The sequence below is a fragment of the Talpa occidentalis genome, unplaced genomic scaffold, assembly GCF_014898055.3.
Source record: "Talpa occidentalis isolate TD23 unplaced genomic scaffold, MPIMG_talOcc4v2.1 talOcc4.4, whole genome shotgun sequence".
In the NCBI taxonomy this organism is placed as follows: Eukaryota; Metazoa; Chordata; class Mammalia; order Eulipotyphla; family Talpidae; genus Talpa; species Talpa occidentalis.
Window position 1 is genome coordinate 143,111,262 of NW_023604295.1, and position 71,394 is coordinate 143,182,655.

General features: G+C 48.5%; 1 protein-coding gene across 6 annotated transcripts; it reads right to left on the reverse strand.

Annotated features, from left to right (window-relative positions):
* Positions 1 to 33,985: 33,985 nt before the first annotated feature.
* Positions 33,986 to 58,779, reverse strand: DCTD (dCMP deaminase). 6 transcript variants are annotated; one of them, XM_037526475.2, is made up of 6 exons: positions 58,723 to 58,779; positions 56,629 to 56,769; positions 56,160 to 56,295; positions 37,857 to 37,973; positions 36,491 to 36,587; positions 33,986 to 35,200 (listed from the first exon to the last, which is right to left on the reverse strand). In XM_037526475.2, the coding sequence occupies exons 2-6, from the start codon at positions 56,734 to 56,736 to the stop codon at positions 35,122 to 35,124; spliced, it is 537 nt and encodes a 178-aa protein (XP_037382372.1). In that variant the 5' UTR covers positions 56,737 to 56,769; positions 58,723 to 58,779; the 3' UTR covers positions 33,986 to 35,121. The 6 variants fall into 6 exon arrangements, with proteins under 6 accessions (XP_037382372.1, XP_037382371.1, XP_037382376.1 ...); XM_037526474.2 differs by having other exon boundaries at positions 58,708 to 58,779; XM_037526479.2 differs by lacking the exon at positions 58,723 to 58,779 and adding an exon at positions 58,657 to 58,678.
* Between the last annotated feature and the right edge of the window lie 12,615 nt (positions 58,780 to 71,394).

Here is a 71,394-nt window from a genome sequence, read left to right on the forward strand (position 1 = left end):
AATGCACACGCCTGTCACCGGACAACCAGGGGGGAGGAAAGTCTGAATGTGACTTTACTCGTTTGCAATTTACTGTGTTTAACATTAAAATAATACTCTCTTTGAGGGTGATAAGGGGCATTTGGTCTGCCAGGCCAATGCAAGTGTTTCTCTCTCCTGCTCCATTAGCTGCAGCTATAATCTTCTCATTTAAAATCACTCCTTTCGCCGTAGCGGCTCTGGCAGGGCTGGGGTGTGATTTGTGTATGTGATTTGTTTTACTCTTTATGTTGGTAAAGTCAAAATGCCCAAGAAAAATAAAAGCTCCAGAATCCCCAGCAGCAAAAAGAATGGTGCAACGGCGCTGCTTCATTTGTTATCTTATTTGCCCTTCAACTTGGTCCCTGAACACTTCCACAGTTAAATAATTCAGCTGCTGCATTAAATACTGGAGAGGAGCAGGCAGGGGGAGATATCACGAGCCCTGGGCCGGGAAAACATGTATTGCCTAAGAAGCAAGAGACTCTTCAAAGAGGACCTCTGGCCTTTCTGAGACTCCCTGAGCAGAGAGAATGGGGCTAGTGGAAATGTTATAGGACAGGGAGAGGGGCAGCCCAAGCCCCGCAAACCTGCCTATTCTAAATGGGTTCTGCCATCCGCCGCATCAACACAAAACATAGGAGACTTTAATGGGAAGGAACTTTAATACAACTAGGAAACAATACAGGTAAGGCAAAGAGTCTAGTTTCTAAATGAAGCACCTAAAGTTACCCATCCCCTCGTGGGTAAAAGTCCATCCAAATGGGATTGGCCCAGAGCAAGGCCCCAAAGCCTGCCACAAGTCTAAAGCATCTTCCAGTGGGGACCCACAGAAAAGGGTCACAAACAACTGGACAAGCCCGGAAGGAAAAGAGCAAAATCAACATCAAGATAAAAGCTGCCATGGTCACCTCCCCACGGGTCTCACCCACATCTGTGTCACCCAGTCCACGACCAAAAGACAAGCGCAGCTTCTTCACGTGTCTCTAGGCTCCATGCACCTCCTCCAGGTCTCCTGGCTCCATCCTGCTCCCTTTCTCAGTCTCTTCCTGCAGCTTCTTCTCTTCCTGCTCCGCTCCACCCTTCCTTGGGTGGGGCAGGGAAGCTGGAACCTCCCCCTTTCCTGGGGACCACCCTGTTACAATCCCCCCTTTTAATTTTTATTCCACCATATCTATGGTGGCACAGATCAACATCAAGATAAAAGCTGCCATGGTCACCTCCCCACGGGTCTCACCCACATCTGTGTCACCCAGTCCACGACCAAAAGACAAGCGCAGCTTCTTCACGTGTCTCTAGGCTCCATGCGCCTCCTTCAGGTCTCCTGGCTCCATCCTGCTTCCTTCCTCAGTCTCTCCCTGCAGCTTCTTCTCTTCCTGCTCCGCTCCACCCTTCCTTGGGTGGGGCAGGGAAGCTGGAACCTCCCCCTTTCCTGGGGACCACCCTGTTACAGAAACTTCTTCTTTTTGGAGGAAATTGAGATAAGTGACAAGCACAAGGGCACACAATTATCAGTGATAAGAAGGGTTTAAAGCCCCAAGTCTCTTGGTTCCAAGTTCAGGGTTCCTCCTATAGGTAGATGGTGCTGCTTCTCCTTGAAATGCCCCCCACCCCTTTCATTCATTTCACAGCTATTTCTTGAGTGACTATGAGGTGCCAGGCATTGAGGATGCACCTGACCCTGCTCTTGAGGGAAGTTAGGGAGGAGGCAGAGGATGGATGGGAAAGCCAGTGAGCACAGGTGGTGGCATCAGGTAGTCGTGATGTGTGCCTCCGGGAGAACAAAGAGATCACATGGAAGAGCAGGGGTCGAAGGAGCTTGGAGCAGGGGATGAGAAAAGGCTCTGTGAGGAGGTGAGAGTAATGCATGATGATGAAGAACATTCCAGACAGTGTGGAAGGTACCCTCAAGTCCTCTGGCCCAATCCAGCTTGGTATTCACACAGCAGGAGCCCTGAGGGCTGGAGGGGGTGACTTGGTTGGAGCAGAGCAGCGGGAGGCCAGGCCTGGGGTCAGGGAGAGCAGTTCTATTCCAGTCGTGATGGGGAAGCAGTGGAGCATTTTGGGCAAGAAGTAACATGATCTGATTTATATTGTGTGAAGCTCCCCTGGGTGTGAGAATGGACTCTAGAGGAGCTAACACAGCTTGTTATGATCTAGCTGCAGCCAGGCCATTGGCATCCAGAAATGGTCCCCAAATTGTACTCCTCTTTCTTGCCTGGTCATGCTTTGCAAGTATGCCAACCAGCCAGTGCTGCAACTGAGAAAGTCAAGGGCCAGGAGATACACTAAATGCTTCAACATGGAGCTTCAGGAGAGCAAAAATCTGCCATCCCCAAATGTATCTTTGACATTATTTAAGAATAAACAGTGGAGCGGTATAGGCTAAACATCCTATTGTTGATAAGACTAGATACATGAGCCCCCCACAACTGGGAAGTCCACCACCCGCATGGAGCCCCAGCTCCGTGCAAGCAGACTTCCAAGAAGAAAGGTGAAACTTGATTCATGCTCTGCAAGTGTACCAACCAGCCAAGGATGAGACTGAGGAAGTCAAGGGCCAGGAGATACACTAAATGCTTCAACAAGTAGCTTCAGGAGAGCAAAAATCTGCCATCCCCACATGTATGTTTGACAAAGGATTTATTCCATGGAGGGGCCCTGGAGGCCAGGTGGAGGTTGCTTGTTGCTTTTGATATTTGCATGTAAAAGACTCTTGAAAAGGGCCTCTCCAAGGAGGACCTAATCTCCTTAACTCTTTTCAATGGAGCAGGCAGAGTGTAATCTGCATACCTATTGTTTGCTGTGTCTTCCTCCATAAACTCCCTAACTGACCTTCCCCACAACCTCCCTTGTCTTAGCTAAGCTATTTAAGGACGACTCTGGAGCACATGAAGGGTTGCTCAGTACCTCCTACTCCCCGGGACCCAGGAGGTAGATGTGTTATTATTTAACCTCTTTTGACTTTTTTCTCTCTTCTCAGTCTCTATAATGCTATTTGACTCCTTGACAGCCTGGAAGAACCCAGAGGGGGCACAGGTCATTTCCTCAGTGCCCCCACAGATGGCCATGTCAGGAGTGGGGGACATTTGCCTTACCTGGACCAGAGAGGATGGGGCGGGGTGGGGGTGTTAGCAAAAGGTGTTGGTAGTGAAAATGGAGCGCATTTCCAGAGAATATTTTTTTAAAGATTTATTTGTTTATGCATACAAGAACTGGGGAACAGGCCAGAGGTTTAGGGGGGGTGGTTATGTAACAGGGTGGTCCCCAGGAAAGGGGGAGGTTCCCTGCCCCACCGAAGGGAGGGTGGAGCTGAGCAGGAAGAGGAGAAGCTGCAGAAGAGACTGAGGAAGGAAGCAGGATGGAGCCAGGAGACCTGGAGGAGGTGCATGGAGCCTAGAGACACGTGAAGAAACTGCGCTTGTCTTTTGGTCGTGGACTAGGTGACACAGATGTGGGTGAGACCCGTGGGGAGGTGACAATGGCAGCTTTTATCTTGATGTTGATTTTGCTCTTTTCCTTCCGGGCTTGTCCAGTTGTTTGTGACCCTTTTCTGTGGGTCTCAACTGGAAGATGTTTTAGACTTGTGGTAGACTTTGGGGCCTTGTTCTGGGCCGATCCCATATGGATGGACTTTTGCCCACGAGGGGATGGGTAACTTTGGGTGCTTCATTTAGAAACTAGACTCTTTGCCTTACCTGTATTGTTTCCTAGTTTTTATTAAAGTTCCTTCCCATTAAAGTCTCCTATGATTTGTGTTGATGCGGCGGATGGCAGAACCCATTTAGAATAGGCAGGTTTGCGGGGCTTGGGCTGCCCCTCTCCCTGTCCTATAACAGATTTGGCGTCCAACGTGATTTAGGACAGAGCCATCCGTGGTTAGTCAGCCCCATGGGGAAATTGGGCTTCCCTATGGCACTGGCTACCATAAGCGCAAATGTGATTTTTGGTTTCTCTGGTGTGTTTGTTTCATATGTCGATTTGCTGTTGAAAAACTGGCTTGGGCTTTGTGAAGATCTGTGTGTCTGTATGTAATTTGTTTGTAGTGACTTGCTAAGACATTTGATTTTGTGGAAATTGTTCTGTGCCAGTTTTACTCAAAAGATTAGGCAGTACGTTGGACCATGTGGCCAGATCAAAGATGGCGTCTGAGGCCACTTGGTGTGCTCTTGTAAAATTCAGAGGTTCTTGTTGCTAGGACTTTGGAATTTTTTTTTTCTTTCTTTTTGTAATCTCTGCTGTCTCATTAGCATTTCTAAAGGCAATAATGGTTCTTCAGTGGTATGTTGCTTTGTCTTTGGCTACTTCCTGCTCTCTGCCTGAAGCATTTTGCCAGCCAATTGTGAAGCAGTGGTGTTTAAATTAGCAAATGTATGCCTGGGTATTAAGGAAAGAGTAGCCTTAAGCAGTAACTGGTAATTGCTGGTATCCTTGATGGATTCTTGGAGATAACTTGAATTTTTGCAAAGTCTGGATCAGAAAAATTAACAAGATTTTGTCTGAGTCTGAAAGGATTTGCTGCTGTGAATTTTGTCTACACAATTTGTTTTGGGCATGTTTGCCATTTTGAATCCTGAATTTGTTCAATTGCTGATGTAAGACAAGATTCTAAGTTTCTGCTTCCTACTGAGGAAGGTCTGTTATGGAAAGCACTCTTTAGGGTGCATCATGTAACTGTACCAGGTTTTCATACCTGTGTTGTTGTTGTCCCTCCCTAGTGTGGGGGAGGTGTAATCTGTGCTTAGATGTTTAATCTGCTCTTTCAGCTTTTGTCCCAGAGTGGCTTACAGAAGTAAGGAGATGACTCCTTTTAATTGAAAGTTAATTACTGATATTTTGATTTTGCTTTTTCAGGTTCTATTCCAGGAAACCCAAGGAGTGCCTGCTTGGTGGCTAACAAGAGATGACTCCTTTTGCTTAAAAGTTAACTGACTTCTAATAAAAAGTCTTCAACACTGAAAACCCTAAGGTGATAAACAAGGTCATGTAACTCTTGTGATTAATAAAACTTTTCCTTCCTATTTCCAAAGTCTTAGGTTTGCAGGATGACAACTGGAAATTTTTCTGCCAGCAACACTCCACATTTTTTTTGGACTTTGACATTTTTTTTCTGAGCCTATGGAGTAAAACTGCAGTTACATAACATTCTACGTGGCATAACTAAAAAAAAAAAAAAACTGTCTTTGTCTATATGTTGTATGTCTGTATGTCCTTGTGTCTAACTGTCTTGACCTCCAGTGATTGACAAATTGGTATACATGGTGCCCATAGACATTGAAAAAAAAAAAAGAGTCTCCAGTTATGAGAAAAACTAAAGGTTATGGTTTCATTGTCAACATTGTGCTACTGAACTAAGCCGGTGCCTTAATAGAGATTGAACATTGTTGTTTCTGTTATTTTTCTGATATTTATGGCAAAGCTTCCCAGAAATCTAAATTCAAGTACAAATTTGGTAGCCTGTCATTTGACTGATGCAAGGAAATTTTGTGGAACCTCAGTAGAGCTCCTGAGACACTCCACGAAGTTTCTCCTTTTCCTCCTGGGAAGGCATTACATGAATTTGTTCTATTTGGCTTACCTAGTAGAGTAAAACTAGAAGGGAAGCATTGTCACTTGGAAAAATGGTAAAACTTTGGTATGTACAAAATGTTAACAGTAGTTTTCTAAAATGTGTATGGAAAAAACCTCTCAGTATCTGGTATGTATGTAAATTGTCAATGGTGCTTGTCACCTTGTAATATTGTATAATTCAATTGTTTCACATCTACAGAAATTGTTTCTGGAAATATAGGGAGAAAAGGTCTCAACAGATTCCTATTGATGGAACTGTTGAGAGTAAAAAACTTTCCTACAAAGGACTGAATAGACCTGGAAATACACCTGACATTTACTAAGGTTTCTTTGACATAATACTGGAAATTTTTTTTTTATGCATTCTGTCCTGAATCCACGAAGTTTTTGTTTTGTTTTGTTTTGAGTAACCAGGATCTGCAGAAAGGTTGCAATTTTTTTTTTCCAGCAAAGCTAACTTGTCACATTTTCTCTCCCCTTGATACCAACACAGCATACAAATAGTGGTAGTAATTTTTGCTACTTATCTCAGAGTCTGTTTTTGCATAACTTCCATAGGGATTTTGTCTGCTTAAACAAAAAATTGGACGTGAGGTTGTTTGTGTGGCTTTGTGTGGAGTTCTTCCAGAAAGTTGAAAAAGAGCTGAACCAAGAAGAGGAGAACCTGTTTGCCTTGTTTGTAGGGTTCCAGAGACCTCCAAAGAAGGTGAGGAAGCTTGCCTCCATTGGCAGGACTGGACAACCCCGGCCAACGAAAATGCCCTGGTACCCTCAAGAAGAGGAAAGCCCAGGTGGAGTCTGATGAGACCAACTTCTTTCAGAAGCCTACACGGACCGGATGTCAACAGTTCGCTCTGAGTCCTATATGGAGTATTCCAACAAAGCCAGCTAAAAATTGCTGCTTAGTTATTCTGCCCTGTGATTTTATGCAAAAATAGGCAATATGGTTTAAAAGTAGATTTGGTTTGCAAACTTTTGCTATGCTGTTTAAAAAAATTTGGGATCAAGGTTGAGAGAATTTGTCTTTACATAAGTTGAACCATTTTAACATTTTTTCCCTGTGATTTTGATATATTTGCTATCTTGTTTTAGCCAATGCTCCAACTTTTTTTCTTTTGGCTTGGATAATGGACTATTTTTAAGTAATGAAACTGTCATACTGGACATTCATGGACAATGCTGCTGACTAATTGTTGCTTCTCTTACACACACTGGAACCCTGAAAAAAGACTGTCTCCTAAGACTACACCCTGAGATCTGTGCCACCATAGATATGGTGGAATAAAAATTAAAAGGGGGGATTGTAACAGGGTGGTCCCCAGGAAAGGGGGAGGTTCCCTGCCCCACCGAAGGGAGGGTGGAGCTGAGCAGGAAGAGGAGAAGCTGCAGAAGAGACTGAGGAAGGAAGCAGGATGGAGCCAGGAGACCTGGAGGAGGTGCATGGAGCCTAGAGACACGTGAAGAAACTGCGCTTGTCTTTTGGTCGTGGACTAGGTGACACAGATGTGGGTGAGACCCGTGGGGAGGTGACCATGGCAGCTTTTATCTTGATGTTGATTTTGCTCTTTTCCTTCCGGGCTTGTCCAGTTGTTTGTGACCCTTTTCTGTGGGTCTCAACTGGAAGATGTTTTAGACTTGTGGTAGACTTTGGGGCCTTGTTCTGGGCCGATCCCATATGGATGGACTTTTACCCACGAGGGGATGGGTAACTTTGGGTGCTTCATTTAGAAACTAGACTCTTTGCCTTACCTGTATTGTTTCCTAGTTTTTATTAAAGTTCCTTCCCATTAAAGTCTCCTATGTTTTGTGTTGATGCGGCGGATGGCAGAACCCATTTAGAATAGGCAGGTTTGCGGGGCTTGGGCTGCCCCTCTCCCTGTCCTATAACAGTTAGAGGATTCACCAGAGACAGAGTGGGGAGCAGAACAGGCGGATCTACTGAAATACACTGCTGAGGGTGTTGTAGAGCAACCCCGACACAAAACGGGGTGCCTGACTGTGGGTCCTCACCCGCGCGCTTAAAAGGACTTATCAATGCTCTACTGCAGGCACACGTGAAAGGTTAATAAAAGGTTTATTTACAAGGGAAGGGGAAATGAGGAAATGTACAGCTCTGGGAGAAAAGTGGGAGACAAAGTTTTAAATGAGTCCTACCCGATCCGCCGATTTGGAATCCCAAAATGGCGCTCTGAGAGCTGGCCGCCAGCCAGGAGCCGTGAAGCCAGGAGGCGAGCGATCGCGAGCCAGAGAGAGCGAGCAAGGCCCACGTGTTTGGTTTTTATATCCAACCTGGCTGCCCAACTCCACCCTCAGGTCCCAGCCACCCTCCCTTGGTGGTGATGGGATTTGTCTTTCCCAGAGTCTTGATGGCTTTAGTCTGGAGTGGGGGTGGAGTCCACAAAGCCTGTATGGGATTAACTCAGGACATCACTTCCCCCTAACAAGGGGAGCAGCAGGTGAGTCAGGAGAGGTCTGCTGCGCCATGTGGGTAGCTCCCTGCCTGAGGATTGAACTTGTGCTGCAGTGGCTGCGGACAGCTTCATAGTGCTGCATCTTAACCCCTTGTGCCACCAGGGAGGCCCCTCCAGAGAATGTTTAATGCCTTGTGGACCCAAACATAGCTGTCATCAGACAATGTGCTGGTCAACCCAGGCCCCTGCCCCGGGTAGCCTGCAGACTCTGTGTCCCCTAAGCGATGGTCATTAATTAAGATATTACATCAGGGACGTAGTTGGTCGTGTTCAATGACGCTTCCAATCAGAGTTCCTTCCCATCCAGGCCTCCAAAAGCAGGACTTCAAGCTCCTCGCCACCTCTTCTGGTCTCCGTGGAGTCTCCTTGTCAAAGCTTCTCATGTGGATGAGAATAACACTGGACTCTGCACGTCTTACATTTCTCTTTCACAAGTTAAACGACTTCCAACTCCTTTGTAACCTTTGCTCATTTCTGCTTTTGATTTGCTGTTTTACTCTATTGCTCTTAAAATTCATCGAGCAAAGCACGGTACGAAGTGCTGTCACGGAGTCTGACCTCCCTGGTGTCTGTGTCGCCCAAGAGTGCTCCCTGGTGATCCTGTGTCACCCCTGCTCATCCCGGCCATGCGTGCACTCGCTCTGTCAATACCCGTGCGCCCTCGGCTGTCACAGGCTGCTTTTGAGACCCAGCCATCCCCGAGGTTTTGTCTGCTCTGCTGTCTCCCACCTGGATATGCATAAAATAGCTTGTATGCAGTCCTTAGAAGCATGTTACTACTGAACGACACCTTATGATTCATCAAATGTCTGTCTGACTTAACTAAGTGATGTTGACTTGTATTCTTGTGCTGTAAGATATTGAAGGACTAAGCATAGCAAGACAGCAGCCATTTTAAGGAAGATGACCATTTTGAAGAGCACGGTTGAGCCCAAGTTTCGTTTCAGGGTAAAACCACAAGAACTGTAACAGGGTGGTCCCAGGAAAGGGGGAGGTTCCCTGCCCCACCCAAGGGAGGGTGGAGCTGAGCAGGAGGAGGAGAAGGAGAAGAGGAGACTGAGGAAGGGAGGAAGCAAGATGGAGCCAGGAGACCTGGAGGAGGCGCATGGAGCCTAGAGACATGTGAAGAAACTGCGCTTGTTTTTTGGTCGTGGACTGGGTGACACAGATGTGGGTGAGACCCGTGGGGAGGTGACAATGGCAGCTTTTATCTGGATGTTGATTTTGCTCTTTTCCTTCCGGGCTTGTCCGATTGTTTGTGACCCTTTTCTGTGGGTCCCCACTGGAAGATGCTTTAGACTTGTGGCAGGCTTTGGGGCCTTGCTCTGGGCCGACCCCATATGGATGGAGTTTTACCCACGAGGGGATGGGTAATTTGGGTGCTTCATTTAGAAACTAGACTCTTTGCCTCACCTGTATTGTTTCCTAGTTTTTATTAAAGATCCTTCCCATTAAAGTGTCATATGTTTTGTGTTGATGCGGCGGATGGCAGAACCCATTTAGAATAGGCAGGTTTGCGGGGTTTGGGCTGCCCCTCTCCCTGTCCTATAACAGAACCACAAGGCAAGGGTAAACAAAACTTAAAGGTTGCCAAGGAAAAGTACACAATCAGATTGAACTTGGTCCCTGTTGTGAAAGATCCCCTTTTTCTGATATGAAAGGTCCCCTTTTTCTGATATGAAAGGTCCCCTTTTTCTGCTGTCAAAGTATAAAAAAACAGCTTGTCACCCTTGAAGGGGTCCTTCTCTCAACCTGATGAGGCTGCTGAGTCAGTACACCAGGCAGAGTCGGACCCTAGCTTAAGCTAGCAATAAAGCCTTTTTGCTTTTGCATCTCTGGCTCCGTGTAGTTTTTGGGAACCCCGGACGGAGTTGAGGCGCCAACTCCTAACAGTGCCAGAACCGGGCCAATTTGGAGGCCTCTGCAGAAGCATAGGGAAGGGGGCTTATCTGCTCCTGCAGCCTGATGGAGAACCCTAGATGTCCTGGGCCTGAGGAGGTAACCAGCCCCCCATGCTCTACTCTGTTTTGGGTCAGTGTTTTGAAAAATGCTTGCTTGGGGGACATTTTAAGATCATCTCCAATACTGAGGAAGGAGCAAATCGCCCAGAGTTTTAGCTCAGTACTCCACACAGTGGGGTAGCCCCCTGATCCCCTCATCACTGGTGTCCTCATAAAAGGGGAAAATTTGGACTCAGACACAGAGTGAAGACACCCTGTGAAGGTAAAGACAAAAATGGGGAGAGCCTCACCTGGACCCAAGATGGCCACGGCAGGCAGGGAACAGCTCCCTCCTCACAGCCCTCAGAAGAAACCAACCCTCCTCACCCCCTGACCCCGGCTTCCAGTCTCCGGAACTGGGAGGCAGCACATTTCCACTGGTGAAATCAGTGTGGTATTCTGTTCCAGCAGCCTAGGAAACAAATGTGTGATCCCACTCACTTTTTTGCTATGAAAGGATAAATTGGGACAAAGAAAGACAGCGAATGTGTCTGTAGGGCCTTCTAAGTTGAAGGGTCTATTGTATCAGGCTAGCGTATTCTCTAGGACGCTCCTGTTTTGAATTTTCTGTCCCAATTTTCCTCGTGAATAGACATAATTCTCACTTTTCTAGCTGCTCTCTCCTTATTCTTTAGAGCAGAGAACGCAGCGCAGTGCTTACCATCATCATCATCACCATCATCACAAATGTCAGCGTATTCCTATTCCGCTGTGCCAAGGGCTCACAAAGCCTGTGGAAAAGACCTGGTCCCTATTTTCTGGGACGCTGCGCCCAAGGCCAGCATGTGGATGCTATGCTATGGGGCCATTTATTTTAATTTGCTGACTCGTTCAAGGAGCGCCGCCGCCCGCGCTGGGGGCCGGCAGGTGTCGGGGCCAAGCCGTGCAGGTGAGCACATGACGGGAGAGAGACATGACGGGGCTGCAGCAATATTTCAGTCCAGAACCTGCCCGTCTCCTGAGGGACATCTGCGCGCACGCAGCAGCGCTAACCGGGCCGCAGAGCCTGCCATTCATCTCTCTCGCCCGCTCTGGCTCAGACCCACCGGCGGCTGTGGCTGCAGCCACATTAGGCCACAGCAGGAGACCCACCTCCGGGCAGCAGGTTCCAAGCAACAGGGCTTGCTGTCCTGGAAGTAGGAAGCCAAATGGAGAAAAATGCCTCTTTCTGCTGACAAGGATGCGTCCTCACCAGGCCCCGGTGCCAGCCCCCCAGCTCTGTGAGTTGGCTGTCTCCCCATCGCACCTCCAGCCAACAGGCCGCTGCTCCAGCAAACCAGAAATGAGAGGAGACGCCAGCCGCGTGCCTGCTCAAGGACGGCCTTTGGTGTACAAAGTGGCAGAAGCTCGGGGGCCCCCTACCCAAACACACAGGTCTCCCCTCCCAGCAATTCTTGCAAACCCCAGCTGTCCCGGAGGTGTGTGTCCTGCGCCAGACTCCAGAGGAAAAAGGACTCTGGGATCCAGAGGAGGGAGGACCCCAGACTCCAGAGGAGGGAGGACCCCAGACTCCAGAGGAGGGAGGACCCCAGACTCCAGAGGAGGGTGGACCCCAGACTCCAGAGGAGGGTGGACCCCAGACTCCAGAGGAGGGAGGACCCCAGACTCCAGAGGAGGGAGAGCCTCTGACTCCAGCCATCTTCAGTGACAGGGAACCACGCAGAGGAGAGCAACGGAGGATGAACTAGCTAGAAGCACAGACGGGCCCTGATAACCCTGTTGTGGAGAGATGCCCCAACATGCATTTCAGTACCCACCCCCCTCCCATTTTCGAGGCTTTTCTTTGGATTTCTGGTTGTATCTATAGAACTGAAAGAAGCAAAAGGCCCTTATGAAAGGAAAGGTGTTCAAAGGATGAATGCAAGAAGCCATTTTAATTGGGAAATTAAAAGAATTTTTTTTAAGTAAGAAAAATAATACTCAATTAGTCATTTCTCCTAAAAATCTTGAGGAAAGAAAAGCTAAGTTTTCAGGGGGATGGTCAATGGGGGGGCCCTAAATTTGGGTAAGAGACCATTGTGTTTTCATTCACCTTAGCTGAGGCTTACATTTCCCCTCCTCACAAAATGTGGGAATATTAGCCACTCATGTGGTTTGTTCCCAGTAGAAACCACAGATATTTTCATATCCCCTTGCCAGTTGCTGTAAATACCTCAAAATATTATTTAGCAGTATCACTACCCTAAGATTATGTTGTTCGTAAACCTGTGCTAGATCTTGTTACTTCACTCATGAATAGATTACTCTTTCACAGATGAGCTTTCAAACTATTCTGATAACTGTATCAATATAAGTGCTCTCCATTGTAATCCTACGTATTTTATCTCATGATTTTAAAATGTAACCCTGAGCAGACATAGGGGTCAAAAGTATGGGGGTGGAGAACACTAGACTTCTGCTGATGATGTAGTGCGATACCCCTGAATTTTATGTCAGCTCATCAACCAGTGTTACTTCCCCCAAAAAAGTTCTGAACAGGGGTTCAGGGACAGCCAGCTGGGTCCCTGGTACAAAAAAGTTCAAGCATCCTGGACTTACTGGGGTCTTGGTGAAGGGGGTGCTTTTCTATGTTCAGCAAATGAACCCACCTCAGCCCTGATGACTCAGCAAAAAGCATCAGTTTTCCTAACACAGGAACTCAAGGACTGGAAAAGTCCCTGGAGTGAAAGAACGCTGATTCCCAGCCTCCTCATGTTGTAGAGCAGCCCCGATACAAAACGGGGTGCCTGATTGTGGGTCCTCACCCGCACGCTTAAAAGGACTTATCCATGCTCTACTGCAGGCACACGCGAAAGGTTCATAAAAGGTTTATTGACAAGGGAAGGGGAAATGGGGAAATGTACAGCTCAGGGAGAAAAGTGGGAGACAAAGTTTTAAATGAGTCCTACCCGATCCGCCCATCTGGAATCCCAAAATGGCGCTCTGAGAGCTGGCCGCCAGCCAGGAGCCGTGAAGCCAGGAGGCGAGCGATCGCGAGCCAGAGAGAGCCCAAGGCCCACGTGTTTGGTTTTTATATCCAACCTGGCTGCCCAACTCCACCCTCAGGTCCCAGCCACCCTCCCTTGGTGGTGATGGGATTTGTCTTTCCCAATGTCTTGATGGCTTTAGTCTGGAGTGGGGGTGGGGTCCACAAAGCCTGTATGGGATTAACTCAGGACATCACTTCCCCCTAACACTCACAAAAATCCTAAGTCCTGTGTGAGACCCAGCAAGGACTTAGCATGGCAAAAGTGAGTTTTGCTGCACCTCCCCCTGCAGTGACCTTTAGGGCTAATGGCTTTCGCCACCGTCCCTAGGTCCGGCTGGGCAAGGAACCAGCGCGCAGGGGAGCAAAACACCCTGAAGCAGGGGAAGTACAGCAAAGTTCCCTGAAAAGACAGAAGCTTATCAAAAGATAACGACCACCAGGAACCACTACAAGAATGCTAAAAAACCTTATCCCATCTTTCTAGAACTACAAAGTTTAATCCCTTACTGTCTTTCTAAACTTCCTTCTTTCTTCTATAAAGGTCATTGCTTGTTAATTAAAAAATCATATGAAATCCTTAAAACAAGGCTGACTCAAATGAAACATTACTAAACCCTGTAATAATTAAAATATAGTTTAGGTAAAAAAGTAGTTTGTAAAAAATGTGATTATATAGTTTAAAAACAAAACTAATCGTCTATCTACTTAGGAATGAGGCTGGGTCCAGATGTAGATCACCGCCCTGTCGGTGATAGGCTGAGCCCATGAGCAAGCTGATTTCATTGATATTCATTGTTCCTGTGCTTTTGGAAAACATATATATACTGGTCACAAACTCAAAGAAAATTACACTCAGATTTACACTCTCTCTTGAAGTGTGTCTGTTTGTCATTTCTTTAACCGAATCCCTGACCACCCTGCGCAATCTCTCAACCCTGAGACGGCCTCATCGTTCACTGCTGTGCTGGTCCGCGGCAAGTTTGAATCCCATCCCATTGCCTCCTTTCAGCTTTTTCCAGGCCCAGCATCCAAAGAAAACAGACTTCACTGCCATTATTCACCAGAAAATAAACCATAAAGACAAGACTTGGGAAGTCAGATTCCCTGGACTTATCAAAATAATCAGTGCAACCAATTCAGAGCATGAGTTACCCACTAAAACAGCAATTCATCCCCACTAACAGGGTGTAGGAGAGAATCTCCCCCCCACCTGGACAGATGAGCAAATTAACATCAGACAGATTAGTAGGGGAAAGAGCCAAAGTTTAATAATATATGTATGGACAAACTACATGGTTGTAAATTTTAAAGGAAAATAGAGTGGATCGGGCCTGCTTATACTGTTTGTATAACTGGGGCATCAAGTAGAAACTGGGGGAGACCTCATGTGATAGGCCAGGGAGATAACCTCTTCCTTCTACTCTTAGAGTGAAGAGAAGAAATTTTCAGTGCTAGAGAGGACATGTCAATTGAATAACCTTATCCTGGATGACAGCCCCAAATTATAGTCTCCATAAAAGGGGATCCTTGATTGCTTCTTTATTAACAAAAGGGCAAACAACTGAGAAAAGGACAAAGCTTCTCTTAGCTGCTGGGGCCTTTGCTGATCTTGTAACCAAACTCAATGGATTCATTCTCTTGGTGGTTGTCTGGGTCCGATCAAAGACACCACCAAGATGGAGGAAGGACACCACATACAGGGAGACAGGGAAACTAGCGTTTCCAAAGAAATGTCTCCTACAGGAGAGAGGCAAAGAGCTGTGTAGGGTGGGAAAGGATCATCAGCAAGGACTGTTCTGGGTGCTGGCACCTCCTGGTCCTTATCTTCAGCCTGGGAGGTCCGTGAACAACACGCCTTCAGGGAAACACGCAAGTTTGTCAGATACCTGATTCCTTTTTTTTTTTTTAATTAATTAATTTTATTTTTATATTCCCCATACAATTGCAATCCCCCCATTCTGACCCCAATCCCTCCCCTCCCGCCCCCCACCCCCAAAAAAGTGTCTCTGGTTCATAGTTTTTTGTTGATTTTGATTTTCACTTTCTTATAGTTATTCATTTTCCTGGTCCCTTATTTAAGTTTTCTAGATTCCTGCTATGAGTGAGACCATCCGGTATTTTTCTTTTTCTTTTTGGCTTATTTCACTGAGCATGATCCCTTCCAGCACCATCCATGTTGCTGCAAATTGCATGTGTTTATCTTTTTTGAATGCTGAGTAATATTCCATGGAGATACCTGATTCTTATCTCAGTTGTATTTGTGGTCCAGAACTTGTGTACAAGGTGACCTATGGCTGCTGACCTGTGCCAGCATGGAAAATGCCTTAACTCTTCCTACCTTGTGCTCCAATCTTGAAATAACCTGCATTCTTTAAGTAACAGCACTGGACCTCCTGAGAATCACAGGGTCTCCACTGACCTGTAGTTCCCATAGTAATGTGACACTTATGGAAGAGGCTGCTCTGTGCGTACTGAGAAAGCCTATATGACACTTTGGGGGAGACTGACCCCACACCACCATTCACCCCACCCCAGAGGAAACCAGAGAAACTTGTTTTTCCTGGACGAGGAGGACAGGGGAAGCCATTTTTCTCTGGAGGCCAGAAGCACCAAGGGAAGACAATGACATTGGAGGTCAGAATTGAGTTTGAACTTGGGGCCAGGGAGAGTCCATAAATATTTCCCCGGCTCCTCACCTATCAAACAACGCACTGTACGTTTGCCTATTCTTTTCCCCTTAGCGTAGTTTTAGGGGGTTATTCATATTACAGCAGGTATCAACACAGAACTAATTTCTATGGCTGAAAGATAACATGCAGAGGGCCCATGTTTTATTTACCCAGTCATCACTTGGTGGACACTTGGGTGGCTTCCACCATGTAGCTCTTACGTGTAATTGCTGCTACGAACATTCGTGTATGAGGGTTTGTGGACTGTATGTTCTAATTTTCGCTGGAGTGGAGGAAGGGATTATTGCCTATGTTTTTAAGAATAATGTTACAGCAAGGACTTTTAAATTCTACTCTCTTAGCAGCTTTCAAAGATGCACTACAGTGTTATCACCTGTGCTTGCCGTGGTGGAATTCCTTTAATTGTAACAGGAAGTTTGTACCTTTGGACCCTTTCACCTCTGTTCCCCCTTCTCCTATGTGATCATGTGTGGTGATGGGTGGTGACCAGGCTTATGTGGTGATGATCTTGTCCTGTATAGAAAGAGTGAATCATGCCCTTTTACACCCAAAACTAATATAATGTCACATGTCAGTTATACCTCAATTAAAAGTAGAAGACTGACTTCTGGCTTCCTATGGGGCCCTTTTCACCCACTGCTCATTTCACTCTACTGAGCCCTTTATTAAATCAGTATCGGGCGTGTTCTGAGGTTATGAATTAGGGGCGATAACAAATAACACCTCCCTGATGTCTCCGATGTCTTTCCCACCTGTACACCCAGCGTGGGTGCTCCGGGCCGCACGCAGACCCCTGTGAGACTCGGGAGTCCTGAATCCCCTCTGCTTCAAGTTGGTGAAAAAGAAAGATAAAGTGGAGAAGGCCTGTCTGCTTCTAACAAGCCCTGTTCTGGGCGTTTCCATTGGTGAGAGCTGGTCACATGACTCCCTCCTACCGCAGGTGGGGCTGGAGAAACATTGCCTCTGTCCTGGGTCACTATCCCAGGAAGAAACTTTCTGGGGTGATAGAGGGAGCATAAAATATTGGTGGTCAGCTGGGGTTCCAAAAAGCTGTTGCTGGCAGCTACAAGGCACAGAGTTAAAAGGGCTTTGAACCTGGATCCCAACCAGGTCAAGAGGGGGGATTTGCATTTCCTGCCTTTCCATCCTCTCTCTGTGACGGGAATGGATGTAAGCTGGCCTTGTTAACACGGGGCGGGTGGTCTCAACACTGGACCATCTCTCTCATCGCCACAGCCCACCTCCGTGTACCCTGCTGTCACATTTCCCTCATGGAGAGGGGTGCCATGGATGGGTGCCTGGCACCTATTTAAATGGCCCTCTGCTGCCAACAGGAGCCCCTCTCTCCTCTCAGAAGGACTAGCCCTCTGTCTCCATCATGCATGGACAGTTGACCCAAGCAGCCCAGACTAACCCCGTGACCCAAAGACTGACATGCCTAAAGGCAGGGTCCAGGACTGTCCGCTCCTTTCAGCCTCTGGGACCCCTCCCCAGCGCTGGTACTGTCTCCTGAAGCCTGTAGTGCCTGAGCTTCCTCACAGTGATTTGCTCCCTGGCCCAGTCAGCAGGCCCTGTTTCACTGAGCCAGGGTTGGCTTCTTGTCCCGTGCCACAAAGCGTCCTAGCAAAGCGCCATCGTAGGCAGAAACTCAACCATCTTAACCCTCCTTGCAACTTTTTGCCTCCAAGTCCTATTGATTCTCTGTCCCGCATCTGCTGTAACCTCCAAGGCTGGAGTTTAAGTTCTTACCATTGTTTGCCAGACCTTAGCAAGAGACTCCTTAATGACTACCTGCCTGTCCCCATGGAAACTTTTCTAAAATGCAAATATGGGTTTTAAAAATTACAATAGCACTATTGATGCAGGGAAATTATGTGCTCATATATTGCTGGAGGGCTTATAATTTTTACAACCTTTTTGAAAGGCAATTTGGCCAAATGTATCAAGCCATTAAAAAGTAGTGCAGCCTTTACCCAACACTTTGACTTGCAAGACTTTTTTTTTTTCCAAAAGAAATAATCAAGGATACATAGAAGATTTATGTATGAGAATGGTCTCTGAGCCATTTATTCTTCACTTATTCACTAAATATTGAATGCCTTCCATCTGCCCTAAGATTATGATTTATAAAAACAAGCAAAAAAAAAACCAAAAAAAAAAACTGGGGGAATAAAAGAACTTTCCAATTAGAGAGAATTGGCTAAGTAAATTTAGTTTCGGTAGTATGATGGAAGACTAACTAGTCATTAATAAATGTTTTTAGAAAAATACTTGATGGCATGGGAAAATTCACATTAGGGGAAAAGTGTATTTCAAAGTAGTGTACAAAGTGTAACCTCAACTTTGAAAAGAAAAATGCACATGCTTTAAAGCTTAAATGTTAGCAGTAGTTTTTTCTCGGAAATGAGATCATGATTATTTGGGGATTTTTGTCCAAGTGCCTATATATTTCCAATGACTAACAATGAGTAGAAAAACATAACTTTAAAAGGAACTTAAAAAGCGAAAACAAATACAATCATGCTTCCATTCTCCATAAAACCACCAACAGCCCTTCCCACTTGCAGGATCGCCCAGCTTGACCCCCCACTGCCGTCCCAGAGCCCCAATCCTAGCTTCAGAGCACACCCCAATCTCCCCACCTCGCGACCCTCCCCACACAGCAGCCTGCTTCCTGCACTGCCCCTGTCTTTGTCCACTCGGCAAACACTCGCCCAGGACTCTGCCCTGGCATGGACTACCAGGACGACAGCAGCCCAGGTCCCAGCCTGGCGCAGTCCTGTCCTGGGGTGAGCAAGGCCTGGGTCCACGTACGGGTGTCCACTTCTTGCTGTTGCTGTAACAACTGACCACGACCTTGTGGCCTCAAAGAATCCAAATTCATTGCCTTAGAGCTCTGGAGGCCAGAAGTGGAAACAAGTTCTAAGGGACTTGTTACAGGGCAAACCCCGAGAGAAAATGGGGTTGCTTGACTGTGGGTCCTCACCCGTGTGCTTAAAGGGGACTTATGAATGTTAAACTGCAGACATACACAAAAGGTGGATAAAAGGTTTACTTACAAGGGAAGGGAAAATGAATAACTCAGGGGGAAAAGAGGGAGATAAGTTCGTGAACGCGTCCTACCCGTTCCGCTGACCTGGACTCCCAATGACCCGCCAAGCCTCGCACACCTCGTGGCCAAGCCCGCGACCCCCGGCCACGTGGCCAGTTAAATACCCAAGCCCAGAGCCTAGCTGCTTAACTCCGCCCTCAGGTCCTTGCAGCCTTCCCTGTGGTGATCATGGGGTTTGTAGTTCCCAGAGTCATGGGGGTAGAGTCCACAAAGCCTGGATGGAGTTTGCTCAGAACATCCTTTCCCCTCATCAGACTGACACTGAGGTGTCTGCAGAACTGGTTCCTATGGAAGCTCCAGGGGAGAAGCCACTCTCTTGCCTTTTTCAGTGTCTAATGGCAGCTCGCAGCTTCCTGCACCATCAAAGCCAAATTCGTGGGGTCTTCGCTCCTCTTGAAGCTGCTGCCCCTCTCTCACAGACACCAGATAATCCAGGATAATCTTCCATCTCAAGATCCCCAACCATATCTGCAAAGTCCATTTCCGTAAAATTAACCTATTCACAGGTTGCAGGAATTAGAATATAGACTTTCGGGAGCACCCTTCAGTGCTCCTCATGTGGTGTGTTGTATGTGTGAGTGTTGTGGGAAAAAAAAATAAAACAAGTTGGGAATACCGTGGACAGGGGAGGACTGAAAGAAAACCTCACTGAAAAGGCAGCATTTAGTTTAGACCTTGTCCCCTCAACCTCCTGGAGGTTGTCCAGGCAAAAGCGTTCAAATTGCCGTGCTCTGGAGAAACTTGTTGTATTCGTGTCAAGTGAGCTTGGCCCACAGCTTCCATGTATTCCTTCTCATTCCCTTGGCATCCCACGTGACAGTTTGTTGTCTACACATGGACTTTTTTTTTTCTTTATTTCCTATAATTTTTAAGATTTATTTATTTATTTATACAAGAACCAGGGTACAGGCCAGATGTGCGGGAGGGTGAGAGGATTCACCAGAGCCAGAGCGGGGAACAGAACAGGCAGACTGACACAATACACTGCTGAAGGGAGCAGCGGGCAAGGCAGGAGAGGTCTACAAGCCATGTGGGACCCTTGCTGGTCAGCTGGGATCAAACCGGCGCTGCAGAGGCTGCGGGCTGCTTCACAGTGCGGCGCTCAACCGCCTGCGCCACCAGGAGAGGCCCTACACATGGACTTTTCATGGTAGTTCATGAGTTTCTCGAGGGCAGAGACGATGTATTGTCATCTCCCATCCCCACCCCACCGAGCCCAGCAGATGCGCGGTGAGTAGTTGGCAAGCAGAGGAAGGCACGAGGGAGCAGTGGGCTTGGAATCCAACGTGACTGCAAGTTCTCCCTGTCCCACTTAGCCATGAAGTGACAGGACAAAGGGCCGGTTATTCAGTCTCTCAGAGGTTCTTTTCTCGCCTGTGAATGGGATGATGATGCTAATCATGTCCCCTTCATTCTGGGATTAATTTGGGAATCTCATGAGAAGAAAAATACGAAACATCTACAGCTCCGAGGAATTCCATTATGTTACATAAAGTTAGACACTAAGATGGGGGAAGGGCGGTTACTAGAAACGTACATTTTACAAACTTATCGCTGCTCACTACAATGAAGCAAAGGATCTGAGGGGCAGGCGCTGGCTTGGCTGGGGCTGTTAGTCTGTGCCATGTAGGAGCCTGCCTCACTCTTATTGTAGCTCCCACGGGGCCTACAACATATTTCTTCTGGCCAACAAATATGTGTAAAGTGCCTACTGTGTGTCAGGCGCGGTGCTAGAGGCTTGGGGCACACATTCGACCAGACAGACCCGTTTCCTGCCTCTCAGGCGTGCTAGGGACTGAAAGGAGTAGCCGGGACCCAACCCCGAGGCCCATCAGCCCAGCGGCAGGAAGGAGCAGGCACGTCAAGCGGTATGGGGATGTGATAGGTCCAGGCCCAGACGCTTGCATTTCCAGCTTTGGTGTCGTTTTGAGGAGAGACAGTTCTATCTCTAGCTTTTCCACATTTTCCATGCAGGCTACTGTTGACAGCGATTCCATTTTGCATCTGTGAAATTTGCTAATGTGCCATCCTGCTCTCATGCATCATAAGGCATTTTATGACATCCGTGCAGCCCTGTTAAAGGACGTGCTTACCACGGGGAGAAAAAACAACCACCAGGAGCAGGGCAGCGGCTTGCGGGAAATTTCCATTTTCTCCTCACTTAGCTCTGCTAGCCTTCACGCCCGGGCTTCCTGACGGCAAGATGCTGTCGGGGCTGCCCCGTCTGGGAAGATGTGACTTTGCGGGTGCATCTCTCTCACCCCTGAGATGGATGTTGACAGAATGCCAGATTTCTCTGCCCTCCTACAAAGGACGAGGCTGAGGGAGCCTCTTGCTTCCCCCCTGGGAACAGTGACAACGAGGGGGCCTCCCTGAGGGCCGTGGCGCAGATGCTGTCCTTCCCAGCGCCCTGCTCACAGATCACCCTGTCCGTGGGTCTCCCCCCCCGGCCTGAGGAAGGCCACCGACCAGGCTGTCGCACCCGCCCCTCGGCCGCCCTTCACCACGGAAGTGACCGCAGCGGCTCCAGCGCCGGCACAGGCCAAGTGACCTTGGCTGTGAACCTGGGTTCCGGGCCCCCGGACAGCTCGGACACTAACACAGCCCCGGTCTTGCCCAGAAGGTGCCGGCACTACCTCTCCTCCACCCGCAGGACCCTCGGGAGCTGCATTTGTGTCTCACTCGCTGCCCTCCCGCCCCCTGCCTGTGCGTCTCCTGTGCTCGGGAACAGCGTCTTGAGCCTGGAAGCCGCTTCCATCTCTCTCTTGTCCGTGGGTGTCTGGGCCACTCGTAGGAGCTCAAGAATGACGGGAAAGGTTGACAAGACCGTGGGGTCTGCAAGGGCCAATCTGGCCTATTTCGCAATTTAAATTTGGTTTTAAGTCATAAAAAGGGCAATAAAAGCCTTGTGCTAAATAAGGAAACTGTCCCGTCGGGGCCCACCTAATCCCTGCCCGTTCTGCTGCGTGGCTCTCATTATACTTGTATAATACAGTAAGGTTTCTATTGAGTCTTTCCTTCCTGTTTTTACACTTATTCTTGCTTCGCTGACTTTATTGTCGGCAGACTTTTGCAGCATTTTTTTTTCCACAGCCATAAATACTATTCAATTCAACAAATGCATACAAATGGTTTCCATTAGAATTTTAATCTACTCTCCAAATGAAAGAAAAGCTTAATATAAATCTTTTTAAATTACCAGAACATAAATCCAGACAGGGACAGCTCCACCCCGACTCCGCACAAGGGGTCACATCCTGCTGTCCCCACTCATAAATTAATTGAGGCCTCTCGCTGCCGCCGTCAAGGAAACAGTGCATCCTGGAAAGATCATATCTGTCAAGATTGCAGATTGCTTTCCCTCAGACTTTGTAAAAGTCACAGCTTACAATACCTTCATTATGCCAATGAGAATGGCTGTCTCCTCAACTGGAAAGACATAGGTGTTTTGTTCTGTTGGACCAAGATTTACAGAAAGCAATTTTCCTCCATGCAGGAGATATGACAAACCTGCTGGAAAAAAATGTCATTTCACAACTTCTTTCATTTCATCGCCTCTTTTACTGCTCGGTGCAGATTCTCTCCCCTGTGCCGGCGGCCTGCGTGACATTTAGGGCCTAAGTGAGGAGTGGCCAGCAAGTGCGGGCACCTTCCCGAGGGCCTCAGTCACAGGAAGTGTTCCCTCCTGTCCACCTCGGAGACAGTGTCTAGAAAGGTCCCTGCACCCAGTCCCTGTGTTCCCAGGACAAGAGAACCCTGTTTGTCTTAGAACTTTACCAACAGCTGCCGCTGCCTCAGTTTCCCTCCTCGGCTGAGCCCGGAGCCACAGCCCACTGCCTGTCCTTGGCGAAGGCCGGCACGCTCCCTGGGGAGTAGGACGGCTGAAGGGCAGAGTTTGGGCTTAGGATTTTTTTTTCCTATTTCCTCATGTCATAACCCAGTGCTGCCCGAGCCAAGCTCCTGAATATTAAATTGCCTGTTAGCAACTGGGAAGGGGGTGGGGTGATCTGTGGAGAAGAGTCCCCTCATGTAAATGTATGATGCCTGACGCCACCCCACAGAGGAGAAAGGGCACGCAGGGCCTGGAGACCCGGGCCAGCAAACCTCCAGGGAGTGTCACTCTTTGTAGCCGTTCTTCTCTGGAGCCAGGAGCCCCTGTTCTGGGCTCCTCGCCCGCCCACAGCAGCCTGTCACCACCGGCTCCCCGCCCTGATGGGCCTCCAGGCTGGGGAGGGTCCACAGAAGTGCTTTGGATTCTGAGAGCTTCTCTGAGGCGTGGGTACCAGAGAGAAAGCTAAGACAATATTAAATCTCTCCTGCCAAGGTGGAGAGTCTGGACCTTGGGCAACAAGCTCGCCATGCACGAGGGTCCCCCTTAGCTGTCCCGGGGAAGGGAGGGCAGGGCCCCTCGAAAGCCGAGCAGGGCCTCTTTTCTACAGACTTATAAAGGTTTTGCAAATCTTTCTACAAATGATGATCTCTATCCATGTAAGTGGTATAATAGCCTCTTCGCTTTTCGGAGTGGGGCTGGCTGTTCAAGTGCTTATTTCTTGATTCTTAGCCCATTTGCTTTCCATTAGCAGTAATCCCAAGCCTGCAAAACTCCAATTACTAAGTGATAATAGAAACTGCTCGCCCTCCAGTTCTCTGGAGCATGGGATCCAGAGCCCCCGGTACCTTGCACAGCCACATTGCCATTGTATCCATGCCCCAGAGCAGCAGCTGCACAGGCCCTGGGAGGACCCAGGGGGCCAGGAGGCCTTCACAGTGGTGTCTGCACTGCAGGGAGCTCGGAGCTGGTGGAAAGGGAGGGAGATGCTGCAGCATAGTCCAGGAGCTTGCTCACAGGGGTGAGGCAGCATTTCAAACACACACTCACTTCTTTGAATTCTTGAGTTAGGGAAAATGGCCGGTGGGGAGGGAGGGAGACAAAGCAAGGCAGCAGGGTCTTAAGTGCCCAAGCAGAGGAGAAACTTCACCCTCTTTCTGATCTCTAGGGACAGGGGCTGTTTTTGTTCTTCCTTGCTAAGGTTAAAACACTCATAACACACATTTTACCATCTGCACGATTTCTGTCCAACTCGTTGCATGTCCTCGAGTTGGTGCACCCCAACTTCAGAACTTTTTCATCTGGCAAATGTGATATTCTTGGTGGCATGACTCCCCATTCCCCCTACCCCTCCTCCCTGAAAGGACCCACCTCACCCTGTTCTCCTAAGGTCCCCCACTCAGCGCCAAGCCCCTGCTCAGCTCCAGCCTCGCCTCTGTCTTCCCGAGGCTCCTCTCCCTGGTCCTGGCGTCTACTCTTAACAGCATTCGAAAAAACTACCTTGTCCCATTTCTTCCTCAACCTTAAGGCTTCAACACACCCTCTCGACTTGTTTCAGCATCAGCCCCACCTGCTGACATTTACCCAGTCCCATGCTCCCCCTTTCCAAATGTTTCTAATTTTCTCAACTCCAAGATTCACTCTTTTATTTTTAAGATGTATTTATTTATGCATCCAAGAGCTGGGGTGCAGGCCAGAGATGCAGGGGGGTGAGAGGATTCACCAGAGACAGAACAGGCAGATTGACTGAAGTACACTGCTGAGGGGAGCAGCAGGAGAGACCGGAGAGGTCTGCCTCATCATGTGGGTTGCTCCCGGCTGGCCGGGGATCGGGGATCGAACTTGAGCTTCAGAGGCTGCGGATTGCTTCATAGTGCGGTGCTTAACCCCTTGCGCCACCAGGGAGGTCCTCCAAGATTCACTCTTAAACACGCGAGCTCCCCTTCAGGAAGGAGCACGAGCAAGAGCAGCCTCGATCTGGGAAGGAATAGTCGGAAAGAAACAGAGGCCTGCGGGGTGGGCATCGGGGTGGCAGGGCGGGAGGGCAGGTGGAGCTGGAGCTGGCGGGGAGGCTGCAGCCGCGTGGGGTGCTTTGTGAGTGGGTTTCTGGGCCCACATCCAATGGACGTGTGGGTACTGAGGTCCCCACGCCAGACCCCCGAGTGCCAAGGAGCCAAGCTTGCATTTAAAGAATGGAGAATCTTCCCTGGCCAAGCGGCTGCCGCTCCTCCAAGAGAGGAAACCTGCCAACACGCCGCCCAGGGACACTGACAACTCACTTGGCCGGTGAGCGATGTCACGGTCCTGTCCAAGAGCGGACAGGCAGGAGAGAGCAGCGGCAGGCAGGAAGCCACTCCCGGACAATGGGCCTCTTAAGAGTCCTGACCGAGCAGGAGCCTGAATTGAAATATCATCCCAGGCCAGGGGGGTGAGCATGAGGGAGAGAGCTGGCGAATCATCAGGCCGCAGGCACCCGACTGCCTGTGCCGGGGACTCCAGCCGACTTCCTAACGGGGTTCCTAACTGTGCTCATCAGCACCAAGTCACCACCAGCCCAGAACAGCCCCATTCAGCCAGATTTCCTAGGGCTCGAGGGTCCCTGCAGGTGACCACTGCCCCAGGCCCGTGCTGACTTGAGACCCACACCCAGGCGGCACACCCCAAATCCTGGAGCTGACCCCAGGCCTCTTCTTGTGCCCCTTGGACTTAGCAATGGAGGGACTCTGCTCCTCCCCATTGAGAACCCCACAGACATATTTAAACTGCAATTATGTGACACTTTACCCTTTCTGTGCCAAGCGCCTATCCCCCAGCGAGAACGTGCCTCGTTTTTTTAAATTAATATTTTATATAATTCTTACATCATTTTTCATTTTTGCTCAATGTATGCATTTTCATTTTGGTTATATTCCCCATACAATTGCACCCCCCCTTATTTTGACCCTAATCCTTCCTCTCCCCAACACCCGCTCACCCCCTGCCCCCATAATATGTCTCTGGTTTATAGTTGCTTGTTGATTTTGATTTTTATTTTTGTATTAATTAGTCTTTTTCCTGGCCCCTTATTTAGGTTTTCTAAATTCCTGCTATGAGTGAGACCATGTGGTATTTTTCTTCTTCTTTCTGACTTATTTCACTGAGCATGATCCCTTCTTGCTGCATCCATGTTGCTGCAAATTGCATGTGTTTATCTTTTTGATTGCTGAGTAATATTCCATGGTGTGTATGTACCACATCTTCTTGACGCAGTCATCTGTTTTTGGGCATTTGGGTTGTTTCGAGAACGTGCCTTGTTGCATTTAAATTAAGGTGCTGTTACTGTTTGGTAAAGACCTCCCTTGTTTTTTGCTTTCTTTTGTTTTCTTGTTTTCAGAGGGTGTGGGGAGCGGGTGCAGCGCCACTCAGTATCTAAAGTTCATCAGTGGCAAGAGCACTGGGCACCCCTACTCCCTGCCCCCTCCCGCTCTCCAGGGTGTTAGCAGCTGCTTAGGCGAAGCCTGCCAAGAAGACCCGGGTGACCAGCAGGCAGGGAAGGGTCCGTGTTTTCGTAACTGAATTTTTCTCGGGCTTTATTTTTAAAATTATTATGACGGTATCCTTGATTTACAACACTGTATAATTTAGGGGTGTAGAGTCACAGCCCTTCAGATGGATGTTACCACACCATGCGCCCCACCAAAGCACCATAGGTCTCCCCACAGTTCCTTGGGTTCCTCTCCTTTTGCTCCCCACCCCCTCCACCTTCCCCTCAGGTATCCTCGGTTCTACAGTCAGATTTCAGGGGCTTTTTTTTTTTTTCCAGTTGTCTGCTCTTTTGCTTTGGATGTTATATCCCACACATGAATGAAGTCCTCTGATGTTTGTCTTTCTCCCTCTGACTTCACTTCTTAGCACCATCCCCTCCAGGGCCAACCAACCCTGTTGTCAAGTGGCAAGAGTTCATGTTCATGTGCATGGGACTCACCTTTCTATGCCGCTCCTCTGTGGGCCCTTAGGTTGTTCCCATAACTTGGCCATTCTAAATGGCACTGCAGTGAGCACAGGAGTGCAGGGATCCCTCTGAACCAGTGTTTCTGCATTCCTTGTCTAGATACATAGGAGGGTAACTCCTGGGCCCTACGGTAGATCTATTTTTAATATTTCAAGAAACTTCTGTATTGTTTTCCATAGAGGCCAGACCCATCTACATCCCACCCACAGTGAACAAGGGATCCTTTTCCCCCACACCCTCGCCAACACTTGCTTGTCTGGGCTCTTTGAGATAGGCCATCCTCGCAGGAATGAGGTTTGGATTTGCATGTCCCTGGGAGTAAGTGACGATGAGCATTTTTTCACGTGTGACAGGTGCTGTTCCTAAGCCAGTGCGCGTGTCCCAGGGGTCACGTGGCACCAACCTGCCTCAGTTGTCACCCCTCTCGGAAGTCAGAGCTGCAGAATAAGGGCTGAAGTCGGCCCTCCACCCTCCCTCCTGACTTCTTTACTCAGAGGAAGGAATCAAGGTCACAAAACATGCGGAGAACATGCTCACAGTATGAAGTTTCTGCTAAGTAATACTTTTCTGATTCATTTTATTAAGAAATTAAATAGTTGATCTGTTTGAACTCTCATTAGCAGATATTAAATGTTGCTTGTTATAAAAACGCTGATAAATCATTGGGTTTTTAAAAAATTAACCACCAAATGGCTAACAAATTAAATTTAAATAATTAAGCCTGATATTCCTAGAGAGGGATCACCGGGGGTGGTACATTAGAGAACCTGTTTTTATCTTGCTTGGTTTTAAACAAAAGGAGCCTGCTGACTGCTCGCTCCTGGCTCCCTGGCCCCCTTCCAGAAGGCACTGAGCATCTGTGAGGCCGCTGACCGGGCGAGGACTACAGGGACTGCCGTTGGGAGGGTGGTTGGGCTACCTGGGCGGAGAGGCCAAGTCCATGACCTCGGCCTCATTAGTCCTGGCTCTAACCAGCCGCTCTAATCACCGCCGACATGTGTTGTTCGAATGTGCACGGCTCTGTGGCTTCTCGACTGTTCTCCGGCTGCCGCAGATAATTAAAAGCTCTAATTCTACCAAGAAGATGACCAATCCGCCTCATCTGGACTTGAAAGAAAAACTATTGTCCCCATTCCAGGAAAGGAAGCAAGGAACAGGAAGGTCCCTGCGACTGGACAGGGATTTCATTAGAACTCGGTCAGCCTCTCCAACCGCTTCCTGGGCGGCTGATCAACCACAGCTGCAGAGTGCATCCTCTCAAAATACACTGCTGTGACTTGACTCAATTCACTGTCCCCTATTGACATTTTAACACAGGGCATTAGATAAGAAGGTCCGTGAGATTCTAATTTGCAAAACCCTAACTGACAGTACCATTCATTCAGCTGCAGCAAGCCAAGAGAGCCTGGTATACATCAAGAGTTGGTGTATTTTTAATTCGCTTAAAGCAATGTTAATCAGTCCTTGCATGCTCACTATAAGAGATAAAGTAACAGGTGAGAGGAAACAATCAATTCTTGAAAAAAATAATCCCTGGTATTTCCTCAGGCATTGACTCCCAGGGCAAAAGATGCATAAAAATGAACAAAGTTGATGATGAACCAGTGGTTCCCTACTGCCTGATATTGTCTGGCACCACTTGTCAGCAAAGGCAGTGGTTTTCAAAATGTGGTTCTGGGAACCCTTGAGAGGGATCCACTTAGTCAAAACTATTTTCATGGTAATAGTGTTATTTGCTCTTTCCGATGTGGCAATATTTGCAGTGACATGACAAAGCAAATTTGGTTAAGGCAGTGTTGGATGAACCAGGCAGTGGTTCCAACAAAGTCAGTAGTCGTCACCACCATGTACTCAGAGCAAAAAAAAAGGAAGAAAAAGGGATCCTTTGAGTTAAGAATGTTCTCCATGAAGTCTGACAAAGTACTATGTATACTAAATCCATCCCCTGGATGAGCCAGGAGCAAACACAGAGCACCTATGCTCTGCAACAGTGTTGCTATCCAAAGACAGGGAGTCTTCAGGAAAAACACCAGCTTGATTTTGAGTTGCAAGCCCAACTAGCCTATTGGTTCCTGGAACATCATCGTTATATGAAAGACTGGCAAACCTTGGGCATTCAGATTTGGACATATGACAAACATTCTTGAAAATGAACAAAGTAAGCCTTTCACTTCAAGGAAAATATGATGATAAAAATCAAGTGTTTAAGATTAATATTAGAGTTTTATGAAACTAGTTATCCAGCACTATGGGTCTGACAGCTTCCCAATATTTAAGAGATTTTTCTAATGAGATCAGTTCTGATATTTATAAAAATGGTTTTTGGATATTGTATAATGAACTGTGTCAACATTTGGAAGATCTGGATATCTCAGGGGACTAATACTTTCCAAGTGACCAATGCAGGTCATAATATCTTGCACAGGTAGAGCATCAAATCAAAGTAACAGACAGACCAATGATTTTATTGTAAGGTAACAGGAAATGTTCATTGAAGAATTTCAAATTTCACATCGCATCTAAGCTTTAGGAAACTACCACTTATCAAATTGTGGTGTGGTATCAACGAAGAACATTTGCAATTTTTTGAAAAGGCTGTTAAAATACTAGTCCTTTTTCCAACTACTTATCTGTGTGTAGCCAGATTTTCTTTGTATCCTTAAACCAAAATAACATATCACCACAGATAAAAAGCACACTCAGAAATGATAGTCCAACTGTTTTCTATTACACCAGACACTGAGTTGCAAAAATGTAAGACAAGGCTACTCTTTTCATAAACATTTCTTCTTGGTCTGGAAAGCAGCTATTTTTCACAAGACTGTTTCTTAGGTTAACATGTAAAGAGTTTATTATTATCATTTTAAACAAATTAAAATATTTTTGAAAATTTTTGAAAACTGCTGCTTCTAAGAAAGCTTAATATAAGGCTGTAGGAGAAAGAGACTTTTTTTTAGAAGTAGTGCCTCTGTGAAAATGTTCCAGATTAAAGAGGCTAAAGGGACAACTAAATGTAATAACACTGGACCCTGTGTTGAAAATGTTATAAAAAAATACAGCTGGCCTCCACCTCCCCTCAGCCTGCCTCTGCCAAATGCAAGTGCCAGTTGGATATGGTCACTGAACGGACTCTCTTGCTGTCGAGAAATGCTCATTCCTTCCAAATGGAACATCTTTGTGGATCTCCACAAATCTTATTCATTTGGGTAATAAGAAAAGCACTTGGAGTAATTTTTTTTAAAAGAAAATTATTGGGTAAATTGAAAACATTGGAATACAAATGGCAGAAAATTGATAAATATACTGTGGTTATATGTGACAACATTCCTATTCTTGGAAATACACACTGAATATTTAGGGGTTAAAGGGTATGATGTAAACTATCCTCAAATGGGGAGCCTATGTGCATGTATTATGCTTGTATTGCTCTGACCACCTAAAGAACTAAGATTTTGTACACAGGAATTTGAAAGTCCACAGATTTTCACTTTTCAACTCAACAAATACTTGAATATGGTATGTGAAAAGCAACTAAGTTAAAATTACATTACAGTTACATAAGTTATCCCAAGCAAAGTGCCTGTTGTGGTATCATTAGGAACAGCAGTCACTCACCCCTTCTCCCTTGTAGTCTCTGCTAGAGAACTTGGAGTGCTAAGCACCCTGCCTCCCTTGCAGCTAAGGGTGGCCATGTCATCCACTTGTAGCCAATGAAATGTGAGAATATTTGCAAGGACTTCTGGGAATATTTCTGCTTTTCTGATTAAAAGGACAAAGCGAGAGGGGAGAAGTCTTGTGCCTACCCCACCTCTCAACTCCTGCTTGCATTTAATGGGGATACCAGTAGTTGGACAAAACAAGCTATAAGACACAGGGCTAAAGGTAGCCAAATAAATAAAGAAGGCGGCCTAGTTCTTTGCTGTCATCCTTGAGCACCAACTCGAGCAAATGCTTACCCTGTACTTTTTATTACATAAGAAAAACATACTACGTGTTAGGCCACTGAGAGTTAGGTGTCTGTTACTTATAGCTGCATGCCCTGCTGATGTCTGCTTACTCAGGGAAAAAAATGGGGAAAAAACAAAAGAATAAATACAAAATGCTACAAGCTATGCACCACTGGGCGGAGAAAGCAATTCCATAACAAAATGGTCATTTAAAACCCAGACCCCATGGCATTTTTAACAAAACCAAAGATGTAACAATTTTCATTAACAAAAGTGAAAATAAAGAACTCTTGCAACAGTAAGCATTCTACAGTGATTTAAGATCTGAAAAGGTCAAGCCATCCTCGAATCAGAAGGACTTAAATGGAAACATCATCTCTGGTGCTCTGCCAAGAACATATATTATTGCCAAATTCCTAATTCAAAATCATATATAAGTATGCTTTCACTAAAATGCCAAAGTTAAAAATAAAACATTCAAATAGTCATCTCCCTTCTCTCTCTGAGATAAATGTGCCTGTGGACCCCAGAGGCTAATGAGAAGATTTCTTTCTCTCCCATTCTACTTGACCAAATTTTTCCCCCAAGCCATTCATGAGAAAATAATTTAGGAAGCTGGCACCTGATCAGCTACTTCACTGAATTAAAGCGCGATAGGGTTCGTGACTTTTCAATGGAAATATCAAACATGTGTATTGAACACCTCTGCGTAGGGTATTCAATATGCCCGCCGTAGCACATGGGTGGGAGGGGAGGGAGCTGGGGACAAAGAGACATACACACTTTTGTGGAGTTAATCGTCTAGTGAGAGCAAGAGATCAGTGTGAAAAGTTAAATGAAATGTTTCAATAACAGTTCTAGGCAGCAGAAGAGATGCCATAAAATAGTGCACGATTCATTGCCAAAAGGATCATGGCTGACAATAACTGCTGCAGAATTTCAGAGAACATCACTGCGAGCTGAGCAAGGCCTGGAGGCTTGTAGAGAAGGCAGGGCCTGGCACAGTCAGGAAGGGTGTACAAAAGCTTGTGGGGGTGCAGGGAAAGCCCAGTGAGAGACTTTTAGAGGCTGACTTTGTTTTTATTTAAGGAGAGAAATCCTCCTGGATGCCCGTGTGACTGGTGGAGGGCGGGCGGCCATCAGGGACGCAGGGGGATGGGGTCAGGTTGTAGCTGAGCATTGGACATTCAGATGGAAGTGGCAGCCTGGAGGCAGGAATGGAATATTAGCAGGTGGCATAAGGAACCTCATCCCCTAGGCCTTGGGAATACTGAACTCAGTTTAACTTAACGAAAGACCTTTAAAAAAATCTGATCTTTGACATGGCATCAACGTCCAAACCTGCAGGCTTTCACTTTTGAATGTCTTCCTCTTCCCACAGGCCTTACTCAGATGGCTGTGGATGATGAGAGTAGACACCACCATCACAGGGAAAACAGAGTGCAGGCACAGACACCTGGGAAGTGTCCAGGCACATGGAGAGTGTCCAGGCACATGAAGAGAGTCCAGGCGCATGGAGCGTTCAGTGGAAAGGTTGGCAAAGCTGGGCTGCTTCTTATAATCACAATTGTACTGTCGGGCACCTACATCTCTGAAGCACTAGGAGTCCACTTGAGGCACGGCAGTCTCGGTGGCTGCAGACTCATGCTCTCAGGTGACATGGCTTTACACCCTCCCAACAGTTCTGAAAGGAAGAGCCAGCTCTTGGTTTTTCAGAATTCTCAGGACCCCTGCCTCTGGTCTCAATGTGGTGACGCCTCCACCTCTAAATGTAATTGGGATTCCCAGTAGATAGGGCCCAGGGTTATTTTGCTGGCACCTCTGCAGAAGGGCATCTGGAACTGCAGACCCGGCGGGTCCCTGACAGCAGCCCAGTCTGCAGGACACCAGTCCTCCCACCCAGCTCTCCGAAAACCTGGTTGATGTGACTTGCTGAAACTATCACTTCTCAGTGCTTTCCAGTTGTTACTTTAAAAAACAAAAACAAATGAACTATCTGCATTAACACGTCTCACTGTCAGCAATAAGGGCACCACCTCCCGTGTATTCTGGGGCTCTTATGCAATATCCTCTTCTCAAACTGAAGAATGTTAATCCTCAGGTAAATACAAACATGGAAGGGTCAGGGATGACGCCGGCACACGCTGGCCAGACGAGCCTCCACGCACGTTCCATTCTTCCCAACTTTTCTTTTTACTTACGTTGCTTCATTTTTAATTTAGGCAAAGACAGCTAATGCCGCTGATCACTTTCTGGCTGGGTCTTGGTGGGCTTCAGAAATCTTTAAGGACAGACTCAGTAAAAAAACCAAACAGGAGAAAAGCCTAACATGCATCAGGGGGATGGTGTTCCTGCCATTTCACTCACAAGCGTCGCCTCAGTGTGGTTCTCCTACCAACAATTTGGTGAAAGACGGTCTCCTCATCATTTATTAGCCATGACAGCCAGCTGCTGCTCTCAGATACCGTCTCTCTCTGCCACAATTATCTAGCAATGCCTTCAAGGCAAAAGGCTCCTTCTGGAATGTTCTTCCCAAAGGCAACAGTTCAAAGCAAACCTCTATTAACTGAAGACTGACATCTGCAGAATTCTCTGGACTGGCTGACTCTGCTCCTCCTGTGGTGACCTCACAAACGGAGACATGATTACTTGCACTCAGTCCCCGGGAAGTCAAGTACAGGGCGCTGGCTCTTCACTGAGCCCTTAGAGCCCTGAAATCAGGGGCCTCACCACACGCGGCACCCCAGCCAGGCTGGCCAGTTCCTTCTTGGCAAGGTTGTTCCCACCAAGAAAAGGGAATCAAACTACTCTTATTTCACTAAGACTCAGTAACTAAGTGGGACAAGATCTGAGTATTGAAACCGAATAAATTAGATGCACTGTAGTTGAGGAAGCCCAGACAGAGCTAAGAAAGTGACACAGGAGGGGCCTCCCTAGTGGCGCAAGGGGTTGAATCTCAACACTATGAAGCAATCTGCAGCCTCTACAGCACGAGTTCGATGCCCCGCTGGCCAGGGAGCTACCCACATGGCACAGCAAACCTCTCCTGTCTCACCCACTGCTCCCCTCAGCAGTGTTCTTGGTCTGTCTGCCTGTTCTGCTCCCCACTCTGTCTCTGGTGAATCCTCTCACCCCCCACACCTCTGGCCTGCACCCCAGCTCTTGTATGCATAATAAATCTTAAAAAAGAAAAAGTGCCACAGGAGAGGAGAGAGGGCAGGAAGAGGGTCTTGCTAGACTTCTGAGTCGGCTTGGGAGGCAGGCCCTGCCCACCGCCTGGGGCCAGCAGGCAGCACCAGCACCCTCAGCTGCTCCAGGGCACCAAAGTGACAAGTTACATGCTATTTCCCAGCTAATGCAGCTGTTACGGAAACGGAGCACATAGCAGATTATAACAAATACTTGATAATGTTTTATGAAGATTTTAATAACATTTTTAGTAACATTTAATAACAAAGGCACTGAGTATTACTGTTTCATGAAAAGATGTGATTCTAGCCAGCAGGCACAGCCAGAGGAACCCAGGCCAATGGTCAGGATGGTGAGACGGGGTTGATCAAGGCCTCAGCCGGGAGAACAGGGGGTCCCACCAGCCATGGATCTGGAATAAACTACCTCTGCGGTGGTTCATTTTCTCGTATTTCACTTACAGGACCGGAACAAATTTAGCATCTCCACACAGCGAAAGAAGGGGGTGCCTGCCTCACCCTCCCCACCACGGGACACCCCCCCCCCACTGCCACCACTGCAGGACATGGGTCCTGGTGGCAACAAAGTGGAACAGACATCTCCCCAGGAACCACTCACTGTGCAGATAAACTCAGAGCTCTGTGGCACCCACAGACCAAAATAAGCAGTAATAACAGGGGGCCGCATTCCTGAGGGGCCCTGCCCACAGACTGCACAGCAGGAGCAGAGAAAGCACCCCGGCTGCGTTAAGCTCAACACCTGTCAGAACAGCTGTGCCACCCTACTTTTCTGGGTGGGTGGCTGGGTAGGGGTTTCCATCAACTCTTTAAAGCAAATACTTTCAAATCCTGTAGTCACGCCAGGGCTGGTTTTTCCCAAGGGTGCTGCGTGACATGCATCATTTGGACCAGATGCTCCAACTCGTGTGCCTGCTCCTCCCGCCAGGAACACAGGCATTATTTATTTGTCCCTCCAGCATGCGAGCAGGGCAGGGTGGCCACGGAAGCGCAGCCGAGGACAGAGACCGGGTTCCCTTTTCTGCAGAGCCGCCAGCACCTTGGCAAGACCAGGGACACCAGACGGGGCCCCGCATGCCAGCCCTGAGTGACTGGCCGTGTATAGGCGCCTTTACTTTAAACCCTAAATCAATAGCTTAAACAGATGCAGATTCCATGTGACAGGAGAGACAGGAAGATTTGAGGCTTTCTGCTCTTTAGATGTCTCCTTTGGCTGTACGGCTATTAAAAAGTTATGTGTAACTTCAAGATGAAAGGCACAAGTAGCTTCTTAGAAGAGAGATCATCCCAATCTTATGGAGATGTAATGAGATGTAAGTCACTGAAGCTTCTGATTCGGTCTGCTATTAATGGAATCAAAGTCGATGACAATCTTGCTGCACTTTGGTGTGAATTTCCTAAATGTAAGAAAACAAAATAGATAAAGATATTATCCAGTGAGTAGTTGAAGCAATTTGTTTACTTTGGCTTAACCTACATTTTCTGTGGGAGGAAAAAATTTCCCAGGATTCACTTGATATTTTATCTCTGTAGAAGCCAATTACAGAGCATCACACCGAGAGAAGTGAGGGGCAGAGAAGGCTGAGACAAAATAGGTGCATGGGTGGGGGGTAGCTTGGTTTGAATGGTCTTCAACGAGCTGAGTTCATGAATTATTGGGGAGTCAAAGGATTTCTGACAAGTTAGCTGCATAACACAACATCCAATCACTAGTTTTCCTACTGGATATACCTTATTTTCTAGGAAATTTCTGCTGCCAAGTGGAAATCACTCTATAGCAAAGCAAAAGGTTTTCTTTTGCCTCTGAGACATAGCAAAAATCGACTAGCATTAGTAAGGAGTCATTTTGAAAATGATGTTCTGAAAATGCAAAGGTAAAATAAATTCACAATTTTTTGCTTACTGATATACCTGCTAAAACAGCTACAGAGAAAATAGTTGGGAACTAAACTTTGTCTCAAAAATCAGAAACAATTTACATGTAAAGCCTCGTGTGAGACATATAACCTGTATCCGTGATGATGACAAGGGGTGAGGTGTGTTACCTATGATAAGAACCTCACCTCTGACCACACACCCTGTAAAGACACTGTTCTGAAGAAAAGAAATCAAAATTTAATATTTTACAATGCAAATAAAAAAAACTGCTTTGAAAGCTTTCAAAGTCTCAAAAGAAGTTTCCACCAGGAATCAAGGCAGTTGAATACTAACTTGCAAGTAAAACATGCCTCCCAATTTTTGCCAAGCAAATCTAATCATACAAATCTAAATGACTTCAAATCTCAAATATAAAAGGTGGTTGTAAGAATTCCTGGTGTTTCAAAGTATCCTGGCAGGGTACTTTCATCCTAAATTTTCTATGCCAGACTTGTTACCTTTGCAAAATTTACAAAGGCTCACCGTTAGTATCATAAAACTGGTGGATTCAAAAACTTCTTGCTTCTAGAATCATGAGTCCAAGCCCCTGGAAAGCTACTGATTGAGATCAGAACAATCATTACCCAGATTGTCGACAGAGACTTCCCTCCACCCCTAAAATAATCTCTGGCATCTTAGCCCATCGCACTTAAAAAGACACTTCCAGGCATGGAAGCCAAGTACCACAGCAGAAATCAAATGCCAGACAAGGTCAAGTATTTCCTCCTCCTCCCTTCATATCACGGTGCCCCCAACTTCCTCCAACTTACCTGAAGGTGACCCCGGCCATATCAAACAAGAGCCTCGCAGCTGTTGTCTCGTCGCTATCATGGTATTTATCAGACATGAAAATAACTTCTTTTATACCTAAAATGCAACCACGGAAGCCTCGTTAGGGTGTGTACACACGGACATTGGACAGGACACGTGGGAGCAGCAGAGCCTGGTGGTGTCTGTCATTAATTATCTTGCACACAATGTCCAGTTGCTGCAATATACATCTGCTGCTTTCTGATGCGGCAGAGGACGGATTATATTTAATCCGCCCTCCGGTCTTTATGGATTTTTTTTTTAACAAATGCAAAGTGAAAACATGTCAAGTAGTCATGCCTTGATCCGATTAACAAATTTTCTTTACTGCGGGCAATCAAATATTCTTTATTCACAGGCAACTACTCTTCACTCAAGAGGACAACATGGGGGGGTGGGGGTGGAGGATGAAAAGTACTGGCAAGATCAGCAATAAGTGCTCCGTGCTCCCAAGAACGGCCCTGCAGACCAGCTCCAGCCTGCTCCAGGGAGAGCAGGTGTGGTTTCTCTTCTGGTCTCACCAGGCAGCAGTGCTAACCTGAGAGCCAGGAATTTGGGGGTGCCTGATACAGCTCCCTGCTTGCCCAGGTCCCCTTTGAAGGGCTCACAGAAAGCTGGCCCCCCAAAGCACATTCTGGGCCTGCCAGTGCTGACCGCTGGCAAAGGAGCCCGCAGCCACACCACGAGAAGCTGCTCAGACACCACCGGCCCGTGATAAACAGCCCGGGAAACCACAGATCTGGCGGAACATGATAAGTCTTTAAATCTCAAGCCGAGAGCATTATGGAGATAAAGTGTAGCCGAATCTGAGATATGACAGTTTGAAAAAGGTGAGATATTCAGAATACAATGGTGCAGATTTATGGCAACCATAAAGTGAGAGAAACTTAAAGACGCAAAGATGTTTCGGCCCTCAGCTATCTACCATATATTAGACACGAATTAAAATTTCATAGATAGACTCCCAGCTGACCTTGTTTCTGACAGAAGTTCATTTCTCTCCCTCCCCGCTAATCTATGCACACTGTGTCAGGGAATCGTAAATTGACAGTAATTATATGCAATGCCTGTGTTGTTTTTTGGCAGCTTGTAGTTTAAGAAGTTGCAAAGTAAATTAAAAACATGCTAAGAATCACAGAGGATGCAATTAGTCCTAGGCTACCTGGCACCGTTCAAAAACAAAACACGGGAAATACCTTGCAAAGTTGATAGTGCAATTAATTTAGATCTAAACAATAGCAATTTAAGATCAAACACATCGGCAAGGCGCTACTGATGAGCAGGCAGCAATGCAAATGTGACAAATGGACGCAGCCTGGTTCCTACCTGCCTGGATGATGAGCTTAGCACATTCATTACACGGGAACAAGGCGACATACATAGTACAGCCTTTCACGTCAGCCGAGTTCTTGTTCATGATGGCGTTCAGCTCGGCGTGGCACACTGCAGGGTGGAGACAGAAAAAAGAGGAGCTTAGATAGCAGCTCATTAAGTTTGCTAACCGTGCCGGTGCATGCCACCCCCCACAAGACTGCACCCCAAAACAACCTATCAATTTTTTTTCAAAGCTGATTAGAAACGGAAAGTAGAGAGAATACCAAATGAGGACCATGTGGCCTGACAGGTTGACAATTGGCTGCCAAAGTGATCAGTGTGGCCGCCCTAGTCTGTGAGCACCTGGAGCAGCCAGGAGGGGCCTAGGCCAAGCACCACTCACCCCCTTGGAGCCACGGCTCACCGCGCCACAGGACCCTGGGGTCTGGAATGGCCCCCATAAAATGGCTCATTGGAGTGTGGATATGCACACTCAGGGACATTCGCTGCAGCCGTTTAGAGGCCAGGGAGCAATGTAAAGAGCAAGAACAGCAAGGAGGGAAGCTGAGCGTCTCCATTCCCAGGGATCTGCTTCACCTCCTCCTTCCCGGCCCACAGTCACACAAGAAAAACACCAGCGGGTCCGTTTGTCTTTTAGAAGAAAAACATGAACCCACTGGGAGGTAAGGAAAAGTCAGGCTGCGGGGCGTTGGCCCGTTCCACCAACGACCCACAAACAGGGATCTCAGGTCATCCCCAGACTTGCCTGAATTCAAGGTTAAAGGGGGCATCTTCCTCTTCCATCTTCCCTAAACAATCGGGGGGTGTCCCACCACCCAACCCACAGGAGCACCTCTTCTCTGAGGCCAGGAGCCTCACTCTCCAATTTAGTTTTGAATCCCCACCTGCATTGTGGGGGTGCTGCACTACCATCTTACGGTGTTACCTACTTTTCTGCGTGTGTCCTCTAAAGTTGTATTATACGCCTCTCATGCCAGGGCTTGGCAAACTTGTCTGTCCACTGAAATCCCCCAGGGAGCTTCCAAAACACCCAGGTCTGTGTCCCACACCTGGAGACTTGATGGGCTGGGGTGGCCCGGGCTCTGGACTCTCAGAGATTCCTCAGGTGAGTCTATGTGGCAGAAGTGTTCAGGAAACACTGCCTACAGCAGCGTCTGGCATCCCCTGGGGACTTAAAATGCTCAGTGCACACCTGTGCTAAAATACATTTGTTGAATGAATTAATGAGTGACTTAGGCCATGGTTCAAATCAAGCAAAACTCCTAGAATTATAAATATAGTGCCCTTCAGGGGCTTCCCCCATCTCTCCAGCCCACCAGCTTTGTACACTAAGCACCTCCCTTCAGGAAGGTTGAGGCCTTGAGCGGACAGCGGGCCACACACTGAAGTCCGACATTCACTGAGACCCTCCTCTGGCTCAGATAGGAAAAAGCCACTGGCCACCCTTCTGCCCGTTTGGGGGTGGACTAGCGATTGTCTCTGCCTGGGGTGCCTGGAGCAGCTCTGCAACGTTGCAGGCACAAAGCTGGCCTGGGGGGCCCCCGGGAAAGGGTTGCGATGTAAGGATCTGGCTTTTTAGGAGGTCTTAGTTGTGGGTGGAAATGAACAGGCTCTGACGCTGAAGAACAGCTAAAGAAAAAAGAGCTGAAGCTTAATGAGATCAAAGTCCACTGGAGAATAATCCCCGAGGGCCTGAGATATGCTTGTCTACCAGACCCCGAGGTGGGAGGGCAAAGAAAAGAGAAGGGACTTGCTTGGTGGCCAGGAGGGCCTCGGCCCCATTCCCTTCCTGGGTGACCAAGATGTTCCCAAGCTGGGATTAACGCTGCTCAGTGTTGAAAACAATTAGATGTAATTGTTTCTTTTATTTCCCCCAGAGGGCCCAGACTAGTCTTCTACGTTCTTTGTAACTCCCCCAGAGTCTAATGGGATGCCATGAACATAATGGGTGTTAAATATTTATTGGCTGAATAAAGGAGGTGATACAGATTCCAATTATTGATGGTGACGGTGGGAAATACAGAAAGTCCTCTTAAATTCAACTTTCGAAAATACGCCTTCCCATCTAATGAATACTTTTTGATGGTGTTGGTATTAATATTCAGAATCCCAGTTTCTGACTGTTAGGAAACACCATTAAATTGTCCTCTTTTGAATTTCTAAACATTGTCCCATTCACAGCAATGAGCTTCCTCTAATTCATCCCAGGCAGTTTGGGGCAAACTTGAACATTATAGGCCTGAAGCCATTCATGAGAATTACCATATGAAACAGACTCTTGGGTAGCACCTGACACACCTGCCAGTATGAAGGGGTGGTTTGTAGAAATAATACACAGAGGCCTCCCTGGTGGTGCAGGCTTTAAGTCTCAGGGCTATCATGCTATGACTGCTGTGAGTTCGATGCCCGGCCAGGAGCTGACCCACATGGCGCAGCAGACCTCTCCTGTCTCCCCTCTGCTCCCCTCAGCAGTGTGTTTCAGTGGAGCTGCCTGTTCTGCTCCCCACTGTCTCTGGTGAATTCTCTCATCCCTGCAGTTCTGGCCTACACCCCAGTTCTTGCATGCATGCATAAATAAATAAATGTAAAAAAGAAACAATACAGATTATACAGACTTCCTTTCTCTGAACTGCAAATTCACAAGAGGAAAAGTATGCAGTCCCTTATGTTAGAAAAAGAGTAGGCTCTTCTGGAGTGTCAGCGGTGGAGTGTCGGGCATACAAGGCAACAGGCCTCAATCCTCAAGCCTCCATATTCAACACCAGACAGGCACAAGACTCCAGGGTCCTGGCCACCGTGGTTTCTCTCGCTTATCCTGGCACAAGGGGTAACTTTAGACGTGTATGTCCCATGTCAGACACGTGTGACACATGCCTGCTCCAGCCTTCCCCGGAGGCCCCGCTCCCCCTGTGATCCACATGGGCTTCCCCAAGCTGCACCTAAAGGGTTGGGGAAACCCCACCCCAGGCAAGAGCCAGGGCCCTGGCTGAATTTCCTCGGAGGGCTGCGCAGAGCTGCTGGTGACCCATCTGGTGATCTGGCTTCCTCAGAGGCAACGAGGCAAAAGCTGTTTTTCTTTTCTTTCTTTAGTTGGAAATACATTTTCTCAGAGTCAGTGTTATTCCTGCAAACTGAATGAGCACTTACACTTTGTTGAAAGTCACACAGCCACAGTGCCAAGCTGGGCCTCAAACTCGCTGACTCTGGCTGCCAGGCCCCTTCTAGGTAAGAAGCCCGGGGGAGGGGGTGGGGGTGGGTGGTCAGGGGGGCTGGGCCTGGGATATGCGCCTCCCAGGCCCCAGGGCCCTCAGCCTGACCCCTCTCCACGCTGGAACCATGTTCTGAAGTCTGCCCTCACCTTTCTCCCCTGGCACTGGCTACTTCTGAAGCTCTGACCCTTGCCTATTCTCTTCCACAACACTCCTGCAGTCCAGGGCAGGCCTCAAACCCACAGACTGTCCTCGGAGAGGAAACTGGGCATAGACACTTCATGGCCGTCCATTTGGTTGGGTTAACATTGGCAGAGAGAGTGGAACCGGGGGGCCCCCTCTCCTGGACTCGTTAGTGGAGCAGGGTCAAACGGGCACTGCCAAACCCGCCTCAGGCCACCAGTCCACGAGCCTGTGAGGCCCACGCTGCTGGGCGCTGGCACCCCGATCGTCCATGGCGCACCCCCTGTCCCTGGGGTTCTCCCCCACCAGCAGGCAAGTATGTAAAAGGGGGTTGGCAGCAAGAGTCAGCTCTGGGTCAAGGCCCGCTTGGCACTTCTTGCTGTGTGACTTTCACAAGCATAAGGAATACCACTGGCCCTGAGAAAGAACATTCCCAACTAAGAAAGAAAAACAGCTTTTGCTTCACTGCCTCCGTGAAAGCCAGATGGGTCAGCAGCCGCTCTGCTGGAGCCCACTGAGGAAATTCAGCCAGGGCTCTTGCTCTTGCCTCGTCTGCTCAGGAAATACGGCCTCCGTGCGCTGCCATGTTGCCGTCAGTTCTCGAAGGATGCAGGCTTCCTTAAGGGGGGCTAAGGGAACTTCCCTGAATTGGCCCTTCAGGGCTTCTACGTTACAGCAGGAACCACGCCGGCTCTTTGTACACAAAATAAAAAAAAAAAAAATTAGGTACAGAAAATATAAGCGCATGTGAAACACAAAAATACACAGAAAATATAAAAAAGCAATCTTAAAAATGAGTCTTTCTTATTTTTAGCTCTTTCCTAGTGTGTCCAGTCTCCTCTGTCCTCTAGAACAGATGATGTTCTCGAAGAAGCTTATTGACAAAACCTGTCTTCTCTCCCGTCACCAAAGGCAAGGCCGTGTCTCTCGGCCAGTTCTCACACTGGCCGCCTCCGAGGGCGCTGGTTTCTCTGCTCCATTTTCCTTCTGCTTCACTGCATGAATACCTAGTTCCACGCTGAGGAGGCCATCTTTGCAGCATTTTATGTCTCTTTTCTTCTTCCTTTCAAGTGAAATTATCCTTCCCATACCGGCTATTTTTTAAATAATCATCTCGACTTTGTGATGCACACAGAGCCTCCTGTTCTCTAAAACGCTCTAGGTCATGGGACGGGCTTGCTGCGTTCTAAGTGACATTTCCTCCCCTTTTTATAAAATGGATGAAAAGAGAAGGGAAGGCATCAGAACGCCTTCCACACAGGTTAAGAAGTTCCTTAAATTGTTTCAGGCGTGTCTGTGTTCCAGGCGGGGAACTACGTTTCCAGGGTCACGTGGGAAAAGTCTGAGAAACACATCTGTGCACGCCTGGTGGCCTCGGTAACACGCCAGCAGAGGTTTACCACCAAATACTTAAAAAATAAGAGGCAGGCCTTGGTTCACAGCATCTGCTGATTTCTGTGGTGTAAATACTCCCACGGGTCAATTTCAAGCTCCTGACATGACAGGAAGAGGCGGCACCATCTGCTCTGGTGAGGTGGCAGGAGTCGGCTCCATGGAGAGCCTCACTCCACGCAACCCCAGGCACCCCCTCGGGCTGCAGTCTCTGGGTGTGCCTGCGCTTCTGGTGCTTGGCTGAGGGCTACTCCCCACTCGGAAAGCCCTCAGCCTCACCCAAACGTTTCTTTCTCTCTCTTCTTGGGCATTCCCCCAAAGTTCAATCTTGCTCTTTTGATGTGTTTCTCCTGTGGTCATTAGCTTTAAGCATTCATCTAGTCATAGATTTTAAAACGCTGAAATGTATATTTCTGACCCCAATTTCTCATCTTCTCAAGCCTTTTCTTTGAGGGGGGCTGTAACACGTCTCACTGTAATCAACACTCCATGGATATCTGACAATAAACTAAAGAATAACTGTCTTTTTCTAGTGCCAGCATTTTTTGGTGTTGCATAGAAAAAACAGCAGGACTGCTACAAACATCCATGAGTGCAAAACCCAACGAGGAGGGGAGGCTATGGCAACGACCTTGAGAGGGCACAGTTTTAATATTCACTGTAGGAAGAAGGAGCAAGTATCCCAGAGACAAACAGTAGCCGGGACGTCTTCCTAAGACAGCTAAATTATACTGAATAAATAAATAAAAAGAAGACAGATCTAACGATTGACCTAGAAATACTCATCTATGTCTAAGCAATAACCACCGACAACAAAAGTCTCCAACTACTACAAGGATAACTGATAAGCACCAAGAATGAAACAAAACCCTTCCATTTTGCTCGACATTGTTTAAGAGGGAAGGAATCAAATGCTCAAGATATCAGATTAATGCTTATAAAGTTCCTGATTGCCAGGAGAATCTCTGTTTCAGGTAATTATAAGACAATTCATAGACTCTGGTCTATCTTTCCCCCTCTATTACCAACTGTCAGAATTCAGAACTGCATTAACCTTGGACCACTGAGAAGAGACTATATAATTAGAAAACTGTATTTTTCAAATTCTCTCTTACCAAGGCTTGATTAATCCTTACTGTCTCATATAGGCGGGCCCTAGAAGTTTGACAAATGAACAGGATGTGCTCCATCCTTGGTTAGATTTAAGAGATTCCACATTTTATACGTTTGACTTTCATCTCATTTGCTAGAAGACTAATACAATATCTATTTTTGACTGTAGTAGCATTAGGGTTACCAAACAGGTTTAAAAGGAGAACCTCTCAATGATGTTAAACGGATGCTCATCGCTACCCACAACTCAGCAGCAAAGCGCTCCTCTCGTCCGAGTACACCTTCATGCGCTGGCAGGACGCGACGGCAAATACCGGGGCCTGATGGACTTTGCAGTCAGGAAGTTTCTCTTCCAGTTAAAGAAACTCTCCCATCTGTTTTTAAATGCCTCATTTGCAGTGCTAGAGAATTTTACTTGAAGAAAATGACTTGTCAGGCCTGCAGGGTATTCTATCAAGTCTGATCTGAAACGAGGGGCGCTTGGGGTGGCAACTCCATTAGGGCCAGGTCGGAGCACACACCTGTACGCCTCTGGCCCTGGCCTATGTGATGTGAAGTTTGTGGGGCCACCCGCGTTCAGAGCAGGGACAGCTCAGCTCACTGACAGGACAGGCCGGGACTCAGGAGACTGGAGCCTCTGCTCATGACCTTCTGGAACAAAAAGGTGAGAAGCTTCTCCATCCAGTCTTTCTACTGGGCTTTTCTCCAGCAATGAATAACGGACATGAAATGGGTAACCAAGTTTAAGGTTGACCTGTGCATGTTTTAAAACTCAATGTTAATTTTTATGAGATGTTCCTCTTCTGTTCTGATGACCAAGCTTCTTGTCAGAACTTTTTGAACATTTTTACCTCGAAGCTTGGTCTACATATAATCCTACAGATGAAATCTGCCCGCCCACCCCAATGCTCCCAGCAGACACTCCACTCCCTGTACCCCCAGATGCCTGATGGACACCTCCACGGAGGGTGGGGCACAGGCTTGCTCCTCTCACAGATCCACGGAGGGAACTGTTTCTCTGCTTCTGGAGCGAAAATGGAGTTTCAACGACTAATTTCTCAATTATTGAAAGTTATCCTGACAGGCCTCATATGTCACTGCCAGCCTCCAAGGTACCTATCCTACAAGTCTGTAATTTAACAACAGGGTAGCCTCTAAATTTAACTCCCCCCCAAAACCTGCCACCACACCCAGCACCTGCCCCCCTCCCCATCAAAGTCTGTAAAACGTTCGTTCTTAGGGCTACCCCCAGACCCAAGGCGCACATTTCCAGAAAGTGGCCCCAAACAATGTGGCTCTACCTTATCTCCCCTGGGAGAAATTCCCTATCTATAAAGCCAGCAGGGTTTCCAGCGAGTTGAAGAAAAGGTGAAGGAGTCGGGAGAGGAAGAACCAACTTAAAAACCACCAACTCCATCACTTCTCTAAGGCAATCCTAAGCAAACAGCCCTGTCAGCCACATCCCTGGGGTGCTCACCTCCGCTCCTCATTCCTCAGCCCTGGGGCCCTCCCAAGCCTACATCAGTTTTATGGCTTCTCAGAGCTTGGCCCCAATCCCAGGCCAACCCCAACCCGGGCAGAGGGACACCCTTGCATTCTGAGGGAGTCAAGAGCTCGCTGGCTGGGGAGCTGGCTGCAAGCTGGCTGGCAAGGGCTGGCTGCAAGACCACAGGCTGAGGCTGGTGCTTGTGGAAGCAGAAAGCTGACGGGCTGCTGGCCACTGAGCTGGCCGGCAGAGGCTGGGGGCACCACCGTAGCTTGTGGTGGCTTCACAGCTCTGGGTGGCAAAGTGAGCATTGGGGTCAAGGCAGGCAGAGGAAAAGCACCAGAGCAGGAAAGTCCCCGCGAGGGATTACAAAAGCAACCTGCCCCCAACAGTAACGGGCGCCAGCCTCCGAGCCCTCCTGCTGTCAGGAGCCTCTTGCAATAAACCTGAGCTTGCTAAGCTTCAGAGCGGTGTGCTGGTGATGGGTCCTCAGTCGCTCAGACACAAGAGCCCTCCCGTCAGCGGCAATTCTGGCCTGCGGCAGGGAGAGAAGAGTCTCCCAGGACCCTCAGCGCGGAGTGCTGGCTGCAGGCGAGGGCAGAGGCCTCAGGGGCCAGGCGGGTCTGTCCAGAGAGCTCACGCCTGCCGGGCAGGGACAGCCAAACAGACACAAGCACAGACCGAAGCAAGGGCTGCAGGCAGCAGAGGGGTCTGGAGGCGTCCAAGGGCTGCGGAAACCCAGACGTGGAGACCGGAAATGAGGGTGAACCCCAGAAGTGGACACCAGAAATGAGGGGTCAAATGCACCCTCTGAAGCTAGCAGGGCACGCACCTGCAGGTGACGGCATTTCCACAGGAAAGCGCGTGTGGAAGCCAAAGGGTTTGCAGGACAAAGGGGGTGGAAACACTAAGTTGAGGGGCACTCAACTAAAACCGGTAATGACGACATCCTCCTTCCTGTCTCCTGGGGTTACAATGAAGAGCACAAGCGGGAAGCCTTGTGAACTAGCAAGAATCACCCAAAAGCAGCGCTTGTGACCAAGAGTCGAGCTGAGCTGCCCGGGCCTCCCATGAGGATGGCCTGGGGGCGCTGGGTGCTCCTGAGCAGGGGTGACAGGGCCAGGCGTCCTGGCCAGCTCCACTCAGCAGGTGAAGGTGCTGGCCCCACACCCCTCTGGCACTGAGGGGCACAGACCCAGTGCAGAGAAGTTCTTGCAGGGGAGTCTTGTGAGAAGAGAAGCAGACAGGCCTGGGAAAGGCCTGCAGTCTTTACCACCCTGCGCCCAGAGAGGGGGCCTCTGCAAGAAGAAAATGACAGCAGATCTGGCCAGATCTGGGGTGAAAGGACAGAGCCCCCCACTTAAAAGGCTCCATTTCTCCAGGCTGGGATGAAACGCAAACTCCCAGGAGGTCCCATGTGCTGCTGCCCCAGGCCCACCCGCCTGCAGCAGGAGCCTCCATTTCTACCCCAGAACACGCCCGTGGGGTGTCGCATGATCAATGGCTGGAGCTACCCCCTGGCCTGCCTGCCCCTCCTTACTAGGTCCCCTCAGCCACCTGCACCAACACTGCCACCCCACCAGCTCCGGCCCTCACCAGCCCGCCCATGCCCCGGAAGACAGCCTGTGCACAGCACCCGCGGCCCGGTCAGTGTGGCTCCTCTCCCCACTCCTGCCACGGCTGCCTGGGCCGGGAGTGGGCGCTGCCTGCTTTCCCTCCTCTGGTCCCAGCCTGGCCCCTTCCTCACTGCCTCTTGCTAAGGCTGCTGGCAGCAGCTCACAGCCCCCAGGGGAGCCACTTAACCCCAATGGTAGTGCTTAGGGCTAAAGAGATTTCTGACTGTGGTGTTTCCATTATTGATAATAAAGCCCCAGAACTCTAATTACATCGCTTCCCCATGTGCTAAGGGCACACAATCAGGTCAGGAGGAGGAGAAGGAAAAACTGCATCTCAGCCCACTGCTCAAATGAAATGTGTTTGAGTCTAAAATGCACGAAAATCAGAAACACGAGTGGAAACAGAACGCTCGGGGCTGCCGGGCAGCTCTGGAGTGTACACACACACGCGCGCACACACACGTATGTGAGCCTCCAAGGCCCTCGAGGGCTAACTGCCCTTAAAGGCGAGCTGGGATGGCAAAGAGCACTGGAACAGGAGTCAGGCTCTGTGGTTCCAATTAATTCCAGCTCTACCAAGCCCACCGCAGGCGATGCACTGATCTGTTTCAGCAAGTGGAAAATGGGGCTTAATGGACCTCACCCTCAGCCTGAGATGAGCCCCCCGCTCCTGACGCTGCCCTCCTACCTTCCCTCCCCGGACGCGCGTGGTCCGAGGGCCCTGTCTGCGCCAGTCTGCGCCACAGTGACTCTCGTCCTGCTCCCTAGGGCCTCCTCTTTCAGCCGACAGCCCTGCCTCAGCCCACCCTGAGAAGCTGGTGACGGACAGTCTCCCGACGGGGTTCAGCGCGTGGCGTTCCTGGGTCCTCCTGAGGAACGATTTCCGCAGAGCGCCTCGCTCGGCAGCACGCAGCGGGCTTATTAAGAACAAAGGGGGGGGAAGAGGCGTGTGCACCATGCAGCAGGCAGCTGACGGGCCAGAAGCTGCCCCTTGGGGGCAAGAGTCTTCTTTCCTTTCTCTTCGTGGTGGGGGTGGCCTCACTCTTCCGTGGGGTCACATCTCCGGGGGAGCCCATCACTTCCAAGGCCCGACTGCGTCACCCGGAGGGGCTGGTGCGCCTCCTTGTAATGACCAACGATTCTCTCCTCACGCCCGCCTCTGCTTTCATCTTTGCCCGCAGACCTTCCGTCCTAACTCTTTTACTCTAAGCTTCCACCTGCAGCTCCAGGACCTGCTTCTTATCAGCCGTCACCCACCCCTTCGCCCTACTCAGCACCCCTCTTCCTACTGCTGAGCATTGCACTGCGGAGGCCAAGCCCCTCGCACAGCCTCACGGACCCCGCATCTTTTTCCTTTTCTTGATTCATCAGTCTCTTCACTACGGGAGTTCTCGTGCGACCATTCCCGGTCCAGCCTCTGCCCTACCGGTCAGGTGTCTTTACAGCCTCAGATGCCCCCACTTTCCCACCTGCTCTTCCTTCAGCAGGCCCCAATCTGCCTTCCGACGCACCCTCCCCACCCACTCCATCCGCCAGAGCCGCTCTTTGCAAGGTCACTAGCGACCTCCACGGTGCAGGGTCCCCTTTCAATCCCCCTAGACCTCTCGGCAGCCTTAGACGCAGTGGATGGGCCCCTCCTTATAGCCTGGCTCCACGTCTTCTGTGATGACATAATCCTTTGCAGCTCCTTCCTCCTCCGACCACCTCTCCATGTTGCAGAGCCTGGTGATCAGACCAAGCTCCTGCCTTTGCAGCCTCCCTTGGGGTCACCCCGCCATTTCCATGGTGCTGCTGGCACCCAAATACCAAACATGTTGATACTAACACTTCCAACCTAGAATGCTCCCCCCCACTCGGGTACCCCACTGAGAGATGTCCCAGGCATCTCAAAGTTCAGGAGTCCAGATTTTCCTTGCTCGGCCCCCAAAATGCAGTGCTCCAGTCTAGGTTTAGGGATAGCCAACCTCCCCCCACACCCCCCGCATATCATCCAGCCCTCCTGACACTGCCTCCAAGCCGTAGGCCAGACCCTGCCATTCCTCTCCATCTGCAGTGCTCCTGCCCACTCTCCTATAGCCACCTCAGGGCTGGAAGCCTCATTTCACATCACGCCTCAGAATTCCTTTTCTCACACACAACCAATATAGTCTTTCAGAGCCAAAAGCCCAGCCCTCCAGGCCTTCAGCCTCATCTTATTTTCCTTATTATTCCAGCCTTCATCTCCTCAGCTGAGTCACACACAAAACACTTCTTACACAAAGCTTCCAGAGCCTTCCACCGGAGTGCCCAGGCCCAAGCACTTGTTCTGGGTCCAGCGCTCTTCTAAGTGCCTAGTCTGACCTGAGGGGCCCCAGCTCATCCTTAGCTCTCAGCTTATCAGCCACCTCCTTAGCAAGGGGGGTCAACAAGATGTTTATCCACCTCCCCCACAATCTGGCTGCGAACACCCTGAAAGCAGAACACGTGCACTGTATCCACCGCTGCAGAGCGCCTGGCACGTCTGAGCCCAGTGAGTAAATGACTTCACACAGACTCACTCTGAAAAATGTGATGCACTGCACAGCACTTACAATTCTTCAAAAGTAAGGCAAGATGACCTGCGAGGGACAGACAACTCCACCTGATAAAACCGACGGCTTCTTCGTATCGATTCCAATGCCAGCAGTTATAACTCATTTGCAGAAGGAAAAACGACAATGAGGAATGCTGCTTCCCTTTTTCACCTAAACTCGAAATTAATGGCATCTTGAACAAAGTCTTTTAATTGCAGAATTAAAAAATTCATGCTCGGCTATCATACTCAATAGTTGCAATGTGCTACAGCATCTATCATGCACAAGAGGCAGCGGTAACATGTAACACCTCCACTAAGGGGCCGGTGCTCAGCCTCCAGACTGCAAAGACGACGTGCTCACATCCTAACTCCCTCGCTGTCACCAATATCCGCCATTTATCACGGGCTTTCCCGGTGCCAGCAGGTATCTGTGCTACACGAACCGTCCTCACAGCGACAGATTTCACAAAAGCGCTTCTAATGTCCTTCCTTCCCATTTGGCCTTTGAGTCACCTCCGGTCTCCAGAGTTCAAGTGAGCCTCCTCTACTCATATAATGCCCTGGACTTAGACACGGGGCTGCTTCCTCACTGCTGACCCCAACCTGTTTCCCTCCAGTGCCTTCCACCTTCCATGTTTGTGCCGCAACCTACACTCTTCAAATGCCATTCCCACTTGGAGGGAGGACCTCTCTCGTGTTTATAGTCTGCTGTCAGCTGGAGCAGAAGTGAATCACTGGCAGGGAGGGAGAGGAGGAAGCCTGTGATTCTCTATTAATTTATCTACACGCACAAATGCATATTCTCCCTGGGTCGTGGCCACCAACAGCTTTTTACAGCTCTGCAGCTCTGATTCAGGAAGCTCTTAAAACTCCCCAGGCAGAGAAATAGCACAAGAATCTGCTGTGAACAAAGCTGTATTACTCTCTTCCTTAGATATTCCAGAATTGGAGGGGTCCTCAGAGGTCATTTTATTACATAAAGATACTGAGAAACGAAGTCAAGGAAGGATCTCTTGCCAGCCCCGCCACTGGCTCACACACACCACACCTGAACTCAGCCTCCGCACGGCTGGTGCAGGGCTCCTCCACGTGGATCTGCCCACTGTTGTGTTAAGCAAGTGGGGGCTTCCTGGCTGATCTGTGTATTAATGACATGTAAATCTCCATCCAAATGTAAAACAAAACTTCTAAGAAGCAAGAGAAAGAAGCAATGTAGATAATCACAAACATTGTCAGGAAACAGGTCTTACTGCATATTCCTGGAGTCTGTGATGTGCACATGTTCCACTTTAAAGACCAGTATTAACAAATTTATGAAAGAGAGATCCTTTATGGAAACAAAAACGAAAAGCCTCCATAAAAAAGACGCTTAGTAATTCAGAGCAACTTCAGAGAAGAATCGACAAAATCAACTTAACTGACATAGATCAACACAGACCAGGAGGACTATCATTTTTAGGTGCTCCCGGGAAACTCAAGGACTCATCAGAATTAAAGAAATGAAGAAGTTATACTTATTCCTGGGACTATTCATTTAAATTCACAGAACTTCTGTGCTTGCATACGTAACATGATGTAAATAGGCTGAATATTTCTCAACAAACTTCTTCTTTTCAGACAGTGCAAAGATAAACTTTAGCACTTCTGGTCTCAATTTGGGAATCACTGACCTTGAATTATCTTACATTGTATTACAAATTATCGTGAGGAAAATGGACTTTACAAAATGGACACACACATGTGGATTTCACGGGGAGGCCGGGTCCCATAGGTGAGCATTTTCCCCTACATTTGATCTCTGACCAGAGAGCTATTTGCTGCTATGCATCCTTCGTAAATAATCATAGTGAAACAATAATCTCTAGCTCTTCAAAAGTAACTACCATGAACCTAGGCATTAAAATACATAGATAAAAATGAAGCAAATTAAGGGAGGAAAAACATTATTCTTGCTGAAGATTATTCATACACAATTGTATCTGAAAGCGAAATATGCTTCTATCAACATGGTTAATTTTAGGGAGGGGGCAACTGATGTATTTCCCTGTTTCTCTAAACAACACAAAGGATCTTGAGCTTGTCCTCTTAATTCATAAAAATAATCTACTTAATTTCTTTCCTGTAAACTTGCTCAAAGGTTTCCCATCGCGCACACTGGTTATTTTATACAAAAGTTCCTAATTAGGCCCATTGTTGGCCACAAGGATGATATGGCCAGTGAGTCAGGAAGGGTGGGAAGCTCTAGCAGAAATTAAAATTCTGCAGGAAAAAGAAACGGCCAGTCATCAAATCCATGGACCTGCCTAACAAACCAGAGGGCATTCAATTGCAACTGGCTGAAGGAACAAATTTGATCTTAATTACAAAGACACGCTCACAAGTTGTAAGGAAGTCACAGCTTAAGAAGGATCAGCCTCCTAACTTCTTGATAAATTAGTTTCTCAAGACTAACCTTTTGGATGCCAAAGACATATATCACACGTGTGGCAGTCAGGAAAATGTCAGTGTTGGGGGGGGGGCGCAAGGTAAATGGCTAAGTAATCACTGAGATGACATCTCTGCGTGCTTAACAATATGCTAAATTGGAAAACTAAAGATTCCATTTAAATATAAAATTCAAAGACGCACTGCCACACACTGGCACAGCTGTGGAAAGTGGCCGCGCTGAACTCTCGCCTTCATTAATTCCAGCATTTTCCTTCTCAGCATCACATCCGTTCGAGAGTCTTGTCCTCTTAATTCATAAAAATAATCTGGAAGAGGAGGCCAAGCCACGAGGCACAAAGCCCGAGGTCAACTGGACAGCAAGGAGGAGACCCCAAGCCGGCCAGTGAGCAGAGAGAGCGCTCTCAGAACCGTGCACTGTAATGAAGGAGTCGATTCTAGTTCAACTCTCTGGTCTATAAAACTTGTCATCAAAACTGGTTCCGAACCCCCACAGAAAGAGTGATGTCTGAATTACTGAGCAGATTTCACCTCCTTTTTATAAAATTGGTATTTTGATTAAATGGGCTTCATGCTAATGAATTTCACAAAGAGAAAGGAACTAAAAATGTCAGCTAACGACTTGATCGGAGGTGAGCAACCCCCCTCCATAAAAATAAGAATCTTCCCAAGTTTTTTACATGGTAAATTAGATAAATCGGCTGCTTCCCGGTTTTCTAATTGTCATTCATGTGAAAAGATGTCACTATAATAATGCTGACTGACATCATACTATCTTTTGGATTATTCAGGAAAAGGCTGAAATTAAAAGCAGTTTCTTTGGCAGGGGGAATTTTCATTTTCCATATTAATCCATTATAATCAAATAATTTCGTGAAGTTTTGATCCTAAAGCTGGAAGAACAAAAACACCCTTTAAAAAGGGCCTCTCCAGAGACACAGGCGGGAAACGCTCCATCTTCCTCTTAGATTACAAGTATTCTGTATTTCCCTCCTTTCCACGAAGTGTCAATCACGACTAATAACTTCCAAACTCACAGAATTAGTAAGGAGAATTAAGTTGGTTATTTACTGGTAAATTCCAACTTCTACAAGACCCAGGCTCCCCGCTGGAGAATGTTAAAGCAAACCTGGTCCACAGGCCCCACCCGCTCCCTCAAGACCTCCCCCCATCCTGCCCCCCGGACCCCTGGGCTGGTACGTCACCTCAGCCTCAGTTTGCTCCACTTTGGAATGAAAAGGGTCCACTGGGTTATGGTCTAATCCACACTTTATTTTATTTTATTTTTTTAAAGATTTATTTATTTTTATACAAGAATTGGGGTACAGGCCAGAGATGCAAGGGGTGAGAAGATTCACCTGAGGCAGAGCGGGGAGCAGAACAGGGAGACTGACGAAATGCACTGCTTAGGGGAGCAGCGGGCGAGACAGGAGAGGTCTGTCCTGCCATGTGGGTTTCTCCCTGGCCGGGGATCGAACTCGTGTTGCAGAGGCTGTGGACAGCTTCATAGGTTGCGTCTCAACCTCTGCCTGTGCCACCAGGGAGGCCCTAATCCATACTTATAAAGCTGGAGCCCTGACCCCATGGGCGGAGAGGGATTGGAGCGAGCACCGACCGTGGCGTTAGTGGATGTCACTCACCAGCATCACTGATTCCCAGCAGCTTCCATGTCATCATGAAGTCTGTTACTCAAAAGATACCAGTTTAACTGGCATTATGCAAGTGTCCTGAGAGGTTTTTGGATGTTTAAAAGAAGGTCCCTGGATAGTCAAAAGAATTAAGAATCGGGGCCTCCCTGCTGGCGCAAGGGGTTAAGCATAGTGCTGTGAAGCTGTCCACAGCCTCTAAAGCTGAATTAAGAAAAGAAATTAAGAATTAAGAAAGAATTAAGAATCCATGGCCTAGAACTCTGGATAATCTCCAGAGCTCTTTATAGGGATTAAAATATAATCTACCCTTCCTGATCTAGCGACTCAGCCATCATGTCAGCAAGGCAAGAAAGGGTTAACCCTACCTGATCCCAGCTGTCATCACTTATTCTTTGAGTTCATGTTTTAAATCTTAAAGCAGAAGTTAAAAAAAAAGAACCTGCATTTCAATCAACTACCACCAAATATTCCTACTAAGTCTGAGGCAGCAAACCCCAGAACCCCTCGATAAGACAAGACTAAGTGTACAGTTTACAGCCAGTCATTGCTATTTAGACGTAAAGCCCATCTTACATGTATTACGACGGTAGTAATCCTAAATGCCTTTTAAAAACCATTTAATACCTTCTACGACTTTTATGGTACATCAAATTACAAGCTTACTCTCGTGGAAGGAGACTGTCTACATTCTAACACAGCTACATGTAAAATGAATAATTGATAAGGGAGGGCAGAGAGCTTTGAAGACCTATAGTTATCACACGGATAGTAAAAAATAACGCAGACAGCCAGCCAGCACCCCGAAACTCGGCAGCAACTCAATAAATAACCATCAGTGGAGCTGGACAGATGCCTGTGTGGCTTTTTAAAAATTCCTCCTGGAAAGGAGCTGGGAGGGGGATCCCTCCTGCATGGACAAAAGGCCCGTGTGTCAGAGCAAACAAAGGAAGCTACTCAGAGACTCCTAAGAAAGGGGAATTGCAATTGTGCTGCAAAGCCTGGGGGGGCTCTAGTCAGGGTCACAAATCTCCCTGGGGCTTAGGGTGATAGAAGGCAGCCCAGGTCCCTGGGGAGAGGCGCTCAGCAGCCAGTGAGGGCCCCTCTTGGCTCACCCAACCACTGGCATCATTTTGCAACACCCAAAGGCCTCAGGTCGATACACCTCGGAATTCCTCCGACTGACCCTCCACTGTCCCAACTGGAGATCCTGCTCGTGACTTGTTTCCATGGAGATCTCTAACACCTCCACCCCTTCCTAGGGGACACTGAGCCGGAGGGTGAAAGATCACCTTTGGGTGTTGTCTACAAGCAACAAATCATGTCCTTGATTTCTGACCAATGAAAGCTAATGGAGAGAAAATCAGGATGACAAAAAGTCTCCAAAACACGCACCTTTTCCTTCGCTGCCCTCCACTCAGCCGCCAAGCTTGGATCAACCCAGATGGATCCTACTCTTCTTCCTCTGCCAGCGGTGAAGTCAAGTTCACCCATCTGACTGTGACATTCCCTGCATCACTAAACTGTCCTTACTCCCTAAAAACCCGGGGTGCCTGGTAGTACTTCCTGCCCTCGGTCCTCAATTCCTTCTCCACCTCTAGGTACCTTTTTTTCCTTTCAAAATATAGCACTGTCCTGAAGCTGTGTAACAAAGAAATGTGTGGGGCTGACTGGACATAATTAAGGTCCAAGACCATTAGTAAAAATATATAAATTATCAAAAGGCAGCCTTGGCATTCTTTCTGAGAAAAACCCAGAGAACAAGCTACAGGGAAGAACAAAGTCTCCATGAAGCCTTGAGCCTGGTCTCCTGAAGGGTCCACCTTCCCCATCAGGATGGCCTCTCCCTCTTCTTTACTTCAAACGCAGTCCATCTGTCCATTTTCAGACAGACACACAGCCCAAATGGTGGCACGCCAGCAGCCAGCACTAGCACCTACCCTTGCTGCTCAATGGCCCTGCTGCAGAGTCTCCAGGGAGTAAAAGGCTCATCTCTGAACTGAGCCTCCCAGTGGCTCAGGAAGGCAACATCACCAGACGCCCCCTCCCTAACTTAGAGCTGCAAACCAGAAATGGCAGCCCAGGGTGGGCGGCTCCATACTTCTGGCTTTGGGTCAGACCCCAGCCCATCCATTCCGGGACCTCAGAGAGGACCTCCCTGCAACATGTCCACCCTGCATCGTCCCCCTCCTGAGGTCCAGCGCAGTGTGCTTCCTGCTTCCCGGGGTGAGCTGGTGCCGATCCCCTCGGCAGGCTGTGGCTGAATGGACCCCCCACTCTCATCAGGGCAGAGCTCCGGCCAGGACTGGCTCCCCAGTAGCCACGCAGCAGCCTGCACTCTGCTCAGCCATCTCCCTGCTGGCCCCGCCCTCTGCCTATGCCAACTACACCCCACTATCTGCTGCAGGTGGGTGGGCCGGGCCTGGCAGCTCACGGCAGGTACCGAGGCCCAGACCACAGAGCTGCCGTCCACCGGCTCTTTGGAACCTACATGATGGGGACAGGAAACCGGGCTGGTTCTGTAGGCTTTTCTCCCTCTTTCTAGCCTCTGATAACTAAAAGGGGAGATGATGCTTTCTGACCCCTTTCCTTCCACACTCACCCAGGCGAGGCCACTAAGCAGCAGGGATCACAGCGGAAGAGGTCCTACCGTAAGGGTACTTGGTGTCCAGCTTATGCTCCGCTGTCCTCCTCCACGGCAGCAGGTCGTCGCTGCACCCATTGGGCATCCCATTGTACCCGATCCCCACAATCTTGTTTTCTGCGTTCACGATGCAGGCTCCGACCTGGGGTGGGGGGGCATGCACTTACTGGGGAGGATGAAACTGGGGGCGACAGCTTCTGGAGGTGCTAAGAGCCCTGTCTCCTCGCTCACCTTCTGTGGCAGCTCCCCACAGTCAAAGAAAGGGGGCAAAGGGGGGAGACAAAGGCAAAGGGATAGTGAATGATGGCAGGTGCCAATCCACTCTCTCCAGGAACACACAAGCAGGCAGGAATGAATTTACTCTGCCTGTGTAAGCTGACAGACGTCTGCTGAGTCTCTTGTCTCGTCCTCTGCTCCTCTGTGGGTGTCTCCGGGTCTCTGAGTCCCCAAAAGGGCGCTTATAAAACTCACTTACCTGGGAATTTGGATCTTTGCTTCTCTGGGCCGACAAGAAAGCCACGGCCATGAAATACTCGGGCCATTCCAAATAGTCATCGCGCTTTTTGCAGGAAAAGTCACTCATGCTGGGTCTGGGAGGGAAATGCGACAAGCTGCCCTGGAAGAAAGCATTTCCGTTAATCTGTTTTCCCCTGAGACCCAACCGCATTTCAAGTCTGCATCTGCAAACCTGGGGCAGTTTCCGTCACATCTCTCAGACATCACAGCACATAGACCCCAGACCATCGCCCATCTTGAGAAAAAAATATTAGTTACTATTTCAGAAGTTTGGGTTGGCAAGTCTAACATCACATTCCCAAATACCAATCCACCTGCAGCTCTCTCATGCCATGATCTACATCATGACAAAAGCCCACACTATATGAAATGTTCTCCACCCACGGGCACCCCGCTCTTTATTACACGAAGCCAGCACCGGAGGGAAGGGACACTGACTGTTAAAGGCCCTGCACATTGGTCATGGCCACTTGCTCCCAGGGAGGGGAGAGTAACACCCCACCTTACAGAGACCCAGAGAACTCGAAGGATCTGAAATCACGCAGGATTATCACCCACTAGCTGTTCTCCAAAAAATCCTCTGGACCTGTCCCAATTCTGAGGGTCACCAGCGAACTGGTCCCTATTCCTTTTCCCTTAGCGTGTCCAGATGGGACACAAGTTCTCCACTGAGGACCGGATCACATGAGGACAAACTCTGCAAGTGTCAAGAGCAATTTCTAAGGCAAGGTTTTAGCAGCGGCTTTGCTCCAGGCAGGCCTGCACAAGCCGCCTCTCCAACCTCAGGGGCCCGGGGAGCCTCCAGTCTCCAGGTTCGGGAGCAGGCGAACTTCCCAGGGGGAGACCCAAGGGCACGGAGGGGCAGAAGGCCTGGGTAGCTGTCACCCACAAGTCTGGAGAAATCCTGGACACCTGGGCTCGCCTGAGAATTGCCCATAAACGACGGGCTCTAGACCTAGACGCGCGGTTCCTGCGGGCGAGAAGGGCGGCAGAGGCAGGCCTGGCACGCGGGGAATACCTCGGTTCTGGAAACCAGGGTCACGCACCGACGATGCGGCCCAGATTGGGGGCAAGGAGGGCGGAGCGGGTTGGATGGGGACCCAGCTCCAGGGTTCGCATCCACAACCGTGGGCATGTGCAGGCCTCACCTGGCCTCAGGGAGCCAGGTAAGCGCGCACGGGCGAGCAGAGGACGAGCCCCGAGGGGACGGGGCGTGCGGCGCAGGGCAGCAACTGGCTGCGCTCGGCGCGCGCTTTACCTGGTCGGCGCCCCCACCTGGTCCCCGGAGCGGCGCTGCAGAAACGCAGGAGGGAGCCGAGGCCCCGAGACCACGAGTCCGCGGGGGGCGGGGTCGCCTCCTCACCCGCCGGGGCCCGAACCCAGCTGCTCCCAGCCCCCCCGGTGCGCCCGGCGGGGACGGCCTCCTGCCCCGCGCACACGTGCGCGCCGGGGACACCGCCCTCCGCCGCCCCGCGCGCCCGCCCGGCCTCCGGGAGGGAAAAGCCTCCCCGCGGCTGGGCTGCCCAGAAGGAGGTTAAGCTGGGTCGGGGGCGCCCCCCGCCCCAGCCCCGGCCCCGCGCCCCCGCGCGCCGGCCTCTCCCAGCCGCGCGCCCCGCTCGGCCGCGCCACGTGGCGCTCGAACCCGGCCCCGCCGCGCCCCCGCCCGCCCCCGGGGAGGAAGTCGGGAGAGGGGGCGGGCCCGGGGCCGGAAGGTGGCCGCGGCTGGGGCTGCGCGGCCGGGGCTCCCCTGTTGGCCACGCTGCGCCATGGCGCAGCCCGCGGCCGGTCGGCGGCTTGAGCGCCCGGCCCCCACGGCGCGGACCCGGGGCTGGCGGTGCCCCGGTCGTGCTGGGAGGTGGGGTTCGGCCCGGGCTTGAGCGCCCCCCCAGCCCCCGGGGCCGCCCCGGGTCGTGGATTGGCGCGGGGGGACGGGCCGCGGCCGCCGCCCGGGCTCCGGCCCCTGAACCTGGGCATTGCCATCGCCGACCTGAGGCTGGGCCGCCAGCCTTGCTGATGCTCGCAGCGCTCGCCCGAGTACCTGGCCCCGGAGCACCTGCAGCCTGTGGGCGGGAGCCGCCGGGAGAGCCGTGCGCGCTGGAACCGAAAGGGCCAGGGCGCGGGGAGGAGCTTTGGGTCTCTGGAATGGGCCTGCCCTGTCCGGTCGTGGAACGCTTGGACGCGCCTGCCCCACCGTCCCGGCGGGGAGGGTTTGTTTAGAGGCTGTGAGCTGAGTCAGGCGGGGCCTCAGTGCCTCGAGGCACAAATGCTTCGTGGCATCATTTGCATTTTCGCTTTGCATGACTTCAGCTTCTAGCAAAATGTGTGCCAGGGCTCTGGGTGTTCTGGATAACGACTGTCCCTTTTAAATCGTCTATGTGTTGTTTCAGTTGCTTCGACAATCTATAGGGGTCAGTGAGAAGGACCATCAGTGGCATTTCTGAAGGCCTGTACCCCAAAGAACTAAATCTGAGTTCCTTGAACCCCATTGTTCTCAGATTGGAGCTCGAAGTCCAGGGAACGTTGGTTCTGTTAGGGAAAAATGATGTCCTGAGGTAATCCCATACAAGCTTTGTGGACCCCACCCCCACTCCAGACCAAAGCCATCAGGACACTGGGAAAGACAAATCCCATCACACCAACGGGAGGGTGGCTGGGACCTGAGGGTGGAGTTGGGCAGCCAGGTTGGGTATAAAAACCAAACACGTGGGCCTTGGGGGGCTCACTGTCGCTTGCCTCCTGGCTTCAGGGCTCCTGGCTCGCATCCAGCTCTCAGAGCACCATTTGGGATTCCTGATCGGTGCATCGGGTAGGACTCATTTAAAACTTTGTCTCCCACTTTTCTCCCAGAGCTGTACATTTCCCCATTTCCCCTTCCCTTGTGAATAAACCTTTTATTAACCTTTCGCATGTGCCTGCAGTAGAGCATGGATAAGTCCTTTTAAGCGCGCGGGTGAGGACCCACAGTCAGGCACCCCGTTTTGTATCGGGGCTGCTCTACAACAGTTCCAGAACAGAAAATGAGCAAAGAACGCCTTTCTGGATTACCTGTGGGCCTTGATGATGCAGCCCCGCTCCATAAATAATAGCTGCTATGATCATCTGAGTTCTGATCCACACATCCCAGATCTCAGCGGCGAATCCAAACAAAAGCTGGTTAACTATATTCATTTAGCTTAACGGGGAAGAACGATGAGAATAAACAGTTGGTCCTATCTCATTTCTCAGGACAGCAGACACATCATTCTGCCTCTCCATGGTCCAGCCTGTAGATTCAATAATTAAATTATGTGCTGCTTTGGTGGATGCCGGGAAACCGAAGGGGAGAATAGTTCATCGTTAACTGTGGGTTTTTTTTTTCCCCTTGATAATGTTAGGGGGGAAAGGATGCAGGGGCTGCTCCGTAACAATAAGACTCAGGCTTGAAAGAGCTACAGAGATTAAGACGATGGTTTTTAATGTCACGTTAACTTTACTTGACTGTCCTGCTGCCACTAATATTTATTATGTGCCCAACCCTCGCTCCCTCCATCTGCTGCATGGTCTTCGTCACCCTCATCCACAGCCTTAGAGTCTTCATAGATCCATTTCTCTCCTCTCAACCTCCAGCCAATACATCACCAATGGCTGCTGGTCCTTCAGCCACATCAGTAAGCTTTCTTCCTTCCTCTGCTCTGTAAAGACTGTCATACATAATTTAGCTACTTCTCATCATTCTCCATTTTGGTCAACTCACACAGTCCCCTCTGCAATAAATTCAGCATCCTGCTTGCTGCAAACGCATTACCCTGAATGTTCTGCATTTCTCTGAAAGTCTCTCCTCTTATAGGGGGACATCATTCATCATTCGGGAGACCCTCCTGATCCAGAGGCTCACAACTTGAAGCTTTAATTATTCTGCAGCGACAGTGAACCCAGGCAGCTGGGGGTGCTGGTGGAGGGATGCATTCCTTGGATTATCTTGCTCATTAACACCTTGTAACTCCAAGTGTGACTCTAGGTGTTAAAACTCTCTTGTTAATACCTTGTATTTTGGGTTATAATTGAGGATCTTTCTCCACCTACCACAGACACAGAGGCTATGTTTTCAGCCCCACGGAGGTGATGATCCCTGGAGCAAGGGCGGGTCTGCACACAGAGGAGCGATCAGACACTCACAAGCCCTGCTGTCACGCGGCTTTGGCGTCACTGTACAGGCCTGCGGGTTTTCTCTGTCTGACGCACAGCAGGACCTAGAATATATTTCAGTGCCTTGGAAGGGGGGTTCAGGTGGGGCTTCAGTGGCTCCGTGGATTTCTGCTTGGCCGTCCTACCACTAATTGTTAGGGGGAAAAGGATGTCCTAAAGCTAATCCCATACAGGCTTTGTGGACTCCACCCCCACCCCAGGCCAAAGCCAAAGACACTGGGAACTCCAAATCCCATCACCACCCAAGGGAAGGTGGCTGGGACCTGAGGGTGGGGTTCAGCAGCCAGGTGGGTATAAAGCCAGACACGCGGGCTTTGGAGGGGTCCCCCATTTTGACTCTCCGCCAGCTCGCAGCGTCCGGCCAGCTCGGAGAGTGCCTTTGGGTTTCCAGGTCGGCGGATCGGGTAGGACGCATTAAAGACCTTATTTCCCTATTTTCTCCCTGAGTTGTACATTTTCCTTATTTCCTTCTCCCTTGTAAATAAACCTTTTATGAACCTTTTGTGTGTGCCTGCAGTGGAGTATTAATAAGTCCCTTTTAAGCGCGCGGGTGAGGACCCACAGCCAGGCAACCCGTTCAATATCGGGGCTGCCCTATAACAGCTGGCGCCCAATGTGGTTTCCAAGCTTCGCCCGTGGTTGACCAGCCCAAAGTAATTTTTCTTGCGTTGGTCACCATAAAGCGCACTAGGTCTGCAGGACTCGCGTGCCGGTGAGGACCCACAGCCAGGCAACCCATTCAATATCGGGGCTGCCCTATAACATTACCATTCTGCCACCGCCTCTGCTTGTCCAGAAAAGGGTGTGGCTTACAATCCAGAAACAGAGGCAGGGGATCTGGGAGGCGACCAGTCCATGCCTGAAGTCTGTCATCAGAGAAAGGACACAGACCTTGGAGTCAAACCAGGCTGTGAACTTGAATTCCTTCAGAAAGGACTCGCATCCTTAGATTCTTTGCTTACTGATCTGTAAAGTCAGTCAGTCACTCATTCCATCATTTTTTGTTAATTCTCTGAGCTAGGTGTTCTAAACTGCAGCAAGGAACAACATAAACCAGTTCTTGCATTCTCAGGGCTTATCCCTCCCCCCCCCCATAAATGCTAAATAAAAGAATCTCATTGCTGGCTCAGTTAACACAATAACTGTTATTGAAGATAAGTTGCCTTTTGGAATAGCTTCGTTCTTAATCCAGTGGCACCAGGACCAAAAACGTCAGAGCTCAGCAATAGCACAGAAAAGGCAGTAAAAGCAGACAAGTGCTGCTCTTACTGTTCTTCAAAGGAAAACTGTTTATACGCCCACACATGGAAGTCCAAACTAGAGTGAACTGTTTAAGCCTTAAGGAAGGGGATGATCCAAATATCTGCTAACGCAGAGAAAAAGTCAAGTCAAAATGAAAGCTCTAGGGAGAAAAAATATGTGGCCTAGTCAAGATGCACATTGTTACACATATGTTAAACAGGAGGCCAAGTTGCTGGTGTTCAGCAAAAGGCATACAGAAGGCGCAATGATAAGCCAGAACATTCCTACCAAAAACTCAAGATTCCTAAATGAAATGTGTGTGATGAGCTGAGGCCCTACTTCTCATCACTATTGCATATTTTCAGAATTATAATGAAGATGTTAAATTGGCAGAGACCCAAAGCTGGATGCTGTGCTATTGTGTATCAACAGATGTTTGTTAACCAAATAAATGAATGAAGAGAAAATAATTGTTTGAGGCCAAAAATGGGGGGGGGCACATCCAACTCCCCCCAATTCATGTGTAAACTCTAGTTGTGACTCTCATTGCTTTCGTTTATCTCCTAGTGGTTGATGGGCCTGGAAAGTCATTTGAAGTGAGATATTGGGGTTGGGGGGTCAGGATGCCAAGGGGTGCAATCTCAGTCTTAGGGCATTGGTCTTGGACTGTGGCACCCACCTCGAGAAAGCAGCTGGAAAAGCTGTCTGCTTTCTTGGTAGACTGGTTCTCTCTGAGACTTACTTCTCTACAGAGCTGAATTCACAGCCTCTTTCCTACACAACTGGTTGAAGTTGATGGAAATTACATGTCTTATCACTCCTTAAAAGAAAGAAATATATAAAATGTAAATCTAAAAGAAATGGGCAATTTTCTTGTACCACTTTATATTTCTGTGTAAGTTACAGAGTGCCAATCATTCTTACTTTTTAAAATTCAAATTTGTCAAGCAGCGTGTAAGCTTTCACTGTTGTACAAGAAAAGATAATGCTTCATGTGGAACAGTCACTTATGTTAGTTCTGCAAAAGTGCCTACCCAAAGAGAATTTATCAGATTGTTGGTTTTATGGAAATATTAACAATCTCGTTAAATTATCCCCTCTGCTCTGGGGTCACCATACAGTCTACAAGGGCAATCAACAGAGCTTGGGGTTCTGGATAAAGAATTCTTTATTGACATCAGAGTCACCACTCATTTTGTTGTATTTTGACTGCTGCAGCAGGCGAGTGCCCAAGGATCATTGGAAATGAATTCCCCTATTAAATTGTCTTTTGAAGTTCACGGCCATTATAACCTGCTTGATACCTCCCACCTTCCATCAGCAAACTAAAGAGCTCACGGGGTAAACTTCTAAAAAGTGAAGGCAAAATCAGATGAATATTTCAGTATCGTAGCTCACGCCACGTGGGTGTGTGTTGGGGTTAAGCCTGTGGTCCCGCCATGACAGCCCAATCAATGGCATGAGGTAAAAAGTCATCTACGGTGGGAACAAACAACACAAGAAGGGAAACCTACATCCTTCTTTGATAGCTATTGACACCGTTCACGGTATGACAGTCTAAACTTGGCCTCAGGAGGCAAAGGTCTCATCCCCTCCCATCCCCTGCTGCTGCGGTGTTGGCCACGCTGAAAGGGAGTGACCGTCCGCCAGGAGGCATTTGGAGATACTATCTCTGATAGCAGCATTATCTTCAGATTGGCCCTAGATTGAGTTATATTTATCAACCGAAAGGAGAGGTGTGCATGTGGGAGCATTCTTACGAGAACAGGAGATGTTTAATTGTTTGGTGGTTATAGAAAACACCGCCCTGCTAGAAAAATCAATATCTACGCAGTGTTAGACTCACACCAAGGGCTCTGGCAGTCGAGCCATTTCACTGAAGAATAAACCCAGATTCATTAGAGGAGAGAGTCAGGATGTGGTGGGAAGTCAGGCGTAAGTAGACCCTGGGCTCTTTGTCCCGAAACCCAAGAAGATCTTCTTTCAGGATCCAAGTGGTTTTTGAAAAGCATAGAATTTGCAGAGTCGGGAGTGACCTTGGCAATCACAGAGTCCAGCCCCTTCTCTTTACAGATGAGGAAATAGAGGCTCAGCGACTTCCCCCGGCTTGCTCCCAGCCACGCTGACACAGATTCCTCCCTGCACACAGCGCATCCTCACTGAGAGTCTGTCAAGCTGCAGCTATTTATTATTTTTTAATTTTTCCTTGAATTTTATTAATTTGCCCAACAATTAATTCTATGATTTTAGGAAGACAGCCTCACTTACACTCCACCCAAGCTCCCTGTGTCTCCCTACCTCATCCCCTCTGAAAACCAGTGTATTTTTCACAGTCTAAGACTCATTTTTTTTTAAAGATTTGTTTTATTTATTTATGCATACAAGAGCTGAGGTGTAGACCAGAGGTGCGGGGATTAAGAGGATTCACCAGAGACAGAGTGGGGAACAGAACAGGCAGACTGAAAGAAATACACTGCTGAGGGGAGCAGCAGGGAGACAGGAGAGGTCTGCTGTGCCATGTGGGTAGCTCCCTGGCTGGGGATCGAACTTGTGCTGCAGTGGCTGCAGACTTCTTCATAGTGTTGAGACTTAACCCCTTGTGCCACCAGGGAGGCCCAAGAATTATTTTTGTTGTGTTTATTGAGAACCTCTATAAAGGTATTCTGCTAGGCCATCAAATACCATGGAAAGACTGAATCAGCTTTCTCTGATTCTTGGCCAGAAAGAAGACAAAACAATGTAACGGGTTTACCAACAGTCAATAGCTCAGTAGCAATATAAGACCACGTCAAAGAGTTGACCCAAAGTAGTAGGAGGTTTGCAGTGTGTCTCTTCTACCTTACAATAGCCTTTCTGCCCACCTAGCACATAGTCTATGGATACAGAGATACCCCTGCTCTCTTCATTATTATTTCCATTTAGTGCAAATTTTGTTTGCAATCCAGTTTCCTCTTTTGGGAAGAAATGCAAGACACAGAAGATGCAAAGAATGAGAACCTGCCCAGTTGCACAGAAACATGAAGGTCTTATGCCTCGAGGATAAGAAGGGGCCCTAACTGTGGCTCTGGACCACGTTGGGAGAAGTTTCCACCTGAAAAAAATCCAAGTTCATCTCTTGAGCCGTGGTTAAGCCCAGATAAGAAAGAGCTAGTGCCATCTCTTTGCATTCAATAAACAAGAAATGTTAACCTGTCCCTAACATAATCATAGCCCCGCAGAACCAGGGAGTTTCCAGCAAGTGTGCTCACACCACACACACAAACCACACACACACAATCTTTCTGCTTTGTACTGTTTAATTCAGTCCTTGTAGAAATCCCAGGGATACCATTACCTTTCAGATAGACTTCTACTATCTTTCCACCCACACAAAGAGCATCACACGAAACAAATAAATAAGAGCAGGCAGGAAGCACATTCTCCAGGACAGGAGAAGAATGTGCCTGGGTCGAGCTTGGGGACGGATAGCTGAGAGGAAGTCTGGCTGCTGCCGACCAACAGGGTCTACACACCCGGACACACACTCCCGTGTAAACTCCTATCTTTGCCTTCCACTCTGTTATGTTATCACATCCATGGCTCCCGGTCAAATCCAGAGGAAAGTCTTTGCTCATAGCCTGTTCACTCCCTGGCCACTCCCGCGTCACCAGTGGTGTGTGTTGGCAAGAGGTGAGATAGCAAGTTTACACAGAGTGTCACTGCACACACGGTCTGCTTGTTTGCGATAGCAGGCCGGTGTTCTAACCAGGCTCTGACTCAGGCACCCGGATGGAAGAAAGAACTTCATTTTCTGAAAATGATGGCAAATCCTATTAGTGATTTTAAGTGCACATTAAGCAGGTTATTATTAGACAGACCTGACATTCCACACGCAGAAATATTCTTTACTTGGAAGTCAAGTGTCATTCAAAGGAGGGAGAAATTATTTAGGATTTTTTTAAAAACATCAAAGAAATTCCCTGCAAACCTATCCTAATAAATGCCTCGATCTGCTTCGGAATCAGGGCTAGGACTGATGCCTTTGATTTCTCTTTGATGCAATAATAATAATACCAGAATGGAATGGCTCTGGGAGATGCTCATAAGCAATGGTCAGGAAAGGACCTCTCTCTCCACAGCCACGATGGGCTGAGGTCGGGATTATTCATTCACAATGTACCCCACAAAGGACCCCCCTTGCCCGTCCAAACACACTCGCCTCCCCCTGCCGTACCTACAGATGCCGCTGCAGTCACCGAGATGCTTGGAGAGTGTTTTACTGCCTGCGCCTTTAGAGGTATACATCTGGCTCGGCAGCAGCTAAACATTTTTAAGAGCACAGTAAGAAATAGGCCAGAAAACATCAAAGCTTTATAGCTTTTTAGAAATCTTGCTGGTCTTGCTGGTACAACTCCCTCTGATATGGTTCAGTTGTAATAACAATGGAAAGTATATCAGTGTGAACTGCTGATGGAACATCAGAAAACATAGCCAAGGGTCCTTTCAACACATTTAAGAACTGTTCTTTTGAACTGCGCCTCTTAGCCTTGGAAACCCTCTTCAAGATTTTAAACAGGGCTTTCGATGAACTGCTGAGTGAGAACCTGAAATTATCTCGTGCGCTGGAATCAATATCAAGCAATATTTTCTCTTTGAGAGAAATTCAACCTGACAGAAACGAGAACGCGCAAGAAGGACTCGGAGACCCTGGCTGAAATGCTTGCCTTGGAAATATACTGGAAAGCTGCACAAATTAGGTGATGTCACCAGAGGCAGAAAAACCATAGTGACAGAATAAAATGTTATCTGGGCTCCAGAATACTTCATTATCACGACCACAGGTCACTAAGCTTCACAAAATGCATCCATCAGCCTCCAGAGCCCTCTGCAAGCCAGCCCTAGCGAGGCAGCCCAGAGACAAGCCACAGCCTCGGTCACCCAGCCCAGGGTTCAAACCGAGGCCTGGGAGCCCGAGCCCGGGTTTGTTAGTCTCAAAGTGCTCTCTAGTGGCCAGATGAACGCAGGCTGGTGCGGCGCCCTTCTCGGAGAGGATTCAGAGCTGGAATTGAATTGCAAAAACAAGGCCTAGAAGCTTCCCACTGCCCTTGGCGTTGCCTGCCCCCACGGGGGCGTTTGATGAGCCCACCTGCCATCTCCTACTGCTGTGTAGCTGCACGTTGTGGGCCTCTAAATGATTAAACTCAGCTGCACAGTTTCCACACTTATGAAATGAGTGGGGAAGCGTTTAGGTTTAAATGAACCCTTGTGCTCTTGGAAGAGGGTCATTATTAGTGAAAGATATTTCTAAATAGAATACAAAGCATGTTTAGCTTGTTTATCTGGCTCTGCAAATGCTCTTTGCTTCAAAATGGTGCTGGAAGCAAGTTACTAATTCAGGGGGTGTGATAAAATTAAAGAAAAAGTTTCTTTGACACGGATCATCCCGCAAGCACCGCGCACCCCAGGTACGTTCCCCTACTTATCTCTGGTACAGGGAGTCCTCGAGAACGCTGTGGCTGGATTCCCAGGCACTGCTGCTGTAAGGGCAATGATGTAGAACGAAACCAATTTTACCATGGGTTCACTGATACCAACAGAGTTAAGTTCCTATAGCATATTTCTGGCCACAAAATATCACCCAACTTCTAAACAAAAACCCCACACTTACGCTTAAGAGTTATTTCCAGTCATTCCTTCACTTAGTCATTCATTTGTTTTCCATGCTGCTTATTACTGGTCAGAGGTGAGTGGGGCATAATCTACCCCCAACAGCTCAGCACACAGGGCAAACCCAGCCCTAGTGGCTCAAGGGGTTAAGTCTCAGCACCAGGAAGCTATCGGCAGCCACTGGAGCACAAGTTCAATCCCTGGCCAGGGAGCTGACCCACATGACAAGGCAGACCGCTCCTGTCTCGCCCGCTGCTCCCCTCAGCAGTGTATTTCAGTAGATCAGCCTGCTCTGCTCCCCACGCTGTCTTCTGGTGAATCCTCTTACTCCCTGCGCCTCTGGCCTATACCCCAGTTCTTGTATGCATAAATAAATATATCTTAAAAAAGAAGACATTTCAAAGGAAAAGTGAGAGTTAGTGGCATCAACTTCCCCATCTACCCCCTAATTTAGCTCCAACTGTTGACTTGCAGGCAAGAGCTTTAAATATCTTGTTGTACTGCTATTGCCAGGTTCTATTTCTGCTCTTTTTGATACTCCCAGGCCTATAATTTTAATATTAAAACAAAGCCTATTTGGACAGAGTTGGAATCATTTTTCCTGTGGTATAGAAAAGTATTCTATTAATGTAAGCAAAGGTAATTGCTTCATGCATGGAGCAGAAGATGAAGCAAACAGATCTCACACCGCTTCAAAAGAATTTGAATTACATTTTTTAATTCAGACCTGTGCCATCAACTGGAAGAAGTAAAATCTACCAGAAATTTTCTCTGACAGTAACGGATATTGTATTGAATTCATCAGCACTTGAATCAACAAATGGGAGATTATATTTGGAGAAAAGAATGCCTTTCGTGATCACATAAAAACCAGCATGATATATGCTAGGTTATATTTTTAGAATCAAGGCTTGAGTTCAAAGAGAATATTAATAGGTGTGTATACACTTTTATTCATCACACACTGAAACCCAGTAATATCATCATCCCACTGACCTACACTCCTTTCTCCAAGTAACACTGAACACTCCAGATGTGACTCTAGAATGAAAAGATTGATTGTTGTGGCTTCTCTCTCATTACTTTATTATAAAACTACATGATTTCTTGAAGTGGTTGACCTTTTCTTTGATTCAACTGTCTTACTCAAAAAAAATATGACATAATAGTTGTTAACCACATGAGTTTCATTTTAGCTTTCACCTTTCAGAATCTTGAAATATATTTTGTGCATTGGCCAATGAGAGCCCCCCTCTTTCTTGTAAGCTCTACATAGTCAGTTAACCACACTTTCTAGAAATCATAAAGCCAGTGATGAAACTGGCATACACTGGCAGAGTCTCAAATGTCGCAAAGTATCACCACCCCCACCATCATCACCACCATCATCATCCTCGTTGAGATTCATTGAGCATTTCATATGTATCATAAATAATCATGATTTGGTGGGGATCTAATGACACCCATTTCTCATACTAGGAAGCTGCCATCAGCTAGTGTCAGGGTTAGTTCTTCAGACCCAGACCAGGCTTACCCCCATCTGTTGCAGCCTGACCACATGAAAAGATCTCCCTTCCTTCTGGGGCCATGGTCCTTATCATCCAAGAGAGGAGAAATGGCACATGATTCATCTTTTCTAGAAGTAGGTGCCAGGGTAGGAAGTGATATCTCCTTGTGAGGTGGGTGTGCTGGCATGGGAAACACCACAGCAGCATGGCGGTCTCTTAAATTCATTCTGAACCACTCCTAACAGTTCCACGATGGCCAGCCCCACAATGCTGAGCACTAGTGGCCAATTGCCACAGGGATATGCATGAGACAAGTGAGACAGAAGTGAAAGACAGCCCTCCAGGTAACAGTGGGAACCTGTGAGTGCAGATGGTCCTGGATTTATCCCAGTTCAACTTAGAATTACTTGACTTTAAATGTCTAAGGACTTATGTGTATCCCCACCACACATCAGCACACATCTGTACTAACTCTGCTCTAGGGCTTTGGTCATACACTCTCAGCAGACAAAGACTGTTGTCCTCCAACTTCTCATTTATTACCGGGCAATGGACTAAACATAGTCCCTAGCTTGTCACTTCCCAAGGGGAAGTTCCACTCCAGCACATATGTAGATCTTGAGACTCCGTGTCTCCTCAAGAGTTCCAGGTGAGGGCCTCCCTTGTGGCGCAAGGGATTAAGACGCAACCTATGAAGCTATTTGCAGCCACTGCAGCACAAGTTCGATCCCCGGCCAGGGAGATGACCCACATGGTGCAGCAGACCTCTCCTGTCTTGCTGCTGCTCCCCTCAGCAGTGTATTCAGTAGATCCACCTGTTCTGCTCCCCACTCTGTCTCTGGTGAGTCCTCTCACCCCCTACACCTCAGACCTACACCCCAGTGCTTCTACATAAAAAAGTATTGGGAAAAAAAGAACTTTACAAATGAAGCATCTATACTGTATTAGTTTGCTGGGCCTGCCATAACAAAACACCAAAGAATGGGTGACTTGTACAACAGACATTTATTTTTTTCCCTGTTCTGGAGGCTGGAAGTCCAGCATCAAGATGCAGGTAGGGCAGGTGGCTGGTGAGACCTCTCCCCTTGGCCGGCTTCTTGCTGCACCCTCATGAGGCCTTCCCTCTGCACAGAGTCATCCCTGGTGTCTCTCCCACCTCTTCAGTGGATGGTCATATTGGATGAAATCCCCACCCTTTGGACTTCAATTAACCTTGATTATTTCCTTAAAGGTCCTGTTCCCAAATTTTGCCACCTTGGGGGTAAAGACTTCAAGGAGTGAATTTTGAGAGAAGCAGCTCAGTTCAAGAGAGGACTAAGTGGAGGAACTTAGCATCTCTAACAAGAGCCAAACTGATGGCATGGGGACGCACACAAGATCATCTACACAAAGTTCCTGACAACACCATCAAGCGCAGTTCAGTCACAGGGGAAATCACAGCATAGAATCATACCCAACTCCAGAACTATGAATCAGCAAACTCCTACTGTTGTAAGCCACCCCAGTTGCGGCAGTTTTTACAACAGCCCTAGGACACTAATAACACACAGATTTAGATTGTGGGGTGTTCTACAAGACAACTGTGTGGGTCTGCTAATCCTAAGCAGCCTGTTGGGCCACCATTTTATTACCTACAGTTCTAATTCCTAAGCAAGGTCAGAACAGCCTGGTTACTTAGGTACAGGAGCCCAGCCCTGCAAGATGCCTTTCAAATCAATCAAGAGCACAAAAGAAATCACACTGGGAAGGCTATGCATCCTGAGGCATGACCTGGAATGCCTGGGGATTGAGGGGAGGGGAAGCTGATGACCAATGTATAACAAGGGACCCCAGAAGCTGAAAGCCCTGTTGATAAGATTGAAACCAAGGCTGGGGAACTAGAGCTTGATCTCAATGACAATACCAAGTCATCAAGCAGATGAGAAGTGCCTGGAGGGCAGACTCAGGACCCCTGATGCTATAGATGACAGAGCACCTTTTCTAGTTTCACCCCTCCCTTCTCTCTTTGTCCTCCTTCCTTTCAATTGATGCTGTATAATTCTTCTATCAATAAAAAGGCAAGGATCTTGCTCTTCAGCAGCATCCTGCATTATGTAGCCTGTTCCGCTACTCCTGTTTCTTTATCAGTGTGGTGTTGCCTGATG

Coding starts and splice junctions, on each gene's coding strand:
- DCTD (XM_037526475.2), bottom strand. CDS start 56,736: ATGAGTGACTTTTCCTGCAAAAAGCGCGATGACTATTTGGAATGGCCC. Junction 56,296..56,628: donor GCAAAGATCCAAATTCCCAG/GTAAGTGAGTTT, acceptor CCCCCACCCCAG/GTCGGAGCCTGCATCGTGAA. Junction 35,201..36,490: donor ATGGCCGGGGTCACCTTCAG/GTAAGTTGGAGG, acceptor TCTTACATTTAG/GAAATTCACACCAAAGTGCA.